This window comes from Bufo bufo, chromosome 1 (assembly GCF_905171765.1).
Source record: "Bufo bufo chromosome 1, aBufBuf1.1, whole genome shotgun sequence".
Lineage (NCBI taxonomy): Eukaryota > Metazoa > Chordata > Amphibia > Anura > Bufonidae > Bufo > Bufo bufo.
In genome coordinates, this window is record NC_053389.1 from 194,354,827 (window position 1) to 194,426,915 (window position 72,089).

Genomic DNA, 72,089 nt, shown 5'->3' on the forward strand with positions numbered 1-72,089 from the left:
GATTTTTGTGGATAGTGGAGCAGCTGTCAACCTCATTGATAATCAATTTGCAATAACTCATGGTTTCCAGGTATGCACTTTGGGAAAGGATATTCCTGTTTTTGCTATTGATTCAGCTCCACTTTCTCAGAAATCATTAAAGGGCATAGTTCACAATATCCGTTTAATTGTGAGTGATGCTCATGTTGAGGATGTGTCATGTTTCGTCCTTAGCGGTTTGCCTACTCCTCTAGTGTTGGGGCTCCCCTGGCTCACTAAACATAACCCCACCATTGATTGGCAAGCGAGGCAAATAAATGGTTGGAGTAACTTTAGCAGAGAGAATTGCCTCATAACATCTGTTTCTGAGGTTTCTACTAAGACTGTACCACCTTTCCTCTCTGAATTTTTGGATGTCTTCTCTGAGAGTGGAGTTCAGGGTTTACCTCCGCACAGGGAGTATGATTGCCCTATTAATCTCATCCCAGGCGCCAAGCTGCCTAAATCTCGTTTATACAATCTCTCCCAACCTGAGAGGGTCGCTATGAGGGCTTATATCTCTGAGAGTCTGAGAAAAGGACACATACGACCCTCGAAGTCAACTGTTGCCGCTGGTTTTTTCTTTGTTAAGAAAAAAGATGGTTCTTTAAGACCTTGTCTGGATTTCAGGGAGCTGAACAGTATCACTATTCGTGATCCTTATCCGCTTCCTCTGATCCCGGACCTGTTTAACCAGGTTGTTGGGGCTAAAGTCTTTTCCGAATTAGACCTAAGAGGGGCATACAACCTGGTTAGGGTCAGAGAAGGAGACGAATGGAAGACGGCTTTCAATACCCCTGAGGGCCATTTTGAGAATTTGGTTATGCCTTTTGGTTTGATGAATGCCCCAGCCGTTTTTCAGCATTTCGTCAACAGCATTTTTTATCATTTAATGGGAAAATTTGTATTAGTGTATTTGGATGACATTTTGATTTTTTCTCCTGATTTCAAGACTCATAAGGAACACTTACGTCAGGTCTTGCTCATCCTGCGGGAGAATAAATTATACGCAAAACTGGAAAAATGTGTGTTTGCGGTTCCAGAAATCCAATTTCTGGGGTTTCTTGTCTCCGCTTCTGGTTTTCGCATGGACCCCGAGAAGGTCCGCGCTGTGCTTGAGTGGGAGCTTCCTGAGAATCAGAAGGCTCTGATGCGTTTTTTGGGCTTTGCCAATTATTACAGGAAATTTATTTTGAATTATTCCTCTGTTGTTAAACCACTCACTGATATGACCAGAAAGGGGGTAGATTTTTCTTCCTGGTCGGTAGAGGCGCGTAAGGCCTTTTCTAATATCAAGGAGAGTTTTGCTTCCGCTCCCATCCTAGTACAACCTGATATTTCGTTACCCTTCATAGTTGAGGTTGATGCTTCTGAGGTAGGGGTGGGTGCGGTCTTGTCTCAGGGTTCCTCTCCTGCCAAATGGCAACCGTGTGCCTTTTTCTCAAAGAAACTCTCCTCCGCAGTCGAATGGCCAGACAGAGCGCGTCAATCAGAATCTGGAGACATATCTGCGCTGTTTTGTGGCGGAGAATCAGGAGGATTGGTGTTCTTTTTTGTCCCTTGCTGAGTTTGCTTTAAATAACCGTCGTCAGGAGTCCTCTGATAAGTCACCATTTTTTGGTGCATATGGGTTCCATCCGCAGTTTGGGACTTTCTCGGGAGAGGGCTCTTCTGGTTTGCCTGATGAGGACAGATTCTCCTCGTCTTTGTCATCTATTTGGCAAAAGATTCAGGATAATCTAAAGAGCATGAGTGAGAGATATAAGCGTGTGGCGGATAAGAGACGTGTGCCTGGTCCGGACCTGAATGTTGGTGATCTGGTGTGATTGTCTACCAAGAATATCAAATTGAAGGTTCCCTCCTGGAAGTTGGGTCCTAGGTTTATTGGGCCTTACAAGATCCTGTCTGTCATCAATCCTGTTGCCTACCGTCTTGATCTTCCTCAGACTTGGAAGATCCATAATGTTTTTCATAAGTCCTTATTGAAACCTTATGTTCAACCTATTGTACCCTCGCCTTTGCCTCCTCCTCCGATTATGGTTGATGGAAATCTTGAATTTCAGGTCTTTGTGATTGTGGATTCTCGTCTTGTCCGCGGTTCCCTCCAGTACCTCGTTCATTGGGAGGGTTATGGTCCTGAGGAGAGGATGTGGGTCCCAGTGACGGACATTAAGGCCTCTCGTCTCATCAGGGCTTTCCATAGGTCCCATCCTGAGAAGGTGGGCTCTGAGTGTCCGGAGTCCACTCCTAGAGGGAGGGGTACTGTCACAGCCAGACAGCTGAGAAGCGCTCACAGGAGCTTCTCAGATCCTCCTCCTTGAATTTCTTTGTTTTGGTTTAGTTTCTCATCTCGTTAGTCTATCTCAGCTGTCATGCAGTTGGACTGATTGCTACCCTTTAAGTTCCTCCCCATAATGCAGTAGTGTGCGGCTGATACAACTTCCTGGAGTGTGTGTGCATGCTGTTCCCAGTTCCCAGTTCCCAGTCCTCAGTCCCAGTCGTCTGCAAGATAAGTGCTGTTTATGTATTTATGATTTTGTCTTTTCTGGATCCAGGTGACCCTGACTCCCTCCGTGTCAGTGTAGGGAGCCGGTGGTCGTGTCCCTTCACTATTGTAGGGTCTTCAGGTAATAGATAGCCGAGGAACGTGGATATGCGGCCATCCACCTTTGGGGTGTTCGCATAGGCTGAGCAGTGAGGGAGAGCGGCAGGTCTATTGCAGGGGTCTCCCTTTGTTCCTTAGTTGTGGATCCAGAGAGACATTGTTTATATGGTATTGTCTTGTTTCCTGTACACCATCCGTGACAGTGTCAAGATTGACTTTCTGTTTTTCATCATCTGTTATTCAGGACTTTTCGTAGACAAGACTGTTTTTTTCAAAGAAGAAGATCGAGATCCGTCGAGGGACATTGGGGAGCATATGACAAAGAGGAGGGACTGTGGAAATTTTATTATGCGGACATTTTACTTTAGGATGTGTGTGTGTTTTTATAGATTGTCATCTGTCTCCCTGTGTCTGATTTAGCCAAAGAGCGCTCTAGCAGAGGGTATTTTGGCTGAATCGGGACCAGTGGTAAAACTGTCAGTATGAAAACCTTCTCATGGGCTTGGAGACATATCTGCTTTTAAGACATGCATATCTGCCTTGTCGGTATACTAGTACCGTATACTGACAATAGCCGTAGCAATGTCTCGCAGATATTTTCAAGCCTATGGGAACCAGTAGAATGATCTTTATTAGATACTGATCACCTTTGAGCAGTATTGAATGAGGTCCATGCTGACAGTGATGGGGGGTGGGCGGCCACCTGGCTGATCAGACAATGGACATGACTCATCCTTCCTTATACAGGGATGGGGCGTGTGCATTGTCTGCCCAGCCACATTGATTGCCCCGCCCTGTCCTTTGACATCACTTCCTGCATGTTATCACTTCCTGTATCCTTGTCTTGGGCCAGCCCCTTTTACACCTTTTGTTAGTAAATAAAGGTGAGCAGACTGAGCAGGGCGGAAGGAGTTGCTCAGAATTTTCAATCAAGATGGTAACACCTGGGTTTGTCTCTGACTGGGGCTGAGAGAAGGGATCCACCTTTTTCCTTACACAAACTTTGATGCGAGCTGATTACAACTATTAATATTGTCTACAACACCCCTGATAGGAGTTCTGCCCAGATGGGTGCCCCGTGACAGGAGCTCTGCCCAGATGGGTGCCCCCTGAAAGGAGCTCTGCCCAGATGGGTGCCCCCTGACAGGTTCTCTGCCCAGATGGGTGCCCCCTCACAGGAGTTCTACCCAGATGGGTGCCCCGTGACAGGATCTCTGCCCAGATGGCTGAACTCCGGTAAGAGAGGGAAGGGGGGGGCTATTGCCTGCGACTGGATAAAGTGCAGTTTATATTACTGCTGGCCGCCATTTCACTGCCTGTACCCTGGAGAGCACAGCATCAGTGTATACAGAGATGCTGTGCACTCTCATTCACAGCAGGCAAGACAAGCAGGCAAGGGGGGAGAATTCGGGGAAGGCGGGATTCTGTTAGAACTGTTGAAGGGGGTGTTTTTTTGAACTAATACAGGGCATGGGAATAGTAGTCACATTTAGGAAGACTCACCATCTTTGCACCAATTAGTGTGCTGGTGATTACTGAGTAGAGAGGGCGTGACTGCACTGTATATCACGCAGCCAATCAGTAAACATCAGCACTCATAAGGGTGCACAAACTCACAGCAGGAACGCTAGTGATTATGGGGATTGTAGTCTTTGACGTTTTGTGAGGGAAGATCAGGCGCCATGATACTCTCAGTGTGTTACAGGCTCACACAGGAGCTATGCAGTGGACCGGATTGCAGGGGCAGTATGTGAGTGCACGGTGGGCTGATGGGGGTAGTAGTCGTACTCACGGTTTTGCAGCTCCCAGGTTTGGTGTGCAGTGCTGGGGAAGACAGCACTAAATCCTCCGGGGCACTCTCTATTGCAGGGAACACCAGCCAGATGGAAGTTGAGGTGCCCTTGATGGTATAGGTGTTTAAGGTGCTTTGGTGGCTGGGCCCCTGTGTTTATGATGCCAGCACCGTAAGGTGCAATTAGGAGATGGAGTAGAATGATGAGAGAGGCAGTAGTTGAACCAAAAAGGAACTTTACTTTTAAATTGTAGTCTTGTAGTCTAATATAGCAGCACTTTGTCATAAATACAGATGGTGAAGCTGTAAATCCCAGGGTGGTCTCCCTCATGGCAGGCAAACTCTCTGCTCCATTCTTTGAAAAGGTTGCACAAGATACAGCAATTATGCTCTTAAACCCCTGGAAGGGTCCACGGAAAGGGTATTACAGTAAAGAATCAATAAGTCCTAGTCTTGGACTACAAAGGTTGCACTCCCTGGGCTAGGCCCAGGAGGACAGAGACAAGACTGTCTACTCTCCTCTCCTCCTAACTCCTCAATCCTAATCTCCTCCCTCCTAATCTCCCTAACTTCCTGTGGCTGACCTATATAAATGGTGTTAAAGTGACACCTAGAGGTGGATATGTGTAGTGCAGTGCTCCAGCCTGAAATGGGAATTTAACAGCATTGACAAAGGAAAATATAATAAATAGTGCAAAATGACATAGGATGGCATAAACAGTTTTGGAGTGTTCCTATCCACCTGGAGTGAGACACTACAGCTAGACAAATTCATTGCAAGGTAAATTGAAGCTCTGGTTATATGTATAGGTATGAGTTCTGGTTGGGTCACAGTTTACAGCCTTAATACAGTTTTTCAAAAATTAAGTTACTTTACCGGAATACCCCTTTAATGCTGTGTCAGCAATTAAATCGCATTATTTGTATGATAAAAAGTTATTTGATTTTCCAAAATCCTTTCTGTATCATGTTTTAACATCTCTGCTTGCTGTCACTTCATAGGAACACTCACTTGAATTTTCTTACTGAATGACAGCAAGCAGAGAGCTTGAACTTGCAAGGAATTAATACAGAAAGCATATTGGAGAAATATATACTGTAGTGCTACATCTTTTTGCACGTACTATGACTAAATTTCTAATATCTGCAATAGGGTAATGTCAGTTACCGAGCATAAAATAATATGTGAAGACAACCTTAGCCCGTCTCATGTATTATCTGCATAGACAGAGTGGCTGGGAATTTCACAGTGAGATCAGAGACAAACGCGTCAGTCATTGGACGGAGTCACCAGGGGGAAGTCACTGAGTGGGAAGGAATTTCCAGTAATTGAAACTGAAACTCGTTGTGAGAGCTGAAGCCAGTGTAAGAAGCAGCACTGATATCTTCAGGTAAGAAATACCGGGTTATAATATCTTGCCTATATTATACTATACAAGACAAGACTGAGGAATATTTCATACCTGTATGCCAACTCACATTGAATTTCTTTAGAAAGTCAGGAGCACAGCCACCTGTCAGCTGTATGGCTGTATGCAGACTGCTTCTGTCTCATGAATGGTAGAAAATTACAGATTGTCCCTACACTTTTCTTGTCATAGCAGACAAAATCCAGAGGTACTGGTGAATGTCAATTCATTGGTCTTCGATACGACGCGTTTCAAACCATAGAGTACCATTATCAGATACAATGAGACATGTGAATATCTCAATGTACCTGGTCAAGGGGCTCTATGCCTTGAAACACGTCGTATCGGAGACCAGTGAATTAACATTCACCAGTACTTCTGGATTTTGAAGGCTGCACCCTGTATTAGACTACACGATCACATGATCATACCTGTTTTGCATTCCGCAAATTGGGGATCCGGAAAATACTGATCTTTTCTTGGGCCTCATTGTAAAAATTACTAACGAACGCAAAACAGACAAGAACAGGACATGTTCTATAATTTGTGGCATTAGTGACATCCTTGTGCTGTCCGCATTTTTTGCAGCCCCGTAGAAATGAATGAATCTGCATGCAATCCGCAAAAAATGCAGATCGAATGCGGAATAAAAATATGGTCATGTGAACTTAGCCTATATATATATATATATATATATATAAGCCTATGAGGTGCTCTGTGAATGTCTCTGTGTTATGTGTCATTGAAAACAATATGGTGGAGTCATTGGGCCAGATTTATCATTAGCTCAGGTCAGAATAATGGAGTGAAAAAGTCCCAAAAAAGTCCCAAACGCTAAAACTGCGCACAAATTTGCGACTTTTTTCTGCTCTGCACTATGCTCGCCAGTTTTCTGAAAGTGGGCGTGTCTTCTTATGTAAATGAATCTCTAGACAGATTTACTATTGGGACTATTTAAAAAAGTCGCAAAAAAGTCGCAAAAAAGTCCCAATTTCACTCCAGTGAGGACCATGCTTATCTTATGAGACTTTTTAATAGAACATGCGACTTTTTCATAAAAACGTGCGACTTTTTCGTAAAGATGTGCGACTTTTGTAAAGCTGCTTACTGACGGATAAACTGCTACCGTCAAACCACATTTATTACAGTCTTAAAGGGCCGATCATAAATCTGACTTGGCTAAAACTGACTTTAGCCATATGTGAAAGTGGAGTGAGCTGTCAGAGGAATGATAAATCTGGCCCATTGTGTCTATGTATTATGGAGTATGGTTTGAAAAGCCCATTTCATGTGGTAATAGTCACATTTAAGTTACTAGAATGATTGGCTTGATCCATCATTGCAAGAGACATAACCAAAAACTGTATGTATGAGAAAGATATATGATTATAGGCTATCACAAAAGCAGCTTTAATCAGCATCTGAATAGTTAAAAGATTTAAGAGTTTAACAGACCTTAACTTTAGCCATGTAGGACCTGCATTATACAATACATAATGTGCTGTACAATAGCAGTGCCTTGTAGAGACATGTCAGCCATTCCAGTCTGCCCATTTACTTTTTTTCCCCCAGGAATGCAAAAGAGAGGGCGCTGTGATAATGTTAGTTTTCTGTTCAATATCAGCTCATTGTAAGAATTTACATATAAAATAAATACCATTTGTAGACGTAGACACATTTAAAAGTGCAGTAAATAAGTTAAAAAATACATAAAATAAAATAGTCATAAAAGTATAAAAAAAATGTATCTTTTTAGATTGTTACATGTTTGCCTTTTAACATGAAAGGGATTCTCAAGACTTATAAATAGAAAGTCTTTCTCATAAACACATGATGTCCTTGAATTTGTAAACTATTTCATTTACAAACTGCATTCATTCCGCCCCCTGAGAACAGATCTTAGGAAACAACTTTGACAATTGTACAGGTGTAGGTATATACCTTGTGTAGCTGTGCTCCTTGACATGTGCTCTAATCTAAGAGACCAAATTGACACAGGTTGCCTTGTGTATGCATGCTCCCCGTGTCTATCACTGTGTTTTCCTGACGTGCACCCTGAGTACTACCAGTGGGCATTCCCCTTCTTACTGGGTAGTGTGATGCGTGCTGGCTGCGGCCCTGTGTATGTTCGTGGGCCTGTGTATATGACACTATTTTCCCTGTTTGTCTCAGTTCATGTGGGGTCAATGTTTCTTTGTCTGGGTGTGGTTTGCTAGGTGGTCAGATGATCTTGTTCTGCTATATAGTCATGTTAGCTGTGGGCCTAGGGGTCTTTGTCTGCAGCCTTGTTGGGTGCAGGTCCTGCACCAAATTTGGGATTATTCCATCTGCCATGTCTGTGTGGTCACCTAGTGAAACATCAAGGTCACCTTGTCTTTGTCTTAGGAGTAGTCTTCGCTTGATGTTTCCTCGCATTCATATTTGTCTGGGAAACAGACATCTGTTAGTCTATGTGTGCAGCTCTCACTAGGACCGCTATGTAGCAGTGCCCGCATAGAGTCTAGTCATCTGCCAGTTCTGTGTCTTGTTGTGCAGCTCTGTCTGTTCGCTCATGGACTAACTCCGCATGGGGAGCAGGCATCTGCTAGTCCGGTTCTGTGTCTTGTTGTGCAGATCTGTCTGTTTGCCCATGGACTAACTCCACATGAGGAACAGGCATCTGCTGGTCTGGTTCTGTGTCTTGTTTTCTGGTTACCATTATGTCTTGACTAAAAAGTGTCCTGTGTTCTGGTTGGGTTCCTGTTCGTGTGCCTGGGTTCCAGTCTAGTCTCGTGTTTGTCAGGACCGCTGATGCTTGCTCCAATGTCAGTCTCTGCAGGTAAGTGGCCAAGTGCAGCAGTACCATCCTGGAGGTGTGTCCTGGGGAGCCCTCTGATAAGTTCATCACCACCACCGGGCTCTGTGAAGAACTGGGGCTCACTTAGTCTCCACCCTCTGGCCTTGGCCCCAAGACAAACCAGTGCACTTGGTCCAGTGGTATTATCAGCCACTATATCCTTACCTGCTGTCAGGGGTGCACCACCAATGAGGTGAGGAAGCACCAGGTAGGGGCAATAGGGGGGCGGCAGAAAGGCCATGGCCAATGAGAGCTTCCAATATGGAAATGCTCATCTCTACATATTCAACTGCATCACTGTACTCAGGACAGCAATACAGTTGAATGCCACGATGGGGCATGGGAGCAATGTCTCCCTGGCCCACCGTTTCCTCTAATAGGCTTTAGTCCTATAAGAGGCCAGTGTCATCATTATCACGCTGCCTGAGCCTGGCTGCAAAGAGCTCAGGGCACAGACTAGAAGAGGTCTGTGTCTTGCACTGTATCGCTGACAGCAGAATGGAGGTAAGTATTTGAGTTTATTTTTTTTATGTGGCAGCATGCTGTTGGACCGCAGTGGGTGGGGGTTATTATTTTGTAACTGGAGAAAACACTATGGGGACATTGCAGCTGCAAATTAGAGCATTTATGTACTGGCACACATTATAAGGGGGACACTATGGGGACATCTGTTCTACTGTGGTCACTAAAAGGGAGTATTTTTTTGTACTGACACACGTTATAAGGGAGCATTTTTGTATTGGCACACGTAAGGAGGTATTTTTGTACTGCCAAACATTATAAGGGAGCATTTTTGTACTGGCACACATTCTATGGGGACATTTGTTCTACAGGGGGCACTAAAAAAAATTTTTGTACTGGCACATGTTATAAGGGGTTATTTTTTGTATTGGCACACGTAAAGCGGTATTTGTGTACTGGCACACATTATAAGGGAGCATTTTTGTACTGGCACACATTGCAAGTGGGAATTATTTTGATTGCAAACATTATAAGGGGTCATTTTTTGTACTAGCACACATTATAAGGGGGTATTTTTTGTACATGCATACATTATAGGGGGCATTATTACTACTGGGGGCACTATGGGGGCATTCATAACTTCAGCGGAACCACCCCCAGCTATAGGGCTTATTAAGAAGGCGACAATAAATGTGGCCCTGTATGTCTCCTAAAAAGTTCTAATCTATTTTCTGCTTGTGGCATGTGTCTATACTAGTTCATGAGATGTAAAATAATATCAAACATTAAATATTTCCAAAATCAACTAAATGTATCTTTTATTTTGCTGTATGATTGTCCTGCACTCCCTCATATCCATGCATCTTTACCAAGGTTGTTTTAAAAAAAAACTAAAACAGTATATAGCTGAAGCCTATTTCCCCTGAATTCATTTGAAGCCCGTTGGTGCAAGGAAAGGAGTCATTGTAGAATAGGGTCCCATTTAAACGAGGTAATCTTGCCGTATGATAAGAATTTAATTTCTACTCATATTCATTTATATAGTGAATATAGCATTATATTATATTCACAATTTAAGATCTATGTATACAATGTCTGCAGAGTTGTTGCATTGTGTTTGGTTAAACATTAAATTTCTTGGCAGACCACAGCATAATAGATCATCTTTAACAGAGTGGAGATGAGCTCTCAAAGGCCACGTATTATTCCCTGGCTCCTCGACCAGATTAACAGTCAAAAGTATCCTGGTCTCAAATGGATAAACACAGAACAAACACAGTTCCGAATACCATGGAAGCACGGCCTGAGGCAGGATCGTTCAGAGGAGGATGTGAAAATATTTGAGGTAATGAAGTGGTGATGTAGTAACCTGTCCCTAGCAATTATTTTGGTCCATGGTCATTTTTTGTATGTTCTTTAAACTGATAAAGCTAATATAAAATTTACATGAAAAGTGAGTGCAGCCCTAGCCCTAGTTACCATCTCGAAGGTTTTTCCAATGCCATGGGAGATGAGAAGAAGAACAAATGTTCTTTTCATGACACCATGGCACCAATCAGATGCTCCATTTCTTGAGATACATGAAACAATCTTTGACATGCCTACTGCAACTCACATGGTCAATTTGAGGTATCCACTTAGTTAAAATCTAATAAAGAGAGTGGCAAGATTTCAACATGTTTGGTCGGCATACAATTTATGAGAATGATATTAATGACCCTACATCAGGTTTAATAAAGCCCAAATAGTGGAATATGGTGAAAGTCTGAGGAACAGCACATTAATTAATCTAAGTTTCCTTATAGGTAAATACATGGTGCTTGGAAGTAGAATTGGTTGAAAACTGACTAAACTATTTCTAACTAGTTGAATAGTCTATAACAAAACACCATCATAGGAAGTGGTGTATGGTAACTTCATAACTAGCTTTTTTGGTTACTAGTAGGGTGAATAATTTCTTCTCTCTCCCTAGGCCTGGGCGTTTGTCAGCGGAAGTTATGACCCTAACATAGACGTACCAAACCCAGCTGTGTGGAAAAGAAATGTCCGCTCTGCCCTTAATCGAAAAACCGAAATTCGTATGATTAGAGACAGAAGCTCAGACTCTACTGATCCACATAAAATTTACGAGATCATCAGAGGAAATATTGCAGTTGGTAAGTTCAACTTTCTTACTCCATGAGGTGGTCTGCTTCAGCCTCCCGTAGCCATAGTGAAGATCCCTAATTATACAGTATAGTGTCTCGATTTTCTGGACTGCTGTTACCGTCCTTGCTAGACAGGTAAACTTGATAAATTACCACCTAAAACGAATCATGTGCTAAGTGATCCAGTCACTTGACTAGACCTACACTCCACCAATGACCTATGTCCAACCACTCAGAACTTTACATTTGTTGGCTTTGTTCTGCAAACTTCCTAAAAAAGGAGAAATCCTAAATAGATACATCTGTAGTGTCTAAGCACTGGCTCTAATTGTCCTGATTTCTGTCTCGTCTTCTGTGGCACATCAGTCTGAACCTTGTTACATCCGCACTGTGTGAATTTGACATCCTCAACCTGATGCAGCTGCTGATCTATTACCTGATAACCAGCTCCATCTCTGGATTCTGTACCATGTAAAATCATCAGTTGAAGACTCTGGTCTCATTAGTTCATAAAATAAACTTTTGGAAAATCTATTTGTGCTAAAGTTCTGGGACTAGAATATGACTGAACAGAACTTTACAGGAAAAGGGAGTCCAAACAGTTAACAGATCAACTAGAATTTTTATGCCCATAGGCCTTAAGTCGCCAAATGCAATGACAAACATTGGCTGGAATGGAGGAAAAGACTAACCTTTGGACTCAACTCTTTTGACCTAAAAACGTACTGGGAGATTTATCAAAACTGGTGCAAAGAAAAACTGGCTTAGTTGCCCATAGCAACCAATCAGATTCCACCTTTCATTTTTCAGAATTCTGTTGGATAATGAAAGATGGAGTCTGATTGGTCACTATGGGCAACTAAGGCTATTTTCACATTAGCGTTTTTTGCGGATCTGTCATGGATCTGAAAAAACGCTTCCATTACAATAATACAACCGCATGGATCCATCATGAACAGATCCGGTTGTATTATGTCTTCTATAGCCATGACTGATCCGTCATGAACACCATTGAAAGTCAACGGGGGACGGATCTGTTTTCTATTGTGTCAGAGAAAACGGATCCATCCTGACACACAATGTAAGTCAACGGGGACGAATCAGTTTTCTCCGCACCACATCGCGGACAGAAAAACGCTGCTTGCAGCGTTTTTCTGTCCTCGATAGGGACGCAACCAAACGGAACTGAATGCATTTTGGTGCATTCCGTTTCGTTCAGTTCAGTTTTGTCCCCACTGACAATGAATGGGGATAAAACTGAAGTATTGTCTTCCGCTATTGAAAACCTATGACGGATCTCAATAACGGAATTGAAAACGCAGATGTGAAAGTAGCCGGTTTACCATTACACCAGTTTTGAAAAATCAACCCCCATAGTGCCAGTTGTAAGGTGTCGTGGTGGTGTAGTAATGGTCAGTGGATGTTTTGTTCTTGACTACTTAGTTATATTTAAAGGGGTTATGTAATCAGAAAATGAACTAATTATTTAAATCATGTTTTTATGTTAAACATATTTTTTTATAATTTTTGGTGGTTATTTTTTAATTTTCCATGTCAATTCTATATTACAAACCTATAAAATCCTGCAGTTTTCGCACTGGCCACTAAACCTAATAATTGGAGTCACTTCTTTGCCTGTACAGATCATTTTACTGCAGTTATCTGCTTATTACAGGCTGTTAATAATACGATACAATACAACTTTATTGGTCCATAGGGGGAACTGCATTACTAGTACTGCAGATCAGACACACCAGATACAGCACAAATAGTTACACAATTACATATAATTAATTACACACGATTATCAACATATCCATGATACCCTAATGAAGAACAGACGTAATGCCCAACATCCCCTTATCTACTGTGACAATTTTTTATAGTGCCCTATTGAACATGAAAATTGCTTTGGGTAGAAAGGGATGGTTGAAATAAGTGTTTTCTCTGTTGCTGATGTAGCTTCTGAAGATTTGTGCAGAAGTGACAGCGCCAGTCCAACTACTGACACAACCAAATGGAACAGCCCAGGAAGCCAGATCACTGTGGTTAGTTAATTATTTTTGTTTCTACAAGGTGACAAACAACCCTTAGGCTACATTCACACGTCAGTATTTTTCTATAATCCGATTTTCGGTCCGTTTTTTGCGGATCCGTTGTTCCTGAAAATGTTTCCGTATGTCATCCGTATGTCATCCGTTTTTTGCGGATCCACAAAAAACGGAAACATGTATAAATTTCAATAAGCAAATAAAGTTGTTTGGATTTCTTTTAAAAAAAATAAAATAAAAATAAAAATGTAATTTCCAGGAACGGATTCCGTATAAAACGGATGACATACGGAATGACATCCGTATGTCATCCGTTTTTTGCGGATCCATTGACTTTGTATTGTACCAGGATCCGATTTTTCAGGAAAAGAATAGGACATGTTTTATATTTAAACGGACATGCGGAACGGAACAACGGAAACGGACAGCACACATTGTGCTGTTTGTTTTTTTCCAGGACCCATTGAAAATGAATGGGTCCAGATCTGGTCCTGATCTGTTCCGCAAAAAACGGAACAGATCAGGAAAGAAAAAACGGACGTGTGAATGGACCCTTAATGTAACTTCCACAAGATGACTGCAGCACCAATACCTCTGCAGGGTTAGCAGGCCAAACGGCCATATGCTCTACAGGAATTCTCACCAGCTGACAGTACTATTAAAGGGGTTTTCCTAGACTTTTATACTGATCACCTAATCTCTGGATAGATCATCAGTATCTGATCAGTTGGGGTCCGAAATCAGGACTACCGCCAATCAGCTGTTTGAGAAGGCACTGCACTCCTCAGAGCACCGCAGCCTTCTCGCAGCTTAGCCTAGGCGAGTGATGTGACGTTCATTGGTCACATGGCTTAGACGCAGGTCAGCATCATTGAAGTGAATTGGGCTGATCTGTGATCCCAAGCACAGCCACTATACAATGTAGAACTCTGTGCTTGGTGAGCAGAGAGAAGGACGCGGTACTACTGCTGGCACCGCTGCCTTCTTAAACAGCTAATCGGTGGGGGTCCTGGGTCTCCACCGATCAGATACTGATGGCCTTAACAGAGGAAAGTCTTGGAAAACCCCTTACAGACTGTATAATATTGCTGCAATAGCTGAACAATTTGTACTTGTATCTTGGTCAAGGTTGTTACTAGTGTTGAGCAAATCGAAGTTCACGAAGTGGACTTCAATCCAAAGTTCAGGGAAGACTCGATTCGCTGCGATGCCGACTTTCTTCATGCTTAGTGGTAACTAATAAATTTTCCCTAAAATGGCGTTAAAAAAAAATCATATTCAACTCATTCATTTGAGCGCAAAGAGTCTGCCGCGGCCATCTTGATTGAAGATCCCGTGCGAAATCTTGTGCACAGCGACGTATGACGTCATCACACACCGTGCAAAATTTCACACTGGATCTTTAATCAAGATGGCCACGGCAGACAGCGAGCAAATGGATAAGGTGAGTATTTTATTTTATTTTTTACAGATTAATCTCTGACAGCCCTCAATGGTCATTTAAGATGCCATGATCAGGGATGAACACGGCATCTGAGGGGTTCAATGATGGGGGGGGGCGACACCATCGCTGTTCCCCGCCAGTATGCCCCCTACTCAAAAAGAAACGCACTTCGTGACAAAGTAATTCGTCACAAAGCAAATTTCTTTGTTAAATTCATCGAAGCAGCTGAATCAAAGTTTTGAGAACTTCGCTCATCTCTAGTAGTTACAGCAATGCTAAGACTGTACTTTGTGTGTTTCACAGGGCAGAAATCTGGCACAAGGCATGACGCAGATGCAGATCTCTAATGATGAAGGTATTTGTCAATAGTATTATTATTGTCACCACTATCATCACTATTTTATCGTTATTATACTTAAATGTTAGGTTCACCTTTCCAACCTTTTCATGGTCCAATGCATCTAAAATAAAAGAAAATTCAAAACTTTGCAGTTAGTTTTATTACATGGTGAGTTGACAATAAACCTAAAGGTGCCCATACACCGTCAAGAGCTGTTGGCCAAGCAATTGCTTAGCCGTCACATATCGCTCCTGATTCCCCCATACACATAGACGTGTATGTGTTGTCAGTGGATAGTGTGGAGAAAGCCGCTGCCAGACGTCTCTAGTGGCTGTTGATCTGGCAGTACAAAAGGGTGGTCAATGCTGTTCAGACACAGCATATTATACAGGGTGGGCCATTTATATGGATACACCTTAATAAAATGGGAATGGTTGGTGATATTAACTTCCTGTTTGTGGCACATTAGTATATGTGAGGGGGGAAACTTTTCAAGATGGGTGGTGACCATGGTGGCCATTTTGAAGTCATCCATTTTGAATCCAACTTTTGATTTTTCAATAGGAAGAGGGTCATGTGACACATCAAACTTATTGGGAATTTCACAAGAAAAACAATGGTGTGCTTGGTTTTAACGTAACTTTATTCTTTCATGAGTTATTTACAAGTTTATGACCACTTATAAAATGTGTTCAATGTGCTGCCCATTGTGTTGGATTGTCAATGCAACCCTCTTCTCCCACTCTTCACACACTGATAGCAACACCGCAGGAAAAATGCTAGCACAGGCTTCCAGTATCCGTAGTTTTAGGTGTTGCACATCTCGTATCATCTGAAGGCAATCGTCTATGCTGTGAAGATACGAGATGTGCAGCACCTGAAACTACGGATACTGGAAGCCTGTGCTAGCATTTCTCCTGCGGTGTTGCTATCAGTGTGTGAAGAGTGGGAGAAGAGGGTTGCATTGACAATCCAACACAATGGGCAGCACATTGAACACATTTTATAACTGGTCAGAAACTTGTAAATAACTCATGAAAGAATAAAGTTACGTTAAAACCAAGCACATCATTGTTTTTCTTGTGAAATTCCCAATAAGTTTGATGTGTCACATGACCCTCTTCCTATTGACAAAACAAAAGTTGGATTCAAAATGGCCGACTTCAAAATGGCCGCCATGGTTACCACCCATCTTGAAAAGTTTCCCCCCTCACATATACTAATGTGCCACAAACAGGAAGTTAATATCACCAACCATTCCCATTTTATTAAGGTGTATCCATATAAATGGCCCAGCCTGTATATCCCTGAGAAGACTTTCAGAAATGGCAGCTGGAACAGACTGCCATGTTAGCATGAGAGAGAGGCGGAAAAATAGGAATGCTAACTAGCGGAGGGGGGTAATGAGAAGGCATGCTTCATAATAACTGAGCTCTGAACTTGTAAGGCTACATTCCCACTGCCAAAAGGAGTTCCAGCAGGCTGTTTTGGCAGAAAACAGGCTGCTGGAGCTCTTTAGATCTGGCACTGCCGGATGGTACTGAAAGCCCGCCAACCCCACTATAATGGGGTCAGGTGGAGATCTGGCCAGACAAATACTGCTGCACACATCGATTTTTGCCAGCCTATTCCCAGCAATGTCTGCCAGACCCACAGCCACAGAGGTGAAAGTAGCCTTATTCCGCAAACAGGCAGAGAAAGCAATGAAGCAATGCATAAATAAATCAACAACACAGTGTAAAATCAACTTCTTCCAAAATATTGTCCACTGACCCCCGTGCCGTTTTCAGAAATGTTTTTTTGTGTCTAGATCTGTACCTTGCTGCTGAAGACTTGCAAAGCCCATTTGAAATATCAGATCTAGACTGGTATAATGACATGTTGTCTCCTGATTTCGCTGGTGCTAGTGCCAGTCCAGTCTGCCATAACAATTCACCATATCCAGTTCATGAAGAGCAGTCTGGTAAGTACAGTATTAAGGTGCATCTCTTCTATAAAAACCATCATGTAATTGTCAGCACTTGAATTGTTCTCTTCTTTTTTATTTCTAATATCCACATTTTATTCACTTTTTATATAAATGCCTCACAGTTTTCAGTATCTCTGCTTGCCGTCATTCATTAGGAATCTTCATTTTTTTGAGCAGTGGACATTTTCTACACTGTTTCAGAGACTTGCTGAAACTGTAATATCCATTTTAAAGGGATTGTTTGACTTTTAAATGGCCAATAAGTCTTGAAAAACAAGAAAAAATGCAGATTTTCTACAGTCAGAGAGGTGCCTCCCTCCTCCATCTTTGGCTGGGGACTGACTGTGCACTAGCATGACCTCACACCCAAAACAGGAAGTTTTGGAAAGGGGCAGAGCTTAGGCTCCATTCAGACGTCCGTAGTGCATTGCCGATCCGCCAACTGCGGATGCGCAATACACCCGGCCGGCACATAGAAATGCCTATTCTTGTCCCCAATTGCGGACAAGAATAGGACATGCTCTATTTTCTTGTGGAGCTGTGGACTGGAAGAGCGGGGCCGCGCTCCAGAAATGCGGATGCGGAGAGCACATAGTGTACTCTCCGCATCTCTTCCGGCCCCATAGAGAATGAATGGGTCCGCACCTGTTCCGGATAATTGCGGAATGGATGCAGACCCATTCTACGGACATCTAAATGGAGCCTTAAAGTGGATTTCCAGTAATACTGATTTTTAAGCAAGTACGCGCAGACCTCCCTCCCCTGCTTGTGGCCACATCACTGCTAAAGCCAGTCATTGGCTGGATCGGTGCATGTGACCATGCACATACACTGCCGGATGTAAACAGTGCACGGACCAAAAGATGGAGAAAGCATAGGCAGCTAGGAGGACCGGAGTGGCAGGTAAGCATGAATCTTCTATTTCATGGCAGGCTGCAGGCGCTTACTTAAAAACCAATATTTCGGGAAAAAACCCTTTAATAGACATACACTTCGATGGACACTCAGAGCACAGGAAAGTTGGTAACTGCAAAACTTCAGCGGCCTCTTATAAAACCTGCCCCTGTATGTTTGCAGGTGTACTATACAGTACCAGGGTACTGACATTACAGAAAGTGTAACTCAGCTTTCTCAGGTACCTGAATGTCATGTTTGCCTACATGTATTGCTGTCTAGGCAAATCTGACATTCCTCGGTGTGGGAAAGCTGCATTACAAGTCTTCTGGATCTGTACACACTGTCCATATAATGTTACCTTTACATTGTGCACATAACTTAGCTTTCCAAGGACCATAAAAGGCAAATCTGCTCTGCCTAGCTATGACACTATTTAGGAGTGGAGGGAGGAACTTGTCTTGGTAGGTTTAGTATTTTGCAGACTCTATTACAGTTCCACGTACCAGTTTTCCCAGGACCCTGACAAGTAAATGTGCCTAGCCATGGCACTATTTAGAAATGAGGAGTGGGATTTGTCTTAGTAGATTTGTAGATTTGGTATTCTGCATTACAGTTCCACATGTTGTAACCCAGCTTTCCCAGAACCCTGAAAGACAAATCTGCCTAGCTATGCTACTATTTATGAGTTGGAAGGGTGATTTGTCTTGGTAGATTTAGTATTCTGCAATCTATTATAGTTCCACATTGTGGTAACCCAGATTCCTCAGGACCCCGAACGACAAATCTGTCTAGCAATACTGTGTAGAGGATTTGTCGCTGGGATTTTTACTCAGCTTTTCCCAGCTCCTAGCTAGCAAATCCAGCTAGGTGTTCTCCAATGCTGAACTGAGTAAACATCATTCTCTCCATATTGTATACATTACGTCATTTATGCAGAGTTACCTCTTGCCAAGTTGTTAAAAATTCTTGTCACTCCGTTGTTTTTCTATTCTTAAAATAGCGCCACTCTTATAGACTGGCTGATTTTGCTATTGCACCATGTTCTTGTAAAATACCAGACACAACCAATTTGGTGCTGTTCTAGGAACCAAAACAGACATTTTATTTTTAACCCCTTCCTGAAACATGACATAATAGTATGTCATAGCGGCACGTGACTTGCCACAATTTGAGGTACTATTACGTCATGGTTATCGGGCGGGCACCGGAGCGGTGTGCACCTGATCACTGCAAGGGCCCGGCAGTCACTCATAGCCGGTCCCCTGCTGTATCCGCCGGCATCGCTGTAAAAGCCGATGCCGACGGATTAACCCCTTCTATGCCGTGGTCACTGTTGATCGCGGCATAGAAGGTGTTTGCAGTCAGTGAGGGGTCCTGCCTTCTACAGAAGCCGAGGAGATCCGCTAACAGGCAATGCATTACAATACAGATGTATTGTAATGCATTGCAGAGGAGATCAGACCCCCAAAAGTTGAAGTTCCAGAGTGGGACAGAAATAAAGTAAAAAAAAAAAAAAGTCAAAGTGTTTTTAAGAATAAAAAATAAAGTTTCAAGTAAAAAAAAAAAAAACGCCCCTTTCCCCTGATTTTATAATTAAAAATAGAAAAAAAATATGAAAAAACACATATATTAGGTATCGCCGTGTCCGTAACGACCAGCTCTATAAATATATCCCATAATATACACTGTCAGATAAACACCTTAAAAAATCAAAACCGTGCCAAAAAAGCCATTTTTTTTCACCTTACATCACAAAAAGTGCAACACCAAGTGATCAAAAAGGCATATGCCCCCCCAAAATAGTACCAATCAAATCGTCACCTCATCCTGCAAAAAATGAGACCCTACCTAAGACAATCGCCCAAAAATTTTTAAAAAACAGACTCTCAGACCATGGAGACACTAAAATAGGATTTGTTTTTGTTTCAAAAATGCTGTTATTGTGTTAAAGTGAAATAAATAAAAAAGGTAGACATATTAGGAACCCTCGCATCCGTAACAACCAGCTCTATAAAAATATCACATGACCTAACCCCTCAGATGAACACCTTAAAAAAAAAAAATGTGCCAAAAATGCAATTTTTTGTCACCTTACATCACAAAAAGTGCAACACCAAGCGATTAAAAAGGCGTATGCCCCCCAAAATAATACAATAAAACTGTCACCTTATCCTGTAGTTTTCATAATGGGGTCACTTTTTGGGAGTTTCTACTGTAGGGGTGCATAACGGGGGCTTCAAATGGGACATGGTGTCTAAAAACCAGTCCAGCAAAATCTGCTTTCCAAAAACCATACGGCGCTCCTTTTCTTCTGCGGCCTGCCGTGTGCCCTTTCATCAGTTTACCACCTCATGTGGGGTGTTTCTGTAAACTGAAGAATCAGGGTAATAGATATTGAGTTTTGTTTGGGTGTTAACCATTGATGTGTTACAGAAATAAAAATGGATTAAAATGTAAAATCTGCCAAAAAAGTGAAATTTAGAAATGTCCTCTCCATTTTCCTTTAATTCTTGTGGAACACCTAAAGGGTTAACAGAGTTTGTAAAATCAGTTTTGAATAACTTGAGGGGTGTCGTTTCTAAAACGGGGTCATTTATGGGGGGTTTCTACTATGTAAGCCCCACAAAGTGACTTGAATAGTGAACTGGTCTTTAAAAAGTGGATTTTGGAAATTTTCTTAAAAATTGTAAGAATTGCTTCTAAAATTCTAAGCCTTCTAACGTCCTAAACAAAATAAAATGACATTTACAAAATGATGCCAACATAAAGTAGACATATGGGGAATGTTAAGTAATAAATATTTTATGAGGTATCAATTTCTGTTTTAAAAGCAGAGAAATTGAAGTTTTGAAAATTGTGAATTTTTCTAAATTTTTGGTAAATTTAGGATTTTTTTATAAATAAAGGTGAAATATATTGACTGAAATTTATGACTGTCATGAAGTACAATGTGTCACGAGAAAACAATCTCAGAATGACTTAAATAAAAGTTTTCCAAAGTTATTACCACATAAAGTGACACATGTCAAATGTGCAAAAAAATGGCCTGGGCAGGAGGGCGAAAACTGGCCCGGGGTAGAAGGGGTTGTTCTTATACCTTTTTAGGGTTTGCAAACATCCAGAAAAGTCCATTTTAAAGGGTTTTCCGAGATTTTACTACAGATGACCTATCCACTGGATAGTTGAATCTGTATTTAGCGCACCCTGTATAGAGGCTGACTGTAGGGTTCCACCCCAGTAGATATGACAAAATCAACAGCAGCCTTAAATAATCGATGCTAAGGTACATTTATTGGAGGTATATTTTTTACATGCGACAGTATAACGTTTCGGCAAGAAAGTTGCCTTCGTCAGATACAATGCCGCAGTCAGAGGAGGAAAGGAACAAGATGAAAGGACGCAGGTGAAGTGTGCATGAGCTGTGCATGCTAAGCCAGAATGGCGTCTTAGCATGCACAGCTCATGCACACTTCACCTGCGTCCTTTCATCTTGTTCCTTTCCTCCTCTGACTGCGGCATTGTATCTGACGAAGGCAACTTTCTTGCCGAAACGTTATACTGTCGCATGTAAAAAATATACCTCCAATAAATGTACCTTAGCATCGATCCTATCCACTGGATAGGTCATCGGTTTCTGATCGGTGTGGTCCGAAACCTGCATCTCCCACCAATCAGCTGTTTGAGAGGGCATCGGCGTTGCTGTGAGCGTCACGGCCTTCTCCATGCTCACCAAGCACAGCTCCATATATTGTATAATGTCTGTGCTTGGTATGGCAGCTCAGTCTCATTCTCTTCTATGGCTTTCTCACAACTTTCCCTAGGCCAGTGACATCATGCAGGTGCAGCTCAGCTCACAGGAGCGCTGGTGACTTCTCAAACAGCTCATCGGCGGGGGTCTCAGTTGTCGGACCCCCACCTTTCAGATACTGATGCCCTTTTTAGAGGATAGGTCATCAGTAGCAAAATCTGTTTATTCACTATTAGTATGACCCACGTCTCAAGGTGTGCATTAGCACTTAGGCTCCATTCAAACGTCTGCAATTTCGTTCCGCATTTTGCGGAATGGAATTGCGTACCCATTAATTTCTATGGGGCAGCACGATGTGCACTTCCGGGTCCGCAATTCCGATCCCCAAAAAAATTGAAGTGCCGGCGATGTGCGGTCCGCAAAACGCATTTCTCCAATGTCCGTGTTTAGCGGATCCACGGATCCGTGGGTCCGCAGAACACACACAGACGTGTGAGTGGACCCTTATAAGCTGTTTAGTTTACAGTTTCTGCTCCTATATCAGTAAAGACGTCTCACAGGTTTTGTAATGTTTTATTTCTACAGGACAAGCTCAGACCGTTCCAGTTGTGGCACAGGAATCATTGCAGCAAAGCCTACTGAATCAGTGCTTCCCAAACAGTACCTTTGGTAATTACTTTTCTTATTCAGATATTTCATAAAATATTGTGGTTTATACCTCTCCAGATAGCAAAGAGCAATGAACTTCTCTTTAATGGACCCTGGAGAGAGAAATCAAATATGTATCCAGCATTTCATCAAGTATTCAACTTTATCGTTTTATTTTTAATCTACATAGGTGCAAATGTCTGTGTCTGGGTCTCATAGGCAAACTGTCAGTGTATTAGGCTACATGCACACGACCGTTGTGTGTTTTGAGGGCCACAAATTGCAGATCCGCAAAACACGGATGGAATCCGTGTGCGTTCCGCAATTTACGGAATGGCGCGGACAGCCATTAATATAACTGCCTATTCGTGTCCGCAAAACGGACAAGAATAGGAAAGGTTATATTTTTTTTGTGGACCACAGAACAGAGCAACGCATGCAGACAGCACACGGAGTGCTGTCCGCATCTTTTGCGGCCCCATTGAAGTGAATGTGTCCGCATCCAAGCCGCAAATACTGCGGCTTGGATGCGGACCAAAACAACGGCCGTGTGCATGTAGCCTCAGGGCTTGTTCACACGACCGTGTGAAGCCTGTGCCCGGGCTGTGGACCGCAAATTGCGGTCCGCAATGCACAGGCACCGACCGTGGCCCATCCGCATGGGGAACGCAGACCCATTCACTTGAATGGATCCGCGATCCCTCCATTCCGCAAAAAGATAGAGCAAGTTCTATCTTTTTGCGGTGCGGAGGCACGGAATGGAACCCCAGGAAGCACTCCGTAGTGCTTCCGTAGTGTTCCGTTCTGTGCTTCCATTCCGCATCTCCGGATTTGCGGACCCATTGAAGTGAATGGGTCCGCATCTATGATGCGGAATGCACACGGAACAGTGCCCGTGTATTGCGGATCCGCAAATACAGTCCACAATACGGCAATGGGCAGCACACAATCGTGTGAATGAGCCCTTACACTGTATAATAATACACTGATAGTCAATGCAGTATAATACAGATGTATTGTGCTACATTGAAACAGAGATCAGACCCTGTAATGTTAAAGTCCCATAGTTGGACAAAAATAAAAAAAATAATAAAAGTGAAAAAAGTGTTTTTAACAATAAAAAAAATTTGTTTCAATAAAAAAAGCCCCTTTCCCATAAAAAGAGACATATAAAATTGTAAAAAAAATAGAAAAATAAATAAAAAACAGACATATTAGGTATCACTGCGTGCGTAATAACCTGCTCTATAAAAATATCACACGATCCACCCTGTCTGGTCAATACCATAAAAAATAAAAATAAAACCTGTGCTTAAAAAATCAATTTTTGTCACCTTTTATCACAAAAAGTGTAATACCAAGTGATCAAAAAGTCGTATGTACCCAAAAATAATACCAATGAAACTGATATCTCATCCCGCAAAAAATTTGATCCTACCTAAGACAATCGCCCAAAAAAAAAAAAAGATATGTGTTTTTTTGTTTCAAAAATGCTTTTATTGTTTAAAACCAAAATACACTGCTCAAAAAAATAAAGGGAACACTTAAACAACACAATGTAACTCCAAGTCAATCACACTTCTGTGAAATCAAACTGTCCACTTAGGAAACAACACTGAGTGACAATCAATTTCACATGCTGTTGTGCAAATGGGATAGACAGCAGGTGGAAATTATAGGCAATTAGCAAGACACCCCCAATAAAGGAGTGGTTCTGCAGGTGGTGACCACAGACCACTTCTCAGTTCCTATGCTTCCTGGCTGATGTTTTGGTCACTTTTGAATGCTGGCGGTGCTTTCACTCTAGTGGTAGCATGAGACGGAGTCTACAACCCACACAAGTGGCTCAGGTAGTGCAGCTTATCCAGGATGGCACATCAATGCAAGCTGTGGCAAGAAGGTTTGCTGTGTCTGTCAGCGTAGTGTCCAGAGCATGGAGGCGCTACCAAGAGACAGGCCAGTACATCAGGAGACGTGGAGGAGGCCGTAGGAGGGCAACAGCCCAGCAGCAGGACCGCTACCTCCGCCTTTGTGCAAGGAGGAACAGGAGGAGCACTGCCAGAGCCCTGCAAAATGACCTCCAGCAGGCCACAAATGTGCATGTGTCTGCTCAAACGGTCAGAAACAGACTCTATGAGGGTGATATGAGGGCCCGACGTCCACAGGTGGGGGTTGGGCTTACAGCCCAACACCATGCAGGACGTTTGGCATTTGCCAGAGAACACCAAGATTGGCAAATTCGCCACTGGCCCCCTGTGCTCTTCACAGATGAAAGCAGATTCACACTGAGCACATGTGACAGACGTGACAGAGTCTTGAGACGCCGTGGAGAACGTTCTGCTGCCTGAAACATCCTCCAGCATGACCAGTTTGGCATTGGGTCAGTAATGGTGTGGGGTGGCATTTATTTGGAGTGCCGCACAGCCCCTCATGTGCTCGCCAGAGGTAGCCTGACTGCCATTAGGTACCGAGATGAGATCCTCAGACCCCTTGTGAGACCATATGCTGGTGCAGTTGGCCCTGGGTTCCTCCTAATGCAAGACAATGCTAGACCTCATGTGGCTGGAGTGTGTCAGCAGTTCCTGCAAGACGAAGGCATTGATGCTATGGACTGGCCCGCCCGTTCCCCAGACCTGAATCCAATTGAGCACATCTGGGACATCATGTCTCGCTCTATCCACCAACGTCACGTTGCACCACAGACTGTCCAGGAGTTGGCAGATGCTTTAGTCCAGGTCTGGGAGGAGATCCCTCAGGAGACCGTCCGCCACCTCATCAGGAGCATGCACAGGCGTTGTAGGGAGGTCATACAGGCACGTGGAGGCCACACACACTACTGAGCCTCATTTTGACTTGTTTTAAGGACCTTACATCAAAGTTGGATCAGCCTGTAGTGTGTTTTTCCACTTTAATTTTGAGTGTGACTCCAAATCCAGACCTCCATGGGTTGAAAAATTAGATTTCCATTTTTTAATTTTTGTGTGATTTTGTTGTCAGCACATTCAACTATGTAAAGAACAAAGTATTTCAGAAGAATATTTAATTAGCTCAGATCTAGGATGTGTTATTTTTGTGTTCCCTTTATTTTTTCTAGCAGTGTATATTTAAAAAAAACAGGAATTTTGGGTATCGCCATGTCCATAACAACCTGCTCTATGAAAATATCACATGATTTACCCTGTGAGGTAAAAACCGTAAAAAAAAGAAAGTGCCAAAAATCTATTTTTTTTGTCACCATACATCACAAAAAGTGTAATACCAAACGATCAAAAAGTAGTAGGTACTCAAAAATAGTACCAATCAACCCGTCACCTAATGCCGCAAAAACTGAGCCCCTACATAAGATCATCGCCTGAAAAATATAAATAATATGGCTTTCAGAAAAAAGGAGACACAAAAACGTGATTTATTTCAAAAATGCTTTATTATGTAAAACTGAAACAAAATAAAAATAAAAGTACACATATTTGGTATTGTCGTGTCCATAACAACCTGCTATATAAAAATAGCACATGATCTAACCTGTCAGGTGAACACCGTAAAAAACAAAAAATAAAAATTGTGCCAGAACAGCCATTTTTTGGTTACCTTGCCTCACAAAAGCATAATATAGAGCAATCAAAAGTTATATATACCACAAAATAAAACCAATAAAAGTGTCACCTTATCCTATAGTGCCCGTACAGCAGTTTACGACCACATGTGGGGTATTTCTGTAAACTGCTGAATCAGGGTAATAAATATTGAATTTTATTTGGCTGTTAACCCTTGATGTGTTACAGGGAAAAATGAATTAAAATGGAAAATCTGCCAAAAAAGTGAAATTTAAAAATTGTATCTCCTTTTTCTTTTAATTCTTGTAGAAAGGGTTAGCAAAGTTTGTAAAATCAGTTTTGAATAACTTGAGGGGTGTAGTTTCTATAATGGGGTAATGTATTGGTGATTTCCACTATGTAAGCCCCACAAAGTGACTTTAGAATTGAAGTGGTCCTTAAAAAAGTGGGTTTCGGAAATTTTCTTTTAAAAATTGGTTCTAAAATTCTAAGCCTAAAAAATTAAATTACATTTACAAAATGATGCAACCATGAAAGTGGACATATGGGAAATGTAAATCAATAACTATTTTATGATGCATCACTATCTGCCTCAAAAGCAGATAAATTCAAATTTGGAAAATTGCTAATTTTTTTAAATTTTCTGTAAATTTGGGAATTTTTTATAAATAAAGGTGAATTATATCGACTAAAATTTTTCACTATCATGAAGTACAATGTGTCGCGAGAAAACAATCTCAGAATGGCTAGGATAAATAAAAGCATTCTTACCATATAGTGACACATGTCAATTTTCCAAAAATCAGCCTGCTCCTTAAGGTGAAAAATGTCAAGGTTCTTAAGGGGTTACGTTCATTTTTTATTATTGCATTTTAATTATTTTGGGCTAAATACATTTTTCTAATTGACCTTTATTAAATATTTTCATATCCCCTTAGTGACCACCAACACACCTTTTTACAGCAACTACTAAGGGGCTAAGTGCTGCAAAGATCTCCCTATGAGAGCCACGTTCCTACTTTAATGGCCTGGTCTGGCAGAAGCGACGATCCAAGATGTTTAACCATTTAGATGTTACAGGCAATAGTGCCCGTGGCATGTAAGTGGTTACAGAGGGGGCAGACTCTCTCTGTCTCCCTTCTGCAGCCCTATGAATGAGACTGCAGCATGTCGATGTCTTGTCAAATAGGCCAGGGCTTAGTGAAGGCCAGGCCTGCCTCCAGCGCATCCAGGCAGATCGGGCCCTTTCTGGCGCAGCCTGCTGGTGAATGTCAGTATAACAGTAAAATAACTTACACTGCATAAATGTTTTTCTTTTTTTAGAAGTAATCAAAAGCTCGCCTTTATAGTCCCCACTCCTCTACATATTTAGTATCGCCACATCCGTAACAACCCACTCTACACAATTATCATGTAATTTATCCCTTATGCTTAACTCTGTAAAAAAAAAAAGAAATACCAGAACACTGAATTAACACATGTGGAATTATATGCATAACAAACAAGTGTGAAACAACTGAAAATATGTCATATTCTAGGTTCTTCAAAGTAGCCACCTTTTGCTTTGATTACTGCTTTGCACACTCTTGGCATTCTCTTGATGAGCTTCAAGAGGTAGTCCCCTGAAATGGTCTTCCAACAGTCTTGAAGGAGTTCCCAGAGATGCTTAGCACTTGTTGGCCCTTTTGCCTTCACTCTGCGGTCCAGCTCACCCCAAACCATCTCGATTGGGTTCAGGTCCGGTGACTGTTGAGGCCAGGTCATCTGGCGCAGCACCCCATCACTCTCCTTCATGGTCAAATAGCCCTTACTTTCAAAGTTTTCCCAATTTTTCGGCTGACTGACTGACCTTCATTTCTTAAAGTAATGATGGCCACTAGTTTTTCTTTACCTAGCTGCTTTTTTCTTGCCATAATACAAATTCTAACAGTCTATTCAGTAGGACTATCAGCTGTGTATCCACCTGACTTCTCCTCAACGCCACTGATGGTCCCAACCCCATTTATAAGGCAAGAAATCCCACTTATTAAACCTGACAGGGCACACCTGTGAAGTGAAAACCATTTCAGGGGACTACCTCTTGAAGCTCATCAAGAGAATGCAAGAGTGTGCAAAGCAGTAATCAAAGCAAAAGGTGGCTACTTTGAAGAACCTAGAATATGACATATTTTCAGTTGTTTCACACTTGTTTGTTATGTATATAATTCCACATGTGTTAATTCATAGTTTTGATGCCTTCAGTGTGAATCTACAATTTTCATAGTCATGAAAATAAAGAAAACTCTTTGAATGAGAAGGTGTGTCCAAACTTTTGGTCTGTACTGTATATATATATATATATATATATATATATATACAAACACACTGAACAAAAATATAAACGCAACACTTTTGGTTTTGCTCCCATTTTGCATGAGCTGAACTCAAAGATCTGAAACATTTTCTACATACTCAAAAGACCCATTACTCTCAAATATTGTTAACAAATCTGTCTAAATCTGTGTTAGTGAGCACTTCTCCATTGCTGACATAATCCATCCCACCTCACAGGTGTGGCATATCAAGGTGCTGATTAGATAGCATGAATATTGCACAAGTGTGCCTTAGAGTGCCAACCATAAAAGACCACTCTGAAATGTGTAGTTTGATCACACAGCACAATGTTACAGATGTCGAAACGTTAATTGGCATGCTCACTGCAGGAATGTCTACCAGAGCTGTTGCCCGTGCAATGAATGTTCATTTCTCTACCATAAGCCGTCTCCAAAGGCGTTTCAGAGAATTTGTCAGTACATCCAAACGGCCTCACAATCGCAGACCACGTGTAACCACAGCAGCCCAGGACCTCCACATCCAGTATGTTCACCTCCATGATCGTCTAAGACCAGCCACCCGGACAGCTGCACCAACAATCAGTTTGCATAACCAAAGAATGTCTGCACAAACTGTCAGAAACTGTCTCAGGAAAGCTCATCTGCATGCTCGTCGTCCTCATTGGGGTCTGGACCTGACTGCAGTTCGTCGTCGTACCCGACTTGAGTGGGCAAATGCTCACATTCAATGGCATCTGGCACGTTGGAGAGGCGGTCTGTTCACGGAGTCCCAGTTTTCACTGTTCAGGGCAGATGGCAGACAGCGTGTGGCATCGTGTGGGTGAGCGGTTTGCTGACGTCAACATTGTGGATCGAGTGGCCAATGGTGGCGGTGGGGTTATGGTATGCACAGGGGTATGTTATGGACAACGAACATAGCTGCATTTTATTGATGGCATTTTGAATGCATAGAGATACCGTAACGATATCCTGAGACCCATTGTTGTGCCATTCATCCACGACCATCACCTCATGTTGCAGCATGATAATGCGCGGTCCCATATTGCAAGGATCTGTACACAATTCCTGGAAGCTGAAAACATCCCAGTTCTTGCATGGCCAGCATACTCACCGGACATGTCACCCACTGAGCACCCACAGCTATTGAAGAGGAGTTGACCAACATTCCACAGGCCACAATCAACAACCTGATCAACTCTATGCGACGGAGATGTGTTGCAGTGTATGAGGAAAATGGTGGCCACACCAGATACTGACTGGTTTTCTGCCCCCCTCCCCTTCCAGTAAGGCAAAACTGTGCACATTTCAGAGTGGACTTTTATTGTGGGCAGTCTAAGGCACACCTGTGCAATATTCATGCTGTCTAATCAGCACCTTGATATGGATTATCTGGGCAAAGGAGAAGTGCTCACTAATACAGATTTAGACATATTTGTGAACAATATTTAAGTGTAATGGGTCTTTTGTGTATGTAGAAAATGTTTCAGATCTTTGAGTTCAGCTCATGCAAAATGGGAGCAAAACCAAAAGTGTTGCGTTTATATTTTCGTTCAGTGTATATATATATATATATACACTCACCTAAAGAATTATTAGGAACACCTGTTCTATTTCTCATTAATGCAATTATCTAGTCAACCAATCACATGGCAGTTGCTTCAATGCATTTAGGGGTGTGGTCCTGGTCAAGACAATCTCCTGAACTCCAAACTGAATGTCAGAATGGGAAAGAAAGGTGATTTAAGCAATTTTGAGCGTGGCATGGTTGTTGGTGCCAGACAGGCCGGTCTGAGTATTTCACAATCTGCTCAGTTACTGGGATTTTCACGCACAACCATTTCTAGGGTTTACAAAGAATGGTGTGAAAAGGGAAAAACATCCAGTATGCGGCAGTCCTGTGGGCAAAAATGCCTTGTGGATGCTAGAGGTCAGAGGAGAATGGGCCGACTGATTCAAGCTGATAGAAGAGCAACGTTGGCTGAAATATCCACTCGTTACAACCGAGGTATGCAGCAAAGCATTTGTGAAGTCACAACACGCACAACCTTGAGGTGGATGGGCTACAACAGCAGAAGACCCCACCGGGTACCACTCATCTCCACTACAAATAGGAAAAAGAGGCTACAATTTGCACGAGCTCACCAAAATTGGACTGTTGAAGACTGGAAAAATGTTGCCTGGTCTGATGAGTCTCGATTTCTGTTGAGACATTCAAATGGTAGAGTCCGAATTTGGCGTAAACAGAATGAGAACATGTATCCATCCTCTGATGGCTACTTCCAGCAGGATAATGCACCATGTCACAAAGCTCGAATCATTTCAAATTGGTTTCTTGAACATGACAATGAGTTCACTGTACTAAAATGGCCCCCACAGTCACCAGATCTCAACCCAATAGAGCATCTTTGGGATGTGGTGGAACGGGAGCTTCGTGCCCTGGATGTGCATCCCTCAAATCTCCATCAACTGCAAGATGCTATCCTATCAATATGGGCCAACATTTCTAAAGAATGCTATCAGCACCTTGTTAAATAAATGCCACGTAGAATTAAGGCAGTTCTGAAGGCAAAAGGGAGTCCAACACCGTATTAGTATGGTGTTCCTAATAATTCTTTAGGTGAGTGTATATATATATATATACACTGCTCCAAAAAAAATAAAGGGAACACTTAAACAACACAATGTAACTCCAAGTCAATCACACTTCTGTGAAATCAAACTGTCCACTTAGGAAGCAACACTGAGTGACAATCAATTTCACATGCTGTTGTGCAAATGGGATAGACAACAGGTGGAAATTATAGGCAATTAGCAAGACACCCCCAATAAAGAAGTGGTTCTGCAGGTGGTGACCACAGACACTTCTCAGTTCCTATGCTTCCTGGCTGATGTTTTGGTCACTTTTGAATGCTGGCGGTGCTTTCACTCTAGTGGTAGCATGAGACGGAGTCTACAACCCACACAAGTGGCTCAGGTAGTGCAGCTTATCCAGGATGGCACATCAATGCGAGCTGTGGCAAGAAGGTTTGCTGTGTCTGTCAGCGTAGTGTCCAGAGCATGGAGGCGCTACCAGGAGACAGGCCAGTACATCAGGAGACGTGGAGGAGGCCGTAGGAGGGCAACAACCCAGCAGCAGGACTGCTACCTCTGCCTTTGTGCAAGGAGGAACAGGAGGAGCACTGCCAGAGCCCTGCAAAATGACCTCCAGCAGGCCACAAATGTGCATGTGTCTGCTCAAACGGTCAGAAACAGACTCCATGAGGGTGATATGAGGGCCCGACGTCCACAGGTGGGGGTTGTGCTTACAGCCCAACACCGTGCAGGACGTTTGGCATTTGCCAGAGAACACCAAGATTGGCAAATTCGCCACTGGCCCCCTGTGCTCTTCACAGATGAAAGCAGGTTCACACTGAGCACATTTGACAGACGTGACAGAGTCTGGAGACGCCGTGGAGAAAGTTCTGCTGCCTGCAACATCCTCTAGCATGACCGGTATGGCATTGGGTCAGTAATGGTGTGGGGTGGCATTTCTTTGGAGGGCCGCACAGCCCTCCATGTGCTCGCCAGAGGTAGCCTGACTGCCATTAGGTACCGAGATGAGATCCTCAGACCCCTTGTGAGACCATATGCTGGTGCGGTTGGCCCTGGGTTCCTCCTAATGCAAGACAATGCTAGACCTCATGTGGCTGGAGTGTGTCAGCAGTTCCTGCAAGACGAAAGCATTGATGCTATGGACTGGCCCGCCCGTTCCCCAGACCTGAATCCAATTGAGCACATCTGGGACATCATGTCTCGCTCTATCCACCAATTGCACTACAGACTGTCCAGGAGTTGGCAGATGCTTTAGTCCAGGTCTGGGAGGAGATCCCTCAGGAGACCGTCCGCCACCTCATCAGGAGCATGCACAGGCGTTGTAGGGAGGTCATACAGGCACGTGGAGGCCACACACACTACTGAACCTCATTTTGACTTGTTTTAAGGACATTACATCAAAGTTGGATCAGCCTGTAGTGTGTTTCCACTTTAATTTTGAGTGTGACTCCAAATCCAGACCTCCATGGGTTGAAAAATTTGATTTCCATTTTTTTATTTTTGTGTGATTTTGTTGTCAGCACATTCAACTATGTAAAGAACAAAGTATTTCAGAAGAATATTTAATTAACTCAGATCTAGGATGTGTTATTTTTGTGTTCCCTTAATTTTTTTGAGCACTGTATATATATAATTGGTATTGTAAAGTTATCATATTATTTATGACAAAAAGTGAACACCGCAAAATTTAGAACAGTATTGCTGTTTTTTCCCATGCTCCATCCAGAAAGAGCTAATAAGAGTTAAGGCTCATTCAACGTGTGTACCCTGTGCCCATGCTGCGGACTGCAAATAAGGCCACCTGCACACGTTGCAGAATACGTGTGGCTGGTACAGTACCAGCAAAGTGTATGAGATTAAACAAATCTCATGTATACTTTGCAGATTTTTTCTGTGCAGAAACTGACCTGCTGTACGGATTTCCAAATTCACAATGTGTTAATTATGTTTGTGGTTTTAGCTGTGGATTTCACCATTTTCTAATGAAGGGTGAGATCTGTGGTAAAACCGCATTAAATCCACACCAAAAAGCGTTGTTAGAAATTTAGAATTTTGGTGCAGATATGCTGCAGAAATACACAGAAATCTGCCTGCACAAGGTGCAGATTTGTCTGCAGAAAATCTGCATGAAATCTGCACCAAAAACCACACATAAATCTGCACTATATATCTCCGTTTTGGTGCATTTTGTGCGCTTTTTGTTACATGCACATTTTCTCTTTATGTTAACATCCCCATTGAAGTCTATGTAGAAAACCACTCTACAGAAGGAGTGGAATCGCACAAACAATTGACATGCTGCAGATTTTAGAATCCGCATAACAGGTCAATTTCCGCACCGAAACAAAGTAAGATTTGTCAAATGGTGACGTGATAACACTGTCATGTGACTTGATCATGGTGACCAGTTACTGCCCATCATGATGGTGTTTCAGTCATAGTGATGGCAACTCACGTGATTGTAATTGCGATATTACATGAACATTACTGTACCATACTAAGTGTAAACATTGAAGATCAGCGGAGCATGGCTATTACAGGATTCAAAAGCTCAATATGTTCCAAAGTATCTTATTTCTGTTACCTGTCAGATTGGTACAATGTCTATAACCAGCTTTGAAAGCCATATGACTAAATAATGAATGTTGTGGTCAAGGATTAGAGAAAACATGGTTTCTTACTTTCAAAAACAGCACCACGCCTTCCATGGGTATGCCTAGTATTGGAGCTCAGCCCAATGATATGAGTAGAGCTAAGTGGCTATACTAAACACCCCCTTGTGGACAGGTGTTGTGCTATTTCCGGAAGTAAGGAGCCATGTTTTTTCCAATTCTGGACAATCCCTTTTTTGATATATAAAAAGCCTACAATTTTAGTAATAAAGGTTATTTTTTAATAACCCATAATAAGAGATTTATGACCATGGACATACAAAAAAGGCTGCCTAGGTTGCAACCACAGAACCTCCCTACAACTAATATGGATACTTCAGTTTTCATACATGAGGTCCTCAGACTATAGTAGGCCCCAGGTCATACCGTCAAATTCCAAAATCACAGAACAGGATGGACTGGCATGAAAACGCCACCTCTTTCTTGTTCCTTATTAAATAGTAGAGTGGTGTCTAGTCACCATCCACTTTTGCTGTATTTGTAGAGAAGGGATCCCTGTTCAGGTTCACATGACTTGTAGGAAGGGGGTATCACTTACCTGGCAGTTACTTCTATAGTGGAGAAATGCACTTGAAATTGTGCTTTATTTGAGCAGTACCATAACTTACAGTAATTACTTTTTTTTCTACAGAAACACAATTTGATGTGAAGATTTATTACCGTGGAACTCTGGTGAAGAACACCTTGGTAAAGAACACAAATGGCATACACCTCACTTCAAGAAAACAACCACAATCCGAGAGTTATTTAGAGGATGTGATACTGCCACCACCAACAGCAATACATGATCAGAAAGTAGCTGCTGAAATATATAAACTTCTAGAGAACCTGCAACTGGGCACAGTAGTGGAAGTGCGAGATGGGTCAATTTGTGCTAAGAGGTTAGGCAAGTGCAGGAGCTTCTGGACAATGACTGACACGCCAACCATACCTCAACCCAATCCTATAGACAAAATGGAGTATTGTGTTCTGTACAACTTTCAACAGTTTGTCAAAGGTATGACCTTGAATCTTTTTCTTAATTATAGCTCTAAGGTGGCCACATTTAGTAGAAGGAAGGTTGTGTTACTAAAACAGTTGGGGGACAACTGGTGAAAATTGACTTTCATTTGTTGAAAAAACAGGTACATGACTTGTTTTGCAGTAATGAGTAATCAGCATGATCACAGCTAATGAGTGATTTGTTAAAAGTCAGATTTAGGTTTCTTTGTGGAAGCTGATTTACAAACCGGATTCCAAAAAAGTTGGGACACTAAACAAATTGTGAATAAAAACTGAATGCAATGATGTGGAGATGGCAAATGTCAATAATTTATTTGTAATAGAACGTAGATGACAGATCAAACGTTTAATCCGAGTAAATGTATAATTTTAAAGGAAAAATACGTTGATTCCAATTTTCACAGTGTGAACAAATCCCCAAAAAGTTGGGACAAGTAGCAATAAGAGGCTGGAAAAAGTAAATTTGAGCATAACGAAGAGCTGGAAGACCAATTAACACTAATTAGGTCAATTGGCAACATGATTGGGTATAAAAAGAGCTTCTCAGAGTGGCAGTGTCTCTCAGAAGCCAAGATGGGTAGAGGATCACCAATTCCCACAATGTTGCGCAGAAAGATAGTGGAGCAATATCAGAAAGGTGTTACCCAGCGAAAAATTGCAAAGACTTTGCATCTATCATCATCAACTGTGCATAACATCATCCGTAGATTCAGAGAATCTGGAACAATCTCTGTGCGTAAGGGTCAAGGCCGTAAAACCATACTGGATGCCCGTGATCTCCGGGCCCTTAAACGACACTGCACCACAAACAGGAATGCTACTGTAAAGGAAATCACAGAATGGGCTCAGGAATACTTCCAGAAACCATTGTCAGTGAACACAATCCACCGTGCCATCCGCCGTTGCCAGCTGAAACTCTACAGTGCAAAGAAGAAGCCATTTCTAAGCAAGATCCACAAGCTCAGGCGTTTTCACTGGGCCAGGGATCATTTAAAATGGAGTGTGGCAAAATGGAAGACTGTTCTGTGGTCAGACGAGTCACGATTCGAAGTTCTTTTTGGAAATCTGGGACGCCATGTCATTCGGACCAAAGAGGACAAGGACAACCCAAGTTGTTATCAACGCTCAGTTCAGAAGCCTGCATCTCTGATGGCATGGGGTTGCATGAGTGCGTGTGGCATGGGCAGCTTGCATGTCTGGAAAGGCACCATCAATGCAGAAAAATATATTCAGGTTCTAGAACAACATATGCTCACATCCAGACGTCATCTTTTTCAGGGAAGACCCTGCATTTTTCAACAAGATAATGCCAGACCACATTCTGCATCAATCACAACATCATGGCTGCGTAGGAGAAGGATCCGGGTACAGATATGGCCAGTCTGCAGTCCAGATCTTTCACCTATAGAGAACATTTGGCGCATCATAAAGAGGAAGGTGCAACAAAGAAGGCCCAAGACGATTGAACAGTTAGAGGCCTGTATTAGACAAGAATGGGAGAGCATTCCTATTTCTAAACTTGAGAAACTGGTCTCCTCGGTCCCCAGACGTCTGTTGAGTGTTGTAAGAAGAAGGGGAGATGCCACACAGTGGTGAAAATGGCCTCTTCCCAACTTTTTGGGGATTTGTTGACACCATGAAATTCTGATTCAACATATTTTTCCCTTAAAATGGTACATTTTCTCAGTTTAAACTTTTGTTCCGTGATTTATGTTCTATTCTGAATAAAATATTAGAAGTTGGCACCTCCACATCATTGCATTCAGTTTTTATTCACGCTTTGTATAGTGTCCCAACTTTTTTGGAATCCGGTTTGTAGAAAAAGTAGACTACCTAGCATGGTCACCAGTAAAGTTTCCATGGAGGTTGTTAACCAGTATTCTTGGAGTCTTGACCATTCTGCTTAGCCATGAAACAACATCGAAGTAAAGCATCCTTGTCAACCTTGTAGGAGTTGTGATGGTAGTCATTGCTTATTGGCGATTTCTCTATATCTTGTGTAGAATTCTAAAATTGAAAGTATATTCCAAGATCTGAGTGGATATTAAAAAACATCTTAACCATGCAGGACATCAACAGATAAAAAAGTTTTACAATAGACTCACAGTCTTGAAATTGTTTTCAGCACTGCATCCTTCTGCCTCACCTGCTGCAGTACTCCAGGCAGTGATGTCAGTGTCAAATGCCCAGACAGCCAATCATGGCAGGGCCCTGTGGACACCACATCACAGACAGTGATGCCTCAATGGAAGTGACGTCACTACGTGCAGGACTAGTGGTGGAGGAGGCAATGTCTGTCTTTTTCTAACTGCAATTATATGTAACAGATTCCTATCTCTTGATGTCCTGAACTATAATGTGGGTTTTCCAAAATCCACTAAGACCTTTGAAAACCCCTTTATCCCATGGTTATCTCATGATTAATGCAAAAACGTGAAAATCAGACATCATATAGTACATGCCAATTTCTTTCTAACAAAGCTAGAATCGGCCCTGTACCTCACATGGATTCAGAGCTCTCCTCATTCATTTTAACAATTGCTTTGCTAGATTTATATCAAGCTAGCAGCTCAGGGGGCGAGTCTTTACTTCTGCAGGTCAGAAGGCGTGTCTTTTCTGCTGCAGCTCTCTGCCTATCACAGCTCAGAAGGAAGTTGAAGGATGAAATTGAGTATGTGTGTCCACCTTAGCAAAGTAAACAGAGAAACAAGAAAAAAACAGCAGGTGCTGCTATATATTTCATTGCTCACTGGCTATGCAAATTTTTTAATTATACACAATTACAAAAGTATTCAGATCCAGGTGCTGATTTGAAAACTGCTGAATATTTTTTGTGGGACAACCCTCTTTAAAGCCTGATTCAGATTTTTTTTTCTAATTATATGCTATCAGGAGTTCACCTGAAAAGCTTACGGACTCATTGAAGTAAATGGTACAATGTACGCATCCATATGGTTATTCACATACATCAGTGTTTGGTGAACGGCCATTTGAATTCAACTACTGTTTTTTTCCTTGCATGGGTATGTGGCATACTCCTCATTCAGCGGATCTTCTAAAAAGAAGTTCACAGAGGGAGGGCATTTTCAACCTTTATATACACTCACCTAAAGAATTATTAGGAACACCTGTTCTATTTCTCATGAATGCAATTATCTAGTCAACCAATCACATGGCAGTTGCTTCAATGCATGTAGGGTTGTGGTCCTGGTCAAGACAATCTCCTAAACTCCAAACTGAATGTCAGAATGGGAAAGAAAGGTGATTTAAGCAATTTTGAGCGTGGCATGGTTGTTGGTGCCAGACGGGCCGGTCTGAGTATTTCACAATCTGCTCAGTTACTGGGATTTTCACGCACAACCATTTCTAGAGTTTACAAAGAATGGTGTGAAAAGGGAAAAACATCCAGTATGCGGCAGTCCTGTTGGCGAAAATGCCTTGTTGATGCTAGAGGTCAGAGGAGAATGGGCCAACTGATTCAAGCTGATAGAAGAGCAACGTTGACTGAAATAACCACTCGTTACAACCGAGGTATGTAGCAAAGCATTTGTGAAGCCACAACACGCACAACCTTGAGGCGGATGGGCTACAACAGCAGAAGACCCCACCGGGTACCACTCATCTCCACTACAAATAGGAAAAATAGGCTACAATTTGCACGAGCTCACCAAAATTGGACTGTTGAAAACTGGAAAAATGCTTTCTTGAACATGACAATGAGTTCACTGTACTAAAATGGCCCCCACAGTCACCAGATCTCAACCCAATAGAGCATCTTTGGGATGTGGTGGAACGGGAGCTTTGTGCCCTGGATGTGCATCCCTCAAATCTCCATCAACTGCAAGATGCTATCCTATCAATATGGGCCAACATTTCTAAAGAATGCTATCAGCACCTTGTTGAATCAATGCCACGTAGAATTAAGGCAGTTCTGAAGGCAAAAGGGGGTCCAACACCGTATTAGTATGGTGTTTCTAATATTTCTTTAGGTGAGTGTATATGGCACTGTATAGCAAAAAGTTTTGTTTAGCAAAAAGTTGAACTGTTAAAGCTGTAGATCTCCTTTTGTTCTACTAAAGTTTTCTACACTCATTGTCTTCTCTCTAGAACTAATTGAATTTGCAGGACAAAAGAGGAAGGAATCACCTCTGTATTCCATTTGGATTTGCTTGGGAGAACTATGGCCAGATGATAGACCATGGAAAAAGAAGTTAATTATGGTGCAAGTAAGTTTCCTAACTGTGAAATGTACAAACCTGTCGGAATTTGATGTGCATGAGCTTCACGACTGATCTTAACTGTTACCTTTGTGGGGGTTAGCTCTTCTCTGGGGGTCATTCACACACGTCTTCACGGACACCAAGTTTTAAGGTCCAAACATTGCTTTTATTTGGCACCTCAGCAAAAACAAAACATAATACAAAACAAACACCTGCCCGGCTGGGCTCTAACTAAACATATAATAACCTGACTCACTTAAAGTATACCTCACAGTTCACGCACTGTTTCAGGTGTGGCTTTCTTAGCCAGTAGTCCAACTCACTTCCAGGCTGTAACAAAGTTAGTCCAGGCTATATCCCAGCCTCATGGTCCCTCAGCCTTGCCCAGCTGAAACCACATTCACAGAGCCTCGAGGGCTCAGTCCACAGGTAACACACTCCCCCCTTGCTGACACCCTGGGAGGTGCTTTATGCCAGCCTGAGTACCTCCAGCTGGTCTCACCTGTGGTGGAATAGGGGTGTGGATCACACTATCCACCGCTTCCTTGCCTCTAACCTGTGTGAGATCTGTCACTGTCTCACACCTTCCATTTAATTATCTTGTACTAATTTTGAGTTATGCTCTACTTTCTTCACAATTCATAACCAAAGTGAAAATAAACATTTTGCTGGTTCGCTGTTGTAATGGTACTCCAAAGACAGTCATGTAACCAAAAAGCTTACCTGGTAACTGTCATCTGAGATCCAACAATGCATTACTCACTAAGTGATGTCAGATGCTGCCAACCTCCCGCTGCTTTGATAGTGGATATAGCAGTTATACAGGAAGACTAGGATCTACAGTATGCCTCTCCTCTCCCTGAAGTATGTCAGGACCTCACCCACTGGTCTTCTACACATTGGCTGAGATCATGCTGTATAGCAGCCAGAGATTTGAATCTGGTCTTCATTTTAAGCTAAGAATCTAAACTTTAAAACTAAATCAGGATTATGGTGCACCAATTATAATTCAGCCCTGACTGTGTGTACTGTACAGGACCTTGAAGGAGCTCTTGTTCCTTCTAGCAGCCATATCTGGCTTTTATATGTAAGAACTTGCTTCATATTTATCTTCTTTATCTTATTTCTCCTTAATCTTCATTTGTTTTCTTATTTTGGGTGATATTTTGATGCTTCATAAACCAATTAGTACTTTTGGTCTCTAGTTCGAATGTCTTCAACTTAAAATGGTTAATACTGTAACATGAAGGATTTTTGTACTAAAATATGGCCTTTAAATGTTTATTAACTACCTCTCTTATTTTTTTAGATCACACCAAAGTCAATGCAAATTCTTCATGAGCTGAGCTATAACACGGGCGCCTCATCGCTACACAACAGTGATGTCAACCTGCAAATCTCTGACTCTCTGTCTCTGAGCAGTACAAGTGATCTGCTGACGTTTCTTAAAGAGTTTGAGGAAAAAATGGAGTGCTCTTAGAAAATTCACAAATCTAAAAATTGTTTGGAAGTGTAGAAATATATATACTATAAGGGAGATTTATCAAGACTGGCATTACCATGCATTAATCTTTAATCCCTCTACCAGGGTTCTTAGAATGCGCCCCACCACACTCAGTTCACCATGACGGCTGACGATCCTTCATTTGACTGCCCCTTGTTGCTCCAATTTCCCACCAATCCATAGTGTTTATATTTATAATGCATATAGCTCATTTCCATTCAATCCCTATCCCCTCCACACATATGCAGTCCTTTGCCAGCCTCATCTCACCTCTCATCTTTTTATTAGCCTAAAGTAGAGCTGGAAGGACATAAGTAAAACTGGATTTTGCAGGATTGGGCCATATATTGTTTGTAGCCACTGCAGCACAATTAGATTTTAAGGCCCAGTGTGCTGACAAAATGTTTACCATTTTTTGCAGCATTTTTTGGTGTACTTGAGGAAACCTGTGTATGGTATGTCAAAAAAAACATCAACTAAACATACACAAATAATGTTACATGTGGTACTTTGTGCATTATATTCTAAACGGGATGTTAGACAATTTCTTCTTTGTTTAAAGTTATTATTATGTAATTATGCCAATTTCTTTTTATGTGGAGGTGCCACGGTTGTAATGAACTTTAACATATAAACTGTAACCATTTGTTTTAATAATGATCAAACGAGTGCCCTTATTAACAGAGCCAGAATGTCCATAGTTAAAAAACAGAATACCCCATTAAACAATGCAACTCAGAGACTGCCTATGCACAATATAAAGCTCCAGTTAGTAAGTGCTCCCATTAATAGATTTTCTCAAAGTGTCTTAACAGGAACAGTGCCAGCCAGTAAGTGAAAACAATGATACCCACCTTTTTCTCCTTCTACAATCTCTGCTTTTATTCTGCTGGTCTCTATCAATAGTCATTTACACAGAGGTAATGTCTTAAAGGGAATCTAAGAGCAGTTTTGGGGCTCGTGTTCCGCCCATTCCATGCATTAGGGACCGCAAATTGCGGTCCCCAATGCACAGGCACCGACCACGTGGCTGACACAGATGGATGTAGACCCATTCAACTTAAATGGGTCTGTGATCCGTCCGCACCGCAAAAAAATAAAACAAGTGAATGGGTCCGCATCCGTGATGGGGTGCACAAACAGCCGCAATACAGGCACTAGCCAACAACGGTTGTGTGCATGAGCTCTTATGCTGCTAGGTTCTAACAGCTCCAGCACAGGCTAATAAGTCCCCATATTCATGAGCTCACGACTCTCTCCGCCCACCTGCCTCTGACAGTTTTTTTCCATATGAATCAGCAGCAGGTGGGTGGGGAAAGCCATGAGCTCATGAATATGATTCGCCGATAACCCAGCATTTTGCTAAGGCAATCTGTCACTGGTTTATGTTGCCCTTAGTTAGGACACCATAAAACTTGTGACAGCTTTCCTTTAACCAGGGGTGCGGTCAGTGCCCTGGCTAGAGTTTTCACCCTTTTAGTAGATGGATAGATGAGATGGCTAGAGGAGATGGATAGATAGATAGATAGATAGATAGATAGATAGATAGATAGATAGATAGATGAGATAGAAAGATAGATGAAATAGAAAGATTAGATAGATGATAGATAGATAGATAGATAGATAGATAGATAGATAGATAGATAGATAGATAGATAGATAGATGAGATAGATAGATGAGATAGACTGAGAGGGGCTGCACCAGTAGGCCCAGCACACTTATCTTCATTAACACTGGTTTTCTGGTATAAATAAAGACAGAAATCTACAGCACCTCCGAACTGCCGTAGATGTATGTTTAAGCATGTGGAGGGGATATCAGAAAACGCCAGTCTATGATAAATTCCAGACTATTGTGCATAAAAGTTCTGACTCCATACATGCAGAGTTCCAGTGAAATCTTAATTAGAGATGCGAGAATTTTTCATAAATTCGATTCGCCGGTTCGCCGAATTTAAAAAAAAAATAAAAAATTATATATATATATATATATATATATTTGCATCGAATCACGTTAAAAAACGGCTATTTCCTGGCTGCAGAGAGCCTTTATAGTGGTATAGAACACTGTGCCTTGCAGTAACACGCATAGGGAGTCTGCTTTGGTAGTGAAATAATACTGTGAGTCCATATGACATGCAGATGACAGGCGTCACTCTTAGAATCACTGCACACTCCACTTATTTGGGCAGTCACAGAGCCAAAACTGACCAAATAACTCAAGTATGAACTCAGCCTTACAGGTCAATGTTAGCGCCAAGAAGAAACCCACTCCTTTTACACCATCGTCAGCGAATTCCACATTATTTTTATGTAAAATTCCAAGAATTATGTTGGAGGCATGTAGTGTATACAAGCCATGTGCGACCCCTCTCAGCTCTGTCACGCTGTTCTGCACCTGGTTAGCCTGGGCGAACAAAGTCACACTAAAGGCTACACGACACTAAAGGCTTTTCAACATATAACATCGGTTCATACAGAACAAACTCTACAATCACCCATAAATTTTCCCCCAAAAATTATTTCCAACTTTTACACTACACTAAAGGCTTTTCAACATATAACATTGGTTAATACAGAACAAACTCTACAATCACCCATCAATTTTCCCCAAAAATGTTTTTCCCACTTTTACACTACACTAAAGGCTTTTCAACATATAACATCGGTTAATACAGAACAAACTCTACAATCACCCAACAATTTTCCCAAAACAATTATTTCCACTACACTAAAGGCTTTTCAATAGAGTTGAGCGGACACCTGGGTGTTCGGGTTCGACGGGCTCGGCTGAACTTCACAAAAAAGTTCGAGTTCGGGACCAGAACTTGACCCCGAACCCCATTGAAGTCAATGGGGACCTGAACTTTTGAGCACTAAAATGGCTGTAAAAATGTAATGGAAAGGGCTAGAGGGCTGCAAATGGCATCAAAATGTGGTTAAGAGCAGGGCAAGTGCTCTGAAAACAAATGTGGATAGGGAAATTACTTTAAATAATAATCTTGATCTAGGAGGATGAGGTCCATATGGAGTAGGAGGTTGAGGAGGCGGTGGATGTGGCGGTGTAGGTGGAAGCAGGAGGAGGAGGTAGCCTACACTGCTTTTTGGTTTTAATTATTTTTTTTATTAAAATTTTTTGTTTAAATTAGGGTACACCCCAAAACATTGGGAAATACACTGCTCAAAAAAATAAAGGGAACACTTAAACAACACAATGTAACTCCAAGTCAATCACACTTCTGTGAAATCAAACTGTCCACTTAGGAAGCAACACTGAGTGATAATCAATTTCACATGCAGTTGTGCAAATGGGATAGACAACAGGTGGAAATTATAGGCAATTAGCAAGACACCCCCAATAAAGGAGTGGTTCTGCAGGTGGTGACCACAGACGACTTCTCAGTTCCTATGCTTCCTGGCTGATGTTTTGGTCACTTTTGAATGCTGGCGGTGCTTTCACTCTAGTGGTAGCATGAGACGGAGTCTACAACCCCCACAAGTGGCTCAGGTAGTGCAGCTTATCCAGGATGGCACATCAATGCGAGCTGTGGCAAGAAGGTTTGCTGTGTCTGTCAGCGTAGTGTCCAGAGCATGGAGGAGCTACCAGGAGACAGGCCAGTACATCAGGAGATGTGGAAGAGGCCATAGGAGGGCAAAAACCCAGCAGCCGGACCGCTACCTCCGCCTTTGTGCAAGGAGGAACAGGAGGAGCACTGCCAGAGCCCTGCAAAATGACCTCCAGCAGGCCACAAATGTGCATGTGTCTGCTCAAACGGTCAGAAACAGACTCCATGAGGGTGATATGAGGGCCCGACGTCCACAGGTGGGGGTTGTGCTTACAGCCCAAAACCGTGCAGGACGTTTGCATTTGCCAGAGAACACCAAGATTGGCAAATTCGCCACTGGCGCCCTGTGTTCTTCACAGATGAAAGCAGGTTCACACTGAGCACATGTGACAGACGTGACAGAGTCTGGAGACGCCGTGGAGAACGTTCTGCTGCCTGCAACAAATCCTCCAGCATGAACGGTTTGGCATTGGGTCAGTAATGGTGTGGGGTGGCATTTCTTTGGAGGGCTGCACAGCCCTCCATGTGCTCGCCAGAGGTAGCCTGACTGCCATTAGGTACCGAGATGAGATCCTCAGACCCCTTGTGAGACCATATGCTGGTGCGGTTGGCCCTGGGTTCCTCCTAATGCAAGACAATGCTAGACCTCATGTGGCTGGAGTGTGTCAGCAGTTCCTGCAAGACGAAGGCATTGATGCTATGGACTGGCCCGCCCGTTCCCCAGACCTGAATCCAATTGAGCACATCTGGGACATCATGTCTCGCTCTATCCACCAACGTCACGTTGCACCACAGACCAGTCCTGTCCAGGAGTTGGCAGATGCTTTAGTCCAGGTCTGGGAGGAGATCCCTCAGGAGACCGTCCACCACCTTATCAGGAGCATGCACAGGCGTTGTAGGGAGGTCATACAGGCACGTGGAGGCCACACACACTACTGAGCCTCATTTTGACTTGTTTTAAAGACATTACATCAAAGTTGGATCAGCCTGTAGTGTGTTTTCCCACTTTAATTTTGAGTGTGACTCCAAATCCAGACCTCCATGGGTTGAAAAATTTGATTTCCATTTTTTTATTTTTGTGTGAATTTGTTGTCAGCACATTCAACTATGTAAAGAACAAAGTATTTCAGAAGAATATTTAATTAATTCTGATCTAGGATGTGTTATTTTTGTGTTCCCTTTATTTTTTTGAGCAGTGTATAACCTGTGATAACCCCCTCCAGTCGTGCTAAACACACGTTCAGACAATACACTGGCTGCAGGGCAGGCCAGCACCTCCAAAGCGTAAAGGGCAAGCTCAGGCCATGAGCCCAATTTGGAGACCCAGAAGTTGCAGGTGGCAGAACCATCAGTCAGTTCGTGTACGCGTGTGCAAACAGGCCCCACCATGTTGCACGTCCCCGTGATGTTCACAATTCAATTGGATATCTGCTCTCTATCAACTTTCGATGTTCTTTTCTGCTCCTACCATGTTGATCACGGTTAGCAGTGAATCAGGGTTCCACCCTGGAGAGGGAGCGTGAGAAAGAGACCACATCCAAGGGAGATGAAATTTAATTGTGATCGAGCGGAAATGTGGGAGAAGCTATTAAAACTGAAGAATTAAAGGAAAGGAGGGGGCGCGCGGCAATTAGCCACTCCTGACTCGGGGAGGTAGTGACGATAAATAACAATACAGGACTCTTAAGATGTCCTGTTATTTGAATGATTAATTAAAAATTACAGGGAATGTCACTGCAGTATTTTGTATTAGGAAACGTTAGACAGGAGAGGCCCTGCTGCCGCTTTGTTGACTCTAGCTAACTTCTGCCTGATCGCACGTCCCTGTGATGTCCACCATCCATTTGGATATCTTCTCTAACAACTTTCGATGTTCTTTTCTGAGCCTACCATGTTGTTTATGGTTAACGGCGAATCAGGGTTCCACGCCAGAGAGGGAGCGTGAGAAAGGGAGACCTCATCCAAGGGAGGTCAATGGCTGCAATGGGATGAAGCGGAAATGTGGGACAAATTATTAAAGCAGAAGGCTCGAAGGAAAGGGCCAATTAAAGACGAATTTTAGAAATTTAAGTCCCTGTCACCTATGCAGAGCAGGGGTTTCTATCCGGCAAAATTGGTAAAATGTCATCTGACAATGTTACAGACGATTTTTTTTAATTGATGTTCCTGTCACCTATGCAGAGGTGCCCCCATGACGTCCACCTTCCATTTGGATATCTTCTCTATCAACTTTCTATCTTCTTTTCTGAGCCTACCATGTTGATCACGGTTATCGGTGAATCAGGGTTCCACACCGGAGAGGGAGCGTGAGAAAGAGAGACCACATCCAAGGGAGATCAATGGATGAAATGTAATTGTGATCGAGCGGAAATGTGGGAGAAGCTGTTAAAACAGAAGAATTGAAGGAAAAGAGGGGGCGCGCGGCAATTAGCCACTCCCGACTCGGGGAGGTATTGACGATAAATAACAATACAGGACTCTTAAGATGCCCTGTTATTTGAATGATTAATTAAAAACTACAGGGAATGTCACTGCAGTATTTTGTATTAGGAAACGTTAGACAGGAGAGGCCCTGCTGCCGCTTTGTTGACTCTAGCTAACTTCTGCCTGATCGCACGTCCCTGTGATGTCCACCATCCATTTGGATATCTTCTCTATCAACTTTCAATGTTCTTTTCTGAGCCTACCATGTTGATCACGGTTAAGGGCGAATCAGGGTTCCACGCCGGAGAGGGAGCATGAGAAAGAGAGACCACATCCAAGGGAGGTTTAATTGTTTCAAATTAAATATGATAGAGCGGAAATGTAGGACAAACTATTGGAGCGCAAATGTGGGACAACTTGTTAAAGTTTAAGCATTGAATGAAAGGAGGTGGCGCGCATCAATTAAAGAAGAATTTCTGAAATTTAATTCCCTGTCACCTATGCAGAGCAGGGGTTTCTATCCGGAAAAATTTTGTAAAATGTCACCTGACAATGTAAGAGATGATTTTTTGAAATGTATGTTCCTGTCACCTATGCAGAGGTGCCCCCGTGACGTCCACCATCCATTTGGATATCTTCTCTATCAACTTTCGATGTTCTTTCTGAGCCTACCATGTTGATCACGGTTATCGGCGAATCAGGGTTCCACGCCAGAGAGGGAGCGTGAGAAAGGGAGACCTCATCCAAGGGAGGTCAATGGCTGCAATGGGATGAAGCGGAAATGTGGGACAAATTATTAAAGCAGAAGGCTCGAAGATAAGGGGCCAATTAAAGACGAATTTTAGAAATTTAAAGTCCCTGTCACCTATGCAGAGCAGGGGTTTCTATCCGGCAAAATTGGTAAAATGTCACCTGACAATGTTACAGACGATTTTTTTTTAATTTATGTTCCTGTCAGCTATGCAGAGGTGCCCCCGTGACGTCCACCTTCCATTTGGATAGCTTCTCTATCAACTTTCTATCTTCTTTTCTGAGCCTACCATGTTGATCACGGTTATCGGTGAATCAGGGTTCCACGCCAGAGAGGGAGCGTGAGAAAGAGAGACCACATCCAAGAGACCACATAGATGAAATTTATTTTTGATCGAGTGGAAATATGGGAAAAGTTATTAAAGCAGAAGGATCGAAGGAAAGGACCAATTAAAGACGAATTTTTGAAATTTAAGTCCCTGTCACCTATGCAGAGTAGGGGTTTTTCATCGCCAGAGTAGGGTTAATGTCACCCACCAATGGAACAGATTATTTTAAAAAATTTCAGTCCCTGTCACCTATGCAGAGCAGGGGTTTATTCACGTCAAAAATGGTAAAATGTCAACCCAAGAATGTAACAGAAAAATTAATGAAATTTATTAACCTGTCTACTAGGTAGAGCAGGGAAACAAAAAAGAGAGACCCCGGGTGACCCAAAGGGAAGGAGGACAGTGCCTACCCAATATAACCACAAAGGGCACCCGTGAGAGGTAACTCGGTACAAGCTCCGAGTACAATAGCGAAAAAAGAGAAATGGAGCTCAAAGTACCAAAGAATAAATATTTTATTGAGTTATATCAAAACATGATTAAAAATACATGCAGAAAATGCCATGGACAAGGTGGATGGGAGCAGGGAGAGGGAGAGAAAAGGCGCCACCCTGGGAGAACACACAGGTCACAAAATCAGTAATACATGTAATATGCAGGTCATAGGAAAGTATTTGGTACAATGACCAGCCCATAAACCAAATATAGCCAAAGAATGTGAGATGAGAAAAAGGTCAGCTGCGGACCAACCACGGCAATAATACATAGTATGCTGAAGCAGGAAGCTGTAAAGTAAAGAATGGTGGATAAACAACAACTAGAATAAAAGACCAGGTTTGGAGTTCCAACACCGACGTCAAAAAGCCGTGGAGGTAAATGCTGCGACCTAAGCTCACCTGAAATGGACCGTGTGTGGAAGACAACCCAGGATGTGTTCTCCCAGGGTGGCGCCTTTTCTCTCCCTCTCCCTGCTCCCATCCACCTTGTCCATGGCATTTTCTGCATGTATTTTTAGGTAGAGCAGGGGTCTATCACAGCCAAAAATTGTTTAATGTCACCCAAAAATGTAAAAGAAATATTTGTGAAATTTCTTAAGCTGTCAACTAGGTAGAGCAGAGGTATATCACAGCCAAAAATTGGTTAATTTCACCCAAAAATGTAACAGACAAATTAGTGATTTTTCTTTACCTGTCTACTAGGAATAGCAGTGGTATATCACACCCAAAAACTGGTGAATTTCACCCGAAAATGTAACAGACAAGTTAGTGAATTTTTTTAACTGTCTAGTAGGTATAGCAGGGGTATATCACACCCAAAAATTTGTGAATTTCACCCGAAAATGTAACAGACAAATTAGTGAACTTTTTAAACCTGACTACTAGGTATAGGCAGTGGTATATCACAGCCAAAAATTGGCGAATTTCACCCGAAAATGTAACAGACAAATTAGTGAAATGTTTATACCTGTCTACTAGGTAGAGCAGGGGTATATCACACACAAAAATTGGCGAATTTCACCCGAAAATGTGACAGACAAATTAGTGAAATGACATAAAATAAAATACGTACAAATTAAAAATAAAATACTTGATTTATGAGGTGGAGGTCCATATGGAGTAGGAGTTTGAGGAGGCGGTGGACGTAGCGGTGTAGGTGGAAGCAGCAGTGGAGGAGGACGAGATAGCCAACACTGGTTTAACTTAATTATTTTTTTTCATTAGGGTACACTCCAAAAGAGTGTGAAATATACAAAATACAAGAATGAGCAATTGCGCTGTAGTATAACAATGGCTGGTTAAGGCCAGTATACATGTCTATTCTGCACAAGGTACGGACAAGTCCTGTGGGATCCATGCCTGGTTCATTTAAAGAACGTGAACTTGTCTACATTGGCGGCTGCGCTTGTCTGTGATGACGCCCCTTGCCATGCTAAACACATGTTCAGATAATACACTGGCTGCAGGGCAGGCCAGCACCTCCAAGGCGTAAAAGGCAAGCTCAGGCCATGTGCCCAATTTGGAGACCCAGAAGTTGAAGGGGGCAGACCCGTCATTCAGTATGTGTAGGCGTGTGCACACATACTGCTTCACCATGTTGGTGAAATGCTGCCTCCTGCTAAGACGTTCCATATCAGCTGGTGGTGGTTGTTGTGGCGTGCTGACAAAGCTTTTCCACATTTCGGCCATGCTAACCCTGCCTTCTGAGGTGCTGGCGGTGCCCCAGCTGCATTGGAGACCTCTTCCTCTGCCTTCACCTTGTGCTTCCACTGTGCCCCTGCTGTCAGGTAGGAATGCTACCAGCAGTGCGTCTAACAGCGTGCGCTTGTACTCGCGCATCTTACGATCACGCTCCAGTGACGGAATTAAGGACGTTATGTTGTCCTTGTAACGGGGATCCAGCAGCGTGGTCACCCAGTAATCAGCACAAGTTAGAATGTGGGCAACTCGGCGGTCGTTGCGGAGACACTGCAGCATGTAATCGCTCATGTGTGCCAGGCTGCCCAGAGGCAATAAAAAGCTGTCCTCTGTGGGAGGTGTATTGTCTGTGTCCTCTGTATCTCCCCAGCCACGCACCAGTGATGGCCATGAGCTGGTTTGGGAGCCACCCTGCTGTGAACAAGGTTCCTCCTCCTCCATCTCCTCCTCCTCATCCTCCACCTCGTCATCCTCCAGAACTGTCCCTGGCTGCACAATTGTGTACCTGGAGTTTTGTGTTTGCAGGAACCCACCCTCGAAGCCACTTGTGAATGACTGGCCGCAAACCCTACAAAATGATCCCTCTTCTTCCTCCTCCTCCTCCTGTGCACATCCTCTTCCATCATCACCAGCAGCGTTTTTTCAAGGAGGCATAGAAGTGGGATAGTAACGCTGAGAATGGCGTTATCGGCACTGGCCATGTTGGTGAAGTACTCAAAACAGCACAACAAGGAACACAGGTCTCACATGGAGGCCCAGTCATTGGTGGCGAAGTGGTGCTGTTCCGCAGAGCAACTCACCCGTGCGTGCTGCAGCTGAAACTCCACTATCGCCTGCTGCTGCTCACACAGTCTGGCCAGCATGTGCAAGGTGGAGTTCCACCATGTGGGCACATCGCATATGAGGCGGTGAGTGGGAAGGCCGAATTACACTGCAGCGCTGACAGGCGAGCAGCAGCAGGGTGAGAACGCCGAAAGCGCGCACAGACGGCCCGAAATTTATGCAGCAGCTCTGACATATCGGGGTATTTTTTAAGGAAACTCTGCACCACCAAATTCAGCACATGCGCCAGGCAAGGGATGTGCGTCAAACCGGCTAGTCCCAGAGCTGCTACAAGATTTCGCCCATTATTGGACACCACCAGGCAGGGCTTGAGGCTCACTGGCACCAACCACTCATCGGTTTGCTGTTCAAGGCCCGTCCACAGCTCCTGCGCGGTGTGGGGTTTGTCCCCCAAACAGATAAGTTTTAAAACTGCCTGCTGTCGTTTACCTCTGGCTGTGCTGAAGTTGGTGGTGAAGGTGTTACACTGACCGGATGAGGAGGCGGTAGAGGATGAGGAAGCGGAGTAGGAGGAAGAAGCAACAGGAGGCAAACTTAAGCGCCCTGCAATCCTCGGTAGTGGAAGGACATGCGGCAAACTGCTATCCCAGTGTGCCGTTATGGAGATATAATGTCCCTGACCGTGCTTACTGGTCCACGTATCCGTAGTGAGGTGCACCTTGCCACAGATGGCGTTGCGCAGTGCACACCTGATTTTGTCCCCCACTTGGTTGTGCAGGGAAGGGATGGCTCGCCTGGAAAAGTAGTGGCGGATGGGCACGACGTACTGTGGGACAGTCACCGCCATAAGGCCTTTAAACTCTCCGTCTCCACCAGACGGAATGACAGCATTTCAAAGGCCAGTAATTTTTAAATGCTGGCATTCAGGGCCAGGGATCGCGGGTGGGTAGGGGGGTACTTCCTCTTCCGCTCCAGTGTTTGGGAGATGGAGAGCTGAACGCTTCCGTGGGACATTGTGGAGATGCTTGGTCACCCAGATGGGGGTGTTGCTGGCAGATCCTCTGTTTGCGGGGTGGCAGGTGGCACTGTCACTCCAGAGGTGGATGAAGTGGCCAAGACTGCAGCAGAAGAGGAAGCAGGAGGAGCCAGAGACCTTTCTTGGTTTTTGAGGTGTCTACTCCACTGCAGATCGTGCTCTGCACTTGTCTGAAGAACTGCCATTCCAGGGAACTCCTTGGAGCTGGCTTTGGTGTGCTCGGTCCCTTGCTGCGGTGGGCAGTAGCAGGCGTACTGTCTAGGGGATGGCCGCTCCGCTTTTGCACCCTGCTCCCTCTTCTGCTGTGCTGGTGGCTCTGTGCGACCACCGCCTTTTCCTCTGAACTACACAGGTCACTCGCATGACCTTGATTCCATGTGGGGTCGAGGACCTCATCGTCCTCCACATCATTTTCCACCCAGTCTTCACCCCTGCCCTCCTTGTTAGTCTGCACACTATCGAAAGCCCCAGCAGTTGGCACCTGTGTTTTGTCATCATCCGAGACGTGCTGCAATGGTCCACCCATGTACTCATCTTAAAACATAAGTGGTTGGGCATCGGTGCACTCAATCTCTTCCACTTCTGGGGCAGGGATAGGTGGATGGCCCTGGGAAACCCTGCTAACAGAGTCATCAAAAAGCAGAAGAGACTGCTGCATGACTTGGGGCTCAGACTGCTTGCTGATTTGCAAGGGGGTGAGGTGAAAGACTGATGGACATCGGCTGCAGATTCCAACTCTGATCTTTCAGCAGGACACTGGGTGGGAGACAATGTGAAGGAACTGGAGGCACTGTCAGCAACCCAATCTACTATCGCCTGTGCTTGTTCTGGCCTAACCATTCGTACAGCCGCATTAGTCCCAACCAAATACCGCTGCAGGTTCTGTCGCCTACTTGCGCCTGAGGAAGGGGTTTCACTTGTGCGTGTATCTGGCACAGATTGACCACGTCCTCTCCCTGCAACACGAGCTCCACCAGCAGCACCATGACCTGGGCCACGTCCCTTATTTGACACTCTCCTCATATTTCTCAAATTTAGGATCTTGCCCTAAATGGGTGTTTTATTAATAGCAGAATAGAACGACAGTATGTAAAGGGTGTATCTCACACGTACAGATCCAGACTAGGCCGAAATTAAAGATTTTTGCCCAAAAGGGGTGTTTTATTAATAGCAGAAAAGAACCACAGTATCTAAAGGGTGTATCTCACAATGACATATGCAGCAAAGGCTGCAAAATTAAGTTTTTGCCCAAAATGGGTGTTTTTTTAATAACAGAATATGACAGTAGTATATAACGCTTGAATTTCACACGTGCAGATGCAGCAAGGGCTGTAAAATTGTGTATTTTGCCCAAAAAGGGTGTTTTATTAATAGCAGAATAGAACCACAGTATCTAAAGGGTGTATCTCACACGTACAGATGCAGACCAGGCCGCAATTAAAGATTTTGCCCAAAATTGGTGTTTTATTAATAGCAGAATAGAACCACAGTATCTAAAGGGTGTATCTCACAATGACATATGCAGCAAAGGCTGCAAATTAAGTTTTTGCCCAAAATGGGTGTTTTTTTAATAACAGAATATGACAGCAGTATATATCCCTTGAATTTCACACGTGCAGATGCAGCAAGGGGCTATAAAATTGTGTATTTTGCCCAAAAAGGGTGTTTCTTAAAACCCAGAAAATTATAGCTGTATTTCTAGCTTAAATTGCACACTGACTTTTTTAAAACCAGATTATTATTGCAGTATTTCAAGCTTGGATTTGAATGTCACAAAAGCACAGATGCAGTGCTGGTGCACTGAGCTTGCATAAAATGGCCGCAGCCGCCCACCTAACTAACAGACGGATAAAAGTTATTTTTCTCTGTCCCTGGGCTCATGGCAGGGTAAAAAGATTTTGCACTGCACCCACACAACTAAATAGCACACTTGAATGCAAATAGCACACTTGAAATGAACTCTAGACCTTTTATCTGCTCATTGTAATTGGGGTAATGAGGAAATAACACAGGCCCGGCCATGGAACAGCTGAGAAGCCAATTGTCCCATTATTTTTGGTTTCTTAACAAGTGGGAGGCACAAATGCAAACTGTTGTAATTCCTACACTGTACACCTGATTTGAATGTAAATACCCTCAAATTAAAGCTGACAGTCTGCAGTTAAAGCACATCTTGTTCGTTTAATTTTAAATCCATTGTGGTGGTTTATAGAGCCAAAAATGTTAGAATTGTGTCGATGTCCCAATATTTATGGACCTGACTGTATAACATTGGTTCATACAGAACCAAACAAATATTCATTTGTTTTAATCTGCTCCCTCTGCATTCAATCTCCACAGCACACAAGACATTACAGGAGAGCCTCTGCTTTGGAGTCCAAGTCAGTTTCTTAAGATCAGGACTAGTTCACATCAGAATTGTGCATAATATTCTTGCTCCCGGTGCAAAGCCATAACAAAAGGACTCCGTAGGCATACACATCTCAGGAAGTTGAAGCTGGTCGCCCTAATTTTAATTCAGGAGCAGTAAACAGCGGGAAGCAAATAGAGGTGGCTGAACTCAGCTGCTCTGTATGTCTTGTGAAGTCAATGTCTCCAACTATGCCCCTCTTGCAATTTATAGCAAATACAGTATTTTCATGTAGAGATTCAAGAATTATGTTGGAGGCATATAGTGTAATGCAAGCCATGTGCGATCCACTTTCATCACTGTCACGCTGTTCTGCACCTGGTTTGCCTGGGTGATTCACGATTCACACTAAAGGCTACACGACACTAAAGGCTTTTTCAACATATAACATTGGTTAATATAGAACAAACTCTACAATCACCCATCAATTTTCCCAAAACAATAATTTCCAAATTTTACACTACACTAAAGGCTTTTCAACATATAACATCGTTAATACAGAACAAACTGTACAATCACCCAACAATTTCCCCAAAACAATTATTTCCAACTTTTACACTACACTAAAGGCTTTTCAACATATGACATTGGTTAATACAGAACAAACTCTACAATCACCCAACAATTTTCCCCAAAAATTTCTCACACTTCTACTCTACACTAAAGGCTTTTCAACATATAACATCGGTTAATACAGAACACACTTTACAATCACTCAACAATTTTCCCAAACCAATTATTTCCAACTTTTACACTACACTAAAGGCTTTTCAACATACAGTGAGGAACAGAAGTAATTGAAAACCCTGCGATTTAAAGACTCCTCTCCACCCCACGGTCAGTCAGACGCCAACTACTACAATGGGCAAGACCAAAGAGCTGTCAAAGGACACCAGAGACAAAATTGTGTACCTCCACAAGGCCGGAAAGGACTACAGGGCAATTGTCAAGCAGCTTGGTGAAAATATATCAACTGTTGGAGCAATTGTTAGAAAATGGAAAAGGGCAAAAGACGACTGTCAGTCTCCCTCAGACTGGGGCTCCATGCAAGATCACACCTCGTGGGGTATCACTGATGATAAGAAAGGTGAGGAATCAGCCCAGAACTACAAGGGAGGAGCTGGTCAATGACATAAAGAGAGAGCTGGGACCACAGTTCAAAGGTCAATGTCGGTAGAACACTACGCCGTCATGTTTCAAATCATGCATTGTGCGGAAGGTTCCCCTGCTCAAGTCATCACATGTCCAGGCCCGTCTGAAGTTTGCCAATGACCATCTGGATGATCTAGAGGAGGCATGGGAGAAAGTCATGTGGTCAGATGAGACCAAAGTAGAACATTTTGGTTTAAACTTCACTCGTCATGTTTGGAGAAAAAAGAAGGATGAGTTGCATCCCAATAACACCATCCGTACTGTGAAGCATTGGGGTGGTAACATCATGGCTTGGGGGTGCTTTTCTGCAAAGGGACAGGACTACTGCACTGAATTAAGGAGAGGATGAATTTGGGCCATTTATTGTGAGATTTTGAGCAAACAACCTCCTTTCCTCAGTCAGGAGCATTGAAGATGGGTCATGACTGGGTCTTCCAACATGACAACGACCCGAAGCACACAGCCAGGATAACCAAGGAGTGGCTCTGTAAGAAGCATATCAAGGTTCTGGAGTGGCCTAGCCAGTCTCCAGACCTAAATCCAATAGAACATCTTTGGAGGGAGCTGAAACTCTGTGTTGCTCAGCAACAGCCCCGAAACCTGACAGATCTAGAGGTGAACTGTGTGAAGGAGTGGACCAAAATCTCTGTTGCAGTGTGGTGCAAACCTGGTCAAGAACTACAGGAAACGTTTGACCTTTGTAATTACAAACAAAAGCTTCTGTACCAAATGTTTCTCAGGTGTTCAAATTACTTATGTTTAGCAGTGCAAGACAAATAAATATCTTAAAAAATCATACAATGTGATTTCCTGAATTTTTGTTTTAAATTCTGTCTCTGAGTGGGAATGCACCTACAATGTAAAATTTCAAACCCCTCCATGATTTCTAAGTGGAGAATTTGCAAAATCACAGGGTGTTGAAATACTTCTGTTACTCACTATATAACAATGGTTAATACAGAACAAAGTCTGCAATCAAATATACAAATTAGCGGCTCACCTGAGGCACTTCCTCTGGAATCACCCGAATCCAAAAAATAAAAATAAATCTAGTGTATAAGGGGCACTCAAATATCTGAGAGCTCTGGACAACAATATATACCATAAAATCAATATTTATTGTACACCATTAAAAATTTCATAGAACAAAATAAAATATAATATAAAATAAAATGGACTATCGGCACATCAAACAGTTGATTGTAGGTAGCTGATAAGCAAATAACACAAAATAATATAAAACCGCTGATAAAACTTCATATAGAGACTGCTAAAAAATACTCTGATATACGAAGCAGTAACAGACATATATGCACACCTAGTTGTTGCATTCAGAATATGTGAATTGCTGTGAAATGTCCCCAATTGAACAAACTTATAAAAAATATGAAATGGTAAGTCTTTAAAAAGCCTGTTAAAAAAAAACGCTACTTGGGAATGTCCCGTATTGGAGTAGATCTCTTATTATGAGAATATGTCCATCATCTTAGTATCCAGCGTAATCCATATCTCCAAACGATACTAAGAATAGTAATGTAGTAAATGTTATACATTACCACCAAACTTGTGGATAATTGCCAGGTGTCCTTCTTGCCAGGTGTCTTCTTTCCCCGCACGCCCGGACCTGGGAGGGGTGGTAAAGAATATTCAGCTCCACCCCTCTCTCCAAACATTTTAAAGATATTCATGATTGTGACCCCTCTACCCTAACCTTCGTGGCTATCGAAAAAGGTCAGGGAAATCAATTATGAATATGTCCAGACAAGAATCTCGTAGAATCTTTGAGTTCGATACTCTTATGCCTAAGGGACATAATGCAGAGATGGAACTGTTTTGATTCCTTTAAAGGGGGGGTTGTCCCGGTGGAACGTGAATCCAGTCTGGCTGTTTTTCCAGCACTTGGATCCCCCCTCCCTGCCTGACCACCCCTTTTTTTCAACTCTTCCACCTCTCCCAACCGTGAAGACAACCACTTCAGCATTATTTTAATTCATATTTTTGAATTCATTTTTTAATCATATTTAAAAAAAATATGTATTATTGTGCTTTTTTCCACCACATCTGGTTTGACCATCTAGGACAGTGGTGGCTAACCTTGGCACTCCAGCTGTGGTGAAACTACGACTCCCAGCATTCTCCATTTATTTCTATAGAGTTCTAAGAGCAGCCAAGCAAGGGGGGCATCTTGGGAGTTGTAGTTTTACCACAGCTGGAGTGCCAAGGTTAGCCTTCACTGATCTAGGATCTAATGTATTGGATAAGTTTAAAGTGTTTTTATGTAAAACGCATCAATAACGTAATTGCATTTTTTTCTTATGGCCGCAACTATTCAATGCCAGAGTTTACAATGCACCATTACCCCATAGAATGTGTCGGCAGATAAGAACCATTTGGCCCATCTAGTCTGCCCAATATACTGAGTACTATGGATAGCCCCTGGCCCTATCTTATATGAAGGATGGCCTTATGCCTATCCCATGCATGCTTAAACTCCTTCACTGTATTTGCAGCTACCACTTCTTCAGGAAGGCTATTCCATGCATCCACTACTCTCTCAGTAAAGTAATACTTCCTGATATTACTACCCCAATCCTTTTCAACCCGGATTGGGGTATTAATACGTCAGATTTTTTGCTTGCTGACACTACCACTGAGGAAGGGGAGTTACCCCGAAACTCGTCTGGTCGGAGTGGCCCAGCAAGCACTTTATTATTATGGACATTACTATATGCTGCTATACATTTGAATCCAGACATTTACAGAGGTACGGTCCGCAGATATCAAGTGGAACTCTTAGCCGAATACTCAATTCCCCTTAGCGCAGCTCACGCTGGTCACCTGGATACACCCAAGTCACGTGAGACGCCGCCAGGTCACGTGGGATGCCGCGCAACGACCGCGAGACCACATGGGACGCCGTAGTAGGGCCGGGCGGCGGGGAAAGAAGACACCTGGCAATTATCCACAAGTTTGGTGGTAATGTATAACATTTACTACATTACTATTCTTAGTATCGTTTGATTGGAGATATGGATTACGCTGGATACTAAGGATATGGACATATTCTCATAGTAAGAGATCTACTCCAATACGGGACATTCCCAAGTAGCGTTTTTTAACAGGCGGCACGACTTACCATTTCATATTTTTATAAGTTTGTTCAATTGGGACATTCACAGCAATTCACATATTCTGATGCAACACCTAGGTGTGCTATATATGTCAGTTACTGCTCGTTATATCAGAGCGGTCTCTATATGAAGTTTTATCAGCGGACTTATATTATTTTGTGTTATTCGCTTTTCAGCTACCTACAATCAACTGTTTGATGTGCCGATAGTCCATTTTATTTTATATTATATTTATTTTGTTCTATGGTATTTTTAGTGGTGTACAATAAATATTGATTTTATGGTATATATTGTTGTCCAGAGCTCTCAGAAAGTCTGCAATCACCCATCAATTTTTCCCAAAACAATATTTTCACACTTTTTACACTACACTAAAAGCTTTCAACATATAACACCGGTTAATACAAACAAACTCTTACAATCACCCATCAATTTTCCCAAAACAATTATCTCCAACTTTTACACTACACAAAGGCTTTTCAACATATAACATCGGTTCATACAGAACCAAACAAATATTCATGTGTTTTGATCTGCTGCCTCTGTATTCGATCTCCTCAGCACACAAGACATGGCAGGAGAGCCTCTGCTTTGGAGTCCAAGTCCAGTTTCTTAAGATCAGGACTAGTTCACATCAGAATTGTGCATAATATTCTTGCTCCCTGTGCAAAGCCATAACAAAGAGGACTATGTAGGCATTCACATCAGAGGAATCTAAAGCTGGTTGCCCCAATTTTAATTCAGGAGCAGTAAACAGCAGGAAGCAAATAGAGGTGGCTGAATTCAGCTGCTCTGTATGTCTTGTGAAGTCAATGTCTCCAACTATGCCCCTCTCGCGATTTATAGCAAATACAGTATTTTCATGTAGAGATCCAAGAATTATGTTGGAGGCGTGTAGTGTATGCAAGCCATGTGCGACCACTCTCATCACTGTCACACTGTTCTGCACCTGGTTTTCCTGGGCAAACTCATTCACACTAAAGGCTACACGACACTAAAGGCTTGTCAACATATAACATCGGTTCATACAGAACAAAGTCTACAATCAACCATCAATTTTCCCCCCCAAAAAATTTCACACATTTTTACTACACTAAAGGCTTTTCAACATATAGCATTGGTTAATACAGAACAAAGTCTACAATCCCCCATAAATTTTCCCAAAACAATTTTTCACACTTTTACACTACACTAAAGGCTAGAGTTGAGCGGACACCTGGATGCTCGGGTTAGACGGGTTCAGGCCGAACTTCACAAAAAAGTTTGAGTTCGGGACCCGAACTTGACCCCGAACCCGATCCCTATTGAAGTCAATGGAGACCCAAAATTTGGAGCACTAAAACGGCTCTAAAAATTTCATGGAAAGGGATAGAGGGCTGCAAAAGGTTAAGAGCATGGCAAGTGCTCTGCAAACAAATGTGGATAGAGAAATGACTTCAAATAACATAAAGTACGTAAAAATAAAAAATGATAATCTTGATCTACGAAGAGGGCCATATGGAGTAGGAGGTTGAGGAGGCGGTGGGGTGTGGCGGTGTAGGTGGAAGGGGCGGTGGAGGAGGAGGAGGTAGCCAACACTGGTTTTTTGTTTTGTTTTTTATTTTATTTTATTTTATTTTTTTTGTTCAAATTTGGGTAGACACCAAAACATTGGGAAATATAAAAAATAAAACAAAGAGAAAGTGTGCTGGAGTACAACAATGGCTGGGTGAGGCTGGTATACATGTCTGTTCTGCACAAGGTACGGACAAGTCCTGTGGGATCCCTGCCTGGTTCATTTGAATGAACGTGAGCTTGTCCACATTGGCTGTGGACAGGCGGCTGCGCTTCTCTTTTGATAACCCCCTCCTGCCGTGCTAAACTAACATTCAGACAATACACTGGCTGCAGGGCCGGCCAGCACCTCCAAGGCGTAAAGGGCAAGCTCCGGCCATGTGCCCAATTTGGAGACCCAGAAGTTGAAGGGGGCAGACCCATAAGTCAGTACTAGTAGGCGTGTGCACACATACTGCTCCACCATATCGCATGTCTCCGTGATGTCCACGATCCAATTGGATATCTTCCCTATCAACTTCGATGTTCTTTTATGCGCCTACCATGGTGATCATGGGTAATGGGGAATCAGGGTTGCATGCTGGAGAGGGACCCTGAGAAAGGGATACCACTCCAAGGGAGATCAATGGCTGAAATGTGATCGAGCAGAAATGTGGGACAAGTTATTGAAGCAGAAGCATCCAAGTAAAGGAGCGGTGCGCGCGGACAATTCCCCCACTCCCGGACTCGGGGAGGTAGTGACGATAAATAACAATACAGGACTCTAAGATGCCCGTTATGGAATGATTAATAAAAGATTACAGGGAATGTCACTACTGCGGTATTTGGATTAGGAAACGTTAGAACCAGAGAGGCCCTGCTGCCGCTTTGTTGACTCTAGATAACTTTTGCCTGATCGTACGTCCCTGTGATGTCCACGATCCAATTGGATATCTTCTCTATCACCTTTCGATGTTCTTTTATGCGCCTACCATGGTGATCAACGGTTACGGGGAATCAGGGTTCCATGCCGAGAAGGAACCTGAGAAGGGATACCACATCCAAGGGAGGTCAATGGCGTGAAATGTGATCGGGACGGAAATGTGAGACAAGTTATTAAAGCGAACGGGATCAAATGAAAGGAGGGAGCGCGCATCAATTAAAGACGAATTTTAGATATTTAAGTCACTGTCACCTATGCAGAGCAGGGTTTTTGTATACGGCAAAAATTGTAAAATGTCACCTGAGAATGTAACAGAACGATTTTTAGAATTTAGTCCCTGTCACCTATGCAGAGCATGGTTTATAAACAGCAAAAAGGAAAAATGACATTCCTCACAAATGTGCATTTTCTAAGCCTGTTACATGTATTTGCTGTAATTTCATGTACACCAGCAGGTGGCAGCAATGTTTAGCAAGGTCTTAGAACAGTTTTAGCATATCTAGACTGGAATAGTACATTCCAGTTTAGCTCCCCCCTCTTGAGCAGAGTGGGCTGGCCCATGTCCTGTCTTATGGGGAGGAAAGGAAGTTAAGTCATGTGTGCCAGCCACCCCGGCTAGGGGAAGGATGTGCAAGTAGGAGCTCCCAGAAATAGGGATCCCAAACCAGGATCTTGTCTCTGTTGAGACCAAAGATCTTCATTGCCAGTCTGAGCCCTTCAGCCTCAACTGGTGACAAGCAAGCAGCCACCTCCAGAACTCCAGGACGAACCATTCCCTGTAGCATAACTGTGAGTACTATCAGAGACCAGGAGAAGCCCAAATTCCTCCTCAGCTAGTCAGTCCCATACACAGCAGAAGATAGACAGAGCAGAAGACAGATTCCTGCCATATACCCCAGGCACATGATAGGAGCAGAAGAGATATTGATCCCTGCCATACATTGCCAATACCTGCTGGACCCAAGGCTATTGCTGTATCTCATATGGATTCAAGCTGCAACCAGTAAAAGACAAGTTGAATTATCTACAAGTCGGATCTCATTTACTGCTACTAAATCCCTCAACTACTCCTACTAGCAACACACTAATTTATTGCAGAGTGAGCCAGGATCCAGGAGTCCAGCCGTACCCAGGTAGGAGACACCGTTGACACTATTAACTACTACTACACCAGAGACATTACCCACTCTGGCATTCCTCACCTGGTACGTGAGTTGCAACACCTTAAAGGGCCCTGAGACTGTACCCTGCGCACCGCTGCAATTGGCGTCACAAACAAAAAAACTATAGACTTATATACCCATATCCGGACCCACTGCATATTTGGCGTCCGCCTAACCGTACCACGGTCCAGCTCATTGCACATGTCACAGGAAACAGCTACGGTAAATGTTTTCTGTCACTGTCCCCGTGTTCGCATAGGCAGGGAGCCTCCATCTGCTTCCTGATAAAAGGGATAGAACTGGAAGGAAAGCCACAGGACGTAACCCGACAAAAGACAGGTGACCACAGGGAGGGAAGAAATGTGTGTGTATATGATGGTGTGCATGTGATGCATGTATAAGGCCTTCATGTATGGGTGGCTGGGTATATAAAGTGTGTGATAAGCTGTCTGCCTACACATCCATCGTTGCTGTCATGGGTAAAAGGGGCAATTTTTCAAAAAGGGATGATTATTGGCTTTCGGGGCAAGGGTGGCAGTATTTCTGAAACTGCAGTCTGTGAACTGTTCGTGTGCTGCAGTGGTGACAGTGTATCGTGAGTGGACAAAATGGCACCATTGTGAATAAGTAACGTGAAAACAGCAGAGGCACCATGTGTCACTGATGTGAGAGGTAAACATCAGCTACGAAGGTGCGTGAGGGCAAACCGACACTCTACAGTGGAACATCTCACCACCAAAATTTGCCAGGGGGCCTACCAAACGTGTGCCTATAAACCTACTGCGAATGGGGCACGGAAGCAGATGGATGGTCACTGTAACCAAATGTAAAAACAGTCTCTGATACGTTGCCTGGACTTTTGGCGCTGCAGGTCCCAGATGTGACATGGGTAAATTCACACTATAGTTCAATGCGTTTATATATAGGACCGCGCTGCAAGTTTTCTTGGAATCCTTTCCTCCACCCAAGGCTCTCCTCAGTCTGTCCGACATGGAAAACACACGATTTCCTCAGGTAACCTCCCTCCTCCAACAGAAACCTGCAGATATCAAGGGGTCGCGCTGATAGTGAAGCTTTATTTCTTCCGTCTTAAAGGGATTCTGTCATCAGATTTTACCCCTATAACCTAAACATATGCTCATGTCCAGACTAATAAGAAGAACCCTAAGCTGGCCTTATTAAACCTCACTGTGGCTCTATTTGCCCAAAAAACTGGTTTTTATAACCTGTCAATTACTTACTTAAGTGCCCAAGGGGGAGGGCCGGTAATATAGGGTGCCCGCCCCCACCCCTCGCCGTCCGGTGCCCAGCGCCGCCTTTCCTGTCTTCAGCGCCGCCTTCCCTGTCTTCAAACGCCGCCTTCTACAGCTCAGCGCCGCCTCCGCAATCCTCCCAGTCCCTCTGCCAGATCCCGCGCCTGCGCACTAGGCCTCAGCCTGATGCGCCTGTGCAGACTCCTGGCAGCGGCTTCGTTGAGCGAAGTGCGCATGCGCCGGCCTGATGCGCACTTCGCTCAACCCTGATATGACCTGCAGATTGGCTGAGCCTAGTGCGCAGGCGCGGGATCTGGCAGAGGGACTGGGAGGATTGCGGAGGCGGCGCTGAGCTGTAGAAGGCGGCGCTGGGCACCGGACGGCGATGGGTGCGGGTGGGCACCCTGTATTAACAGACCTCCCCTTGGGCACCTTAAGTAAGTGATTGACAGGTTTTAAAAACCAGTTTTTTGGGCAAATAGAGCAACAGTGAGATTTAATAAGGCCAGCTTAGGATTCTTCTTATTAGTCTGGACATGAGCATATGTTTAGTTTATAGGGGTAAAATCTGATGACAGAATATCGCTGTGCTTTGCTCCATTCAGTTTTCACACCCACAGCATGATGCTGCCACCACTATGCTTCACTGTAGGGATGGTATTGGGTAGTGATGGTTTTCCCCAAACTTAACTTTTGGTTTCATCAGACCAGAGAATTTGTTTTCTGCTTTTTGCAGACTAAGGCTACTTTCACACTAGCGTTCGGGTGTCCGCTCGTGCGCACTCGTTTGAAGGGGCTCACGAGCGGCCCGAACGCATCCGTCTGGCCCCAATGCATTCTCAGTGGAGGCGGATCCACTGAGAATGCATCAGTCTGCCAGCGCTCAGCCTCCGCTTCCGCTCAGTGAGCGGACACCTGAACGCTGCTTGCAGCGTTCGTGGTGTCCGCCTGGCCGTGCGGAGGCGAGCGGATCCGTCCACACTTACAATGTAAGTCAATGGGGACGGATCCGCTTGAAGATGACACAATATGGCTCAATCTTCAAGTGGATCCGTTCCCCATTGACTTTCAATGTAAAGTCTGAACGGATCCGCTCAGAACAACTTTCCACACTTAGAAAATTTTCTAAGTTATAATGCAGACGGATCCGTTCTGAACGGATTGCGAACGTCTGCATTATCGGAAGCGGATCCGTCTGATGAAAACATCAGACGGATCCGCTCCGAACGCTAGGGTGAAAGTAGCCTTACTGAGGAGAGGCTTCCTTTCTGGCCACTCTGCCATAAAACCCAGATTGGTGAAATGCTGCAGATTTACACACAGGATCTTTGGAGCTTAGCAAGAGTGACCATTAGGTTCTTCGTCACCTCTCTTACCAACAGGCTGTAATTACAATTAGGCACCCGATGGTGTGTGCCTACAGTGCCACCCAGCAGGAGGTGGCACCACAGAGAGTGTTTTGGTTTTTATTATTACTATTATTATTATTATTATTAATAATGACATCAGGGGGACAGAGCTCAGCAGTGGAGAGTGGGGGTGAAGGACATGTGATGATGTCATATTTATGTGATCAGTGCAGAAGGGGCAGAGCTCAGGCAGTGAAGACCAAAGGTGGTGTTGAAGGGCCTATGATAACGTCATGTGACATGAGCAGAAGAAAGTGGAGAAAGGATGATTCAATGTGAAAGCCAGAGAAATGCAGGAGTTGAAGTCCTTTTCTCTTATACCCCCTCCCTTCCTAGAGGGAGGGGGGTGATGTTATTGACATGGGTCTGTATGTTGGAGGCAGCTGGAGGAGGGGAGTGATTTTATTTACATGGGACTATATGTTGGAAGCACTGAAGGCAGGGGGGGGTAAAGTTATTTACATGGGACTGCATATTGGGAGGTGTCTGGGAGAGGGGAGCACTGTTATTTACATGGGACTGTATGGTAGAGGAGGCTAGAGGAGGTAGTGCTGTTTATTCCAGGGGACTGTATGTTGGAGGAAGGAGGACAGTGATGTTATTTACAGGGAACTGTATGTTGGAGTCGCTGGAGGGAGTGATGTTATCTACATGGTCTGTTATGCTGGAGGCGGCTGGGGAAGAGAGAGATGTTATTTACATGGGACTGTATGTTGGTGGGGCTGAGAGTGAGGGAAGCAATGTTACTTACATGGCACGTATGTTGGAGGGGCAGGAGGAGAGGATTATGTTATTTTACATGAGACTGTGTGCTGGAGGGGACTGAAGGGAAGGGAGGGATGTTTCTTACATGGGACCTGTATGATGAAGGATGGGAGTTATGTTATTTTAGATGGTATGTATATTGAAAGGCTGAGGCATTATCATTTCTGGGGCACTACAGGGAGGACTAAAGCTGCAGGGGGCCATTATAAATACTGGGGGCACTACAGGGGGGTATTATAGCTACAGGGGACAATGCAGGTAGCATTATAAATACTGGGGGAACTACAGGGTGAACATTATAACAGAGGGCATTATAAATATTGAGGGCACTACAAAGGGGCATAACTACTGGGGCTACTACTGGGATCATTATAACTACTTGGCCTATAGAGGAGTGTCTTATAGATCAGCTTTATTTTTACTGGGGGTCTAAAGAGGGGCCTTCTTACTAATGAGTGCACAATAGGATTTGTTACAACTACTGAGGGCGCTATAGGGAATCGAATTACCACTGGCGGCACTATAGAAGGGTCTAGTTTCTATTGGGTACTCTGTGGGGGTAATACTGGGTATACTGTTGGGGCATTATTATTATTATTATTGGGCACAATATGGAGGGCACATCTATTAAATAAAGGCACTCTTTAGGAGCAATATCACTATTTGCGGCACTATTACTAATAAAGGCACTCTGGGAGGGAATTACTATTGGTAAGACTTTGGGAAGCACTATCACTATTGAAAGCAGTCTTGGAGCACTATGGGGGGGGACAGTCTGTATGGCACTATTTCTGCAGTATAGTATTTGGGAGCATTGAGGAGAACATAGGGTACAGTAATGGGGGCAGCAGCAGGACAACATTGTTGGGGCACCAGGAGGAGGAGAATGATGGAAAGTGAGGAATCTAAGATGTCTGTGTTGCAAACTCTGCAGAGACGAGACATGCTGAAGGAAGTTGTCCATGATAGTTTGGGCCGAATGGAGAAGATAGGGAAAGACAATGTCTACATTAGAGGAGAGATATCACTAATGTAAGAGGCAGGGGCCGATCCTACACAGGTGCAGTGGGTGCCCCGCACCCCAGCGCTGTCACCCAAAGGCGCCGAGCGCAGGGCCGGACTGGCCTGCCGGATAGCGGAAATTTCCCGGTGGGCCCGGCAAGCCTGATGCCGCAAGGCCGCGGCCCTGGTGTCCAGTGGGGCGGCCGCGGGCCGGCGGCAGGGCAGAGCAGGAGATGAGCCCTCCATTGCGGAAGCGCTCATCTCCATAGTCATCTGTATTGCCGTCCTCATGGACGGCAATACGAGATGCCTGTGCTGCGGCAGAGGAGGAGAGGTGTGTCCCCTCCTGTTCCTCTGATAGGCTGGCCAGCTTAGTGCTGGCAGCCTATCAGAGGCCGTGGCAGGGCGGCGCGATGACGTCATCTCGGCGTCGCCTGAGCCGTATAGCGAGGGACTCAGACGGAAGAGGCGGCCTGCTCGCATTGCTGGAGGTAAGTATAAGTGTATTATTTTTTTTAATTTTTTATATATGGTACAATACTGGGGCTGGCACATGATAAGGGGGGCTACTGGGCTGGCACATAAGGGGGGGCTCTACTGGGCTGGCACCTAAGGGGGGACTACCTGGGCTGGGGCTGGCACATGATAAGGGGGGCTACTGGGCTGGCACATGATAAGGGGGGACTACAGGGCTGGCACATGAATAAAGGGGGGACTACTGGGCTGGCACATGATAAGGGGGGGCTACAGGCACATGATATGGGGGGCTACTGGCACATGATATGGGGGCAACTCTGGCTACTGGCACATGATATGGGGGCACTCTGGCTACGGGCACATGAGAAATGGGGGGGATCTGGCTACTGGCACATGATATGGGGGGGGGCTCTGGCTACTGGCACATGATAAGGGGGGGGGCTCTGGCTACTGCACATGATAAGGGGGGCTACTGGCACATGATAAGGGGGGCTACTGGCACATGATAAGGGGGCTACTGGCACATGATAAGGGGGGCTTACTGGCACATGATAAGTGGGGCTACTGGCACATAGGGGGGCTACTGGCACATAAGGGGGCTACTGGCACATGATATGGGGGGGCTCTGGCTACTGGCACATGATAGGGGGGGGCTCTGGCTACTGGCACATGATGGTGGGGGGGCTCTTATTTCTGGCACATGATTGGGGGCACTCTGGCTACTGGCACATGATATGGGGGGCTCTGGCTACTGACACATGATATGGGGGGGCTCTGGCTACTGACTACAATGATATGGGGGGTGCTCTGGCTACTGACACATGATGGTGGGGGGGGGGCTCTGGCTACTGGCACATGATATGGGGGGGGGGCTCTGGCTACTGGCACATGATATGGGGGGCTACTGGCACATGATAAGGGGGGCTACTGGCACATGATAAGGGGGGCTACTGGCACATGATAAGGGGGGCTACTGGCACATGATAAGGAGGGCTACTGGCACATAGGGGGGCTACTGGCACATAAGGGGGGCTACTGGCACATGATATGGGGGGGCTCTGGCTACTGGCATATGATATGGGGGGCTCTGGCTACTGGCACATGATGGTGGGGGGGCTCTTATTTCTGGCACAGGATTGGGGGCACTCTGGCTACTGGCACATGATATGGGGGGCTCTGGCTACTGACACATGATATGGGGGGGCTCTGGCTACTGACATGATGGTGGGGGGGCTCTGGCTACTGGCACATGATGGTGGGGGGGCTCTTATTACTGGCACATGATTGGGGGCATCTATGGGGGCACATCTTACTGCAGATTATTGGGGGGCACTATAGGGGCATCTACTGAGGCTAAAAAAGAAGATATTTTATATGGGGGCTCTGTATAGGGGCATTTTATACTGGGACACATTATGGTGGGTACTATGGGGAAGGGGGGGCACTATGGGGGTCATCTACGGGGGCACTGAGAAGGGGTATTTTATATTGGCACTGATGGGATATATGTGACTCCATTTTGTCTCATTTAGCCACGTGTATTACATTTGGTTAGTGCACTACAAAACCTCCCTCCCCCCTATGGAATGTGAGACACTTCCTTAAACTGTTTCAGGAAATCCATACATGTTGAAAGTATGAACAGCCTTCTAGCCATAAAAGGACATCTCGTTCAACTGTATGCTAGCTTATGTGTATATACCTGATTGGTCAAATGCTGTTACTATGAGTCAGCTATGATGTTAATGCAGAGCTTATGTGTGACCATACTATTGGTCAAATACTAATGCTAACATATGATTGGATGTAAAGGAAGCTCAACCCCCTCTATTAAAACTGTTTGCCAGCTGTGAATAAACCAGAATGGATTGGAAATAGACATGTGTTCATATGGTCTATCTTCTTCATTCTCCCGGTACCGGTAAGGCTTAATTCAAGCTGGCCACTGAAATCATGTGTTAGGGACACACCGTTAGGGAAGAGAGTAAAATTTTCCTTACAGATTTGGGGGCTCAGTTTTCGGGATTGGGAGGGTCAACTCTTCAGGTCTACCGTGAAAGACATCAATTTTTGTCCGCCTTGGACCTGGGAGCAATGACCAAAAATCCCATTCAAGTAAGTCGAACCATCTATTTATGATTTCAGTGGATTGCGATGTCTGGGACACGCGCAAAAGCTCAGGGAGCTTGTTGATTTTAAGCGGCTCATATCATAGGGTCCATATCGTTAGGTAAAAATGTTGATTATAAGAGGCTTAGTAAGTCCGTATCGTTAAGAGATAGTGCACTATATAAGGATATCTGTTCCGGGAACAGAAGGATACAAGCTTGAATTAACTCTTATGTATATATAGTATAAGTATTTTAGAAGTATTAAGATTATCTGTCTGTGTGAGATGTTGGCCGGGTGGTAAGTGTACGGTCACATCCCACTGTGAAATCATTCTGTTTCTATCACTGCCAACATGTAAACTTTGTTGCACGGTCTAGTCCCACAAATTATTTCCTAGTTAACACATGAGTAGACAATTGGGCAAGATTTGAGAATTGACAGTTAAAATGTGAAACAGAATGTTATGCTAGGCTGGCAGGATTGAAAAGCTGCAAAAATCTGTTAGAAGCTTACAGACAGTGTACATCAGAGCTCCTGTGATTGTGAAGGGGGGCTATAGTGAGTGACAAGACACAGCAGAGTCAGGAAGTTAATTCATGGCAAGGAAAAAAGTGTCTCAGTGTTTGCAATTAGAAAGGGCTTGTGTTAAACGTTCAGAAATGAACTGGTTAAGTTTTGTTGCCCTAATGATCTGTGTGTGTTTAAATAGTGACGATTTATAGTCCCTGGAATTAGAGATTACAGCACTAAAAGATGGACAGTTAATGCATAAGTGTATTGATAGTTGAAGAGAGAAGTTGTTAAAGGATAATAATAGCCTGGTGCAAGCTGAGTTATGGTGAAAAAGTGTATAGGGAAGTGACTGAGAGAACTTGAAGTTAGAGAAATAAAATGAGCAGCATTTCTTATTTCAAGATGGAGGATTTTGAATCCTATAGAGAACAAAGGTTGCCATGAGGCATCCCTCCCCCCCACCACATTCCAAAATGTCACTTGTAGTACTACAAAAAAACTTCTTCCTGTCCTGTTTGAGATGTGTTTTCAGAGAGAGCCCCCTCCCATCTCACCCCTCTCCTCTGCTCAGGAATTTCATATGGGGGTTGAGGGGGGAGGGGGGGCTGCTAATTGGTAATGCATAAGCAGCAATGTGAAGATACTAACCTGTGTTATCTATAAGATATTCCAGACAGGGCTCCAGTATTGATTGTATCTTTCCAAATTGTATGTTCCGATGGTTTAAAATGTGCCTGCAGTGATGATGCTAATTAGAAGTGTCCACTCGTATCAATCTAAGGTTGCACCCAATAAGTTCTTATTCAGATGTGAGTAAAAGTTTGAGGAACATGTGGTACAGCTGAATGTCCTTGATGTATTGCTTTACTTCCCCTGTTTCAACACTCCTGAAATAGGAGACGCAAGGCAGAGGAAATGGGGGAAGTGTTAGTTATATACAATAAGTGGCGATGTGTGTAACACTAAAAAAAAAAACGACATGGCATATAAGATGATTTGTTAATTTTAACAAAATGACTGTATGATTAACATGTATATTGTTTTACAGCGACAGACCATCAGCAATTGCTGTGTTTGTCTGTGCTGCAAGTTTTGGGATGTAACAAAGAGATTGTGTGATTGGGTGAAAGATACATGATTCAGTGGAATGTGAATGGGTGTGGCTCTGAGTTGTATGTACGTAGCAGAGCTGTGTGTGTAATTCATATTTTATGTATAAGGGCGTGGTATGAGCTGGTTTGTGAAGATGAGTACATGAAAATGTATATGAATGCGTATGGAATACGGTATTTGTTTTTAAATATGCGCATTAAGAATTTTATTTTATTGGAAGTTTTTTGGGTTTTTTATTGGTACCAACAGCATTGATCAAGCTGTACATTTTTATTTCAATGAAAAGTTTTTATGGGCCCTTTGTGTGTTCATGTCTGTATTGTCAGATCTGTTTGTTTCAATGTTTGCAGTTACATGTTACATGTTCAGTGTTGTGCTTAACATCAGAGCTCTGCTCGTATGGACAGCTAAGATACTAATGGCTGAACAGAAGAAAGACCAAAGCGTCCACCAAAAGGGGCGGACTTAGGTGACTCAGAGTGTCAGGAAGGAAATGTGAGCCCTCTATGGGAATAAATGGGGCACTGACAAGGACATACAGAACAGATTCCTTACCAGTAGAAACCATGGACAGGGAATACATCATGTCATGTATTTAGCATTATACTAGATTACCCAGTCAGCCTATTAGGGAGAGATTTGTTCATTAGGCTTAACTTGCAGGTATCAGCAAAGAATCAGGACATAAGAGTACACTCAGGTCTCATTCCAGTCTCTACACCAGTGCCACTGATTCTTGCAAACATACAGGACCACCCAGAATAACATTAACCCTGCATTATGGTCCTCAAATGAATATGACACAGGATTCATAGATTGCACACCTTACACAGCTACTGTGAAACCAGGTGTCATCTCAGTGTTCCAGAAACAATACCTGCTGTTAAAAGAGAAACTTGATGGGCTTAGGCCAATGATAGAAGAATTCCTACAAAAGGGAATCCTGGAAGAGGTGATTTCACCCTACAGCACGCCCGTGAATCCAGTGACAAAGGCAGATGGTGCTGCCCGCTTTGTACAGGATTTAAGGGCCATCAACAACATCATTGTGCCTATAGCCCCTGTTGTACCTGATGTCACTTAATTATTATCTGCCATTCCAGCAGACGCTGTTTGGTTCAGTGTGATAGATCTGAAAAATGCTTTCTTTTCTATCCCAGTTGATAAGATAACCAGACTACTTTTTGCTTTTTCCTTTGACAGACGCCAACTGACCTGGTGCAGAGATGTCCCAGGGATATGCTGATTCACCTGTAGTGTACAGCATAGTCCTCCGAGCGATGTTAGAGTCATGGTACATCCCCCCAAGGTTCTGTGCTGCTGCAATATGTCGATGATTTATTACTGTGTAGCATGTCAGCGGAGGCCAGCATTCAGGATGGTTTATCACTGTTATAATGGTTGTCAGGATGTGGTCACAAAGTGACACTTAAGCAAATGCAATGGTGTAAAATGCAGGTTGAATACTTGGGCTTTGTCCTCACAAAAGGTGAACGGAGAATCAGCGCAGAAAGAGTCCAGTCTATTGCGGGTTTGGTCGCCCCGCACACCAAGAAAGAAATGTTATCTTTCCTTGGTATGATAAACGGTAGACAATGGATTACTGGTTGCTCCCACTATTGACAATGTTTTGAGGCAAGCCACTCTGGATGGAAATCCAGATTTGATTAAATGGTCTTCTGAAATGTACAATGCATTTGATTATCTGAAATGTTCGCTCATGTCGAGTCCAGGGCTGGGCCTCCCTGACTATAATATGCCCTTCCACATGTTTGCACGCCAAAATT

General features: G+C 43.5%; 1 protein-coding gene across 2 annotated transcripts; it reads left to right on the top strand.

The window, feature by feature from the left end:
• Positions 1–5,715: 5,715 nt before the first annotated feature.
• On the top strand, positions 5,716–40,878 carry IRF3 (interferon regulatory factor 3). 2 transcript variants are annotated; one of them, XM_040433944.1, is made up of 10 exons: positions 5,716–5,806; positions 10,296–10,467; positions 11,095–11,278; positions 13,232–13,317; positions 15,068–15,119; positions 16,915–17,067; positions 22,304–22,387; positions 34,149–34,514; positions 38,627–38,745; positions 40,049–40,878. In XM_040433944.1, exons 2-10 carry the CDS (start codon positions 10,303–10,305, stop codon positions 40,217–40,219), a joined length of 1,380 nt encoding a protein of 459 aa, XP_040289878.1. In that variant the 5' UTR covers positions 5,716–5,806; positions 10,296–10,302; the 3' UTR covers positions 40,220–40,878. The 2 variants fall into 2 exon arrangements, with proteins under 2 accessions (XP_040289878.1, XP_040289882.1); XM_040433948.1 differs by having other exon boundaries at positions 5,754–5,806; positions 10,267–10,467.
• The last annotated feature ends 31,211 nt before the right edge of the window (positions 40,879–72,089 follow it).

What these genes read in the sequence shown, in the direction of transcription:
- IRF3 (XM_040433944.1), top strand. Translation starts at nt 10,303, where the DNA reads ATGAGCTCTCAAAGGCCACGTATTATTCCCTGGCTCCTCGACCAGATT. An exon ending in CAGGAAGCCAGATCACTGTG is followed by an intron (nt 13,318 to 15,067) that starts GTTAGTTAATTA and finishes TGTGTTTCACAG; the next exon opens with GGCAGAAATCTGGCACAAGG. An exon ending in CTTCCCAAACAGTACCTTTG is followed by an intron (nt 22,388 to 34,148) that starts GTAATTACTTTT and finishes TTTTTTCTACAG; the next exon opens with AAACACAATTTGATGTGAAG.